The 60948-nt window shown below is 45.9% G+C and overlaps 1 protein-coding gene across 3 annotated transcripts; it reads right to left on the reverse strand.

The window, feature by feature from the left end:
* Nucleotides 1–18480: 18480 nt before the first annotated feature.
* Nucleotides 18481–56829, reverse strand: LOC137560868 (asialoglycoprotein receptor 2-like). 3 transcript variants are annotated; one of them, XM_068272023.1, is made up of 11 exons: nt 56687–56829; nt 47658–47741; nt 42778–42795; nt 41190–41300; nt 38855–38896; nt 36793–36834; nt 35777–35821; nt 32135–32209; nt 26239–26390; nt 26029–26135; nt 18481–18875 (listed from the first exon to the last, which is right to left on the reverse strand). In XM_068272023.1, exons 1-11 carry the CDS (start codon nt 56715–56717, stop codon nt 18722–18724), a joined length of 861 nt encoding a protein of 286 aa, XP_068128124.1. In that variant the 5' UTR covers nt 56718–56829; the 3' UTR covers nt 18481–18721. The 3 variants fall into 3 exon arrangements, with proteins under 3 accessions (XP_068128124.1, XP_068128125.1, XP_068128126.1); XM_068272024.1 differs by lacking the exon at nt 42778–42795; XM_068272025.1 differs by lacking the exon at nt 32135–32209.
* Nucleotides 56830–60948: the final 4119 nt, after the last annotated feature.

Consider the following 60948-nt stretch of genomic DNA (forward strand, 5'->3'; position numbering starts at 1 on the left):
CTCCTTATTTCCTCCTGTGCCTCCTTTTGTCTCCCTTTGTTCCTTAATCCGTCCCACATTGTGCCTCAATCTGTCCCCATTGTGCCTCAATCTGTCCCCCATTGTGCCTCAATCTGTCCCCCTTTGTGCCTCCTTCTGTCCCCGTGTGCCTCCTTCACTCCCCCTGTGCCTCCTTCTGTCCTTTTGTGTGCCTCCTTCTGGCCCACATGCCTTCTTCTGTCCCCCTGTACCACCCGCTGCCCCTCTGTGTACCTCCTTCTGTCCTCCTGTGCCTCCTTCTGTCCTCCTTTGTGTCTCATTCTGTCCCCCATTGTGCCTCCTTTTGTTGCCCATATGCCTCCTTATGTCCCCCTGTGTGCCTCCTTATGTCCTCCTTTGTGACTTCTTCTGACCGTCATGCCTCCTTCTGTCCCCCTGTGCCTCCCTATGTCGCCCTGTGTGCCATATTCAGTCCCCCTGTGCCTCCTTCTGTCCCCCTTTGTGCCTCATTAAAGTGGAGCCCTGCCTATGTGTATTTTCTGGTGAAACACTGCCCGCATTGTGTAATTTCTGGTGAAACACTGCTGCATTATGATTCTTTTCTGGTGAAAAATTGCCGCATTACAATTATTTTTGGGTGAACTGCTGCTGCAATACAATTATTTTTGGGTGAAACGCTGCTGCAATACGATTATTTTCTGGTGAAATGTTTCCGCAATACGTGTATGTTCTGGTGAAATGCTGCTGCATTACAATTATTTTCTAGTGAAACGCTGCCGCATTACAATTCTTTTTTTTTTTTGGGGGGGGGGGGGGGGGGCGCCACAGGTTTTCTCAAAATGGCTAGAGGCACCCCTGCTCTGACCAATCACAGAGCCTAGCAGTGTGTAAGGGCTGCCCTCTGGCCAATCACAGAGCCTAGCGGTGTGTAAGGGCTGCCCTCTGGCCAATCACAGAGCCTAGCGGTGTGTAAGGGCTGCCCTCTGGCCAATCACAGAGCCTAGCAGTGTGTAAGGGCTGCCCTCTGACCAATCACAGAGCCTAGCGATGTGTAAGGGCTGCCCTCTGGCCAATCACCGAGCCTAGCGGTGTGTAAGGGATGCCCTCTGGCCAATCACAGAGCCTAGCGGTGTGTAAGGGCTGCCCTCTGGCCAATCACAGAGCCTAGCAGTGTGTAAGGGCTGCCCTCTGACCAATCACAGAGCCTAGCGGTGTGTAAGGGCTGCCCTCTGACCAATCACAGAGCCTAGCGGTGTGTAAGGGCTGCCCTCTGACCAATCACAGAGCCTAGCAGTGTGTAAGGGCTGCCCTCTGACCAATCACAGAGCCTAGCGGTGTGTAAGGGCTGCCCTCTGGCCAATCACAGAGCCTAGCAGTGTGTAAGGGCTGTCCTCTGACCAATCACAGAGCCTAGCAGTGTGTAAGGGCTGCCCTCTGACCAATCACAGAGCCTAGCAGTGTGTAAGGGCTTCACCCCACCTCCAGCCACACCTTCATCACACTTCAGGACACCTATACACATTTTGGAAAGGTGCCATCAGAGCAGGATACTCCCGGCAACCTAGGCAGAAGCTTGGGGCCCAGTTGACATGAAGGGGCCCACCTGCCCTCTTGTTTGACCTCTCTCCACTTCAGCTTACCAAAAGAACCACCAGAGGGCCCTAAATGTACTTTGCTAAGGGCCCCATTACGTCTTACTCCATTGCTGGGTGCCATTGGGTGCTCATCCATGGATATAGTCCCCACACATGAGATCAGTTGTGTAACACATCTGCTGCTGCTGCTGTCGTGCTCCTGGCAGAATGAGGCATAACCGCACAAGATGTCATGGTAGCATTATAGAGGAAGAGCACCATTACTGCTGTATACATCACAGCAGTGGCATTCCTACCATAGGGCTGCAGGTGCTCACAGCGCCGGGTGTAGCCATGGTTAGGGGTGCCGCTGTGGTGCTTAGCCACTGGGACCCTTTATCATGGTTTGGGCAACATTCAGGGAAATAGCAGCAGGCAGTGCAGAGGACACTGTACTACTTCCTGCAGTAGATGTAGCACCCCTCCCCTTCCTGTCCCATGGGCAATGTGCCTCCTCGCTCTCTACACACAGCCTGCAGTGAGTGAATGTGCAGAGCAGCAGGGTGAGTAGAGAGAATGATTGCTGTGCTGCAGCTGGGACATTAGCAGGGAGAGGTGGCAGGATGTTTAGTGCTTCAGAAGTTGCCTGTCATTAGTAGTCATGTGCACCGGTTGCTGTAATACCAGAGTGCCCTGGACTATTGATTATTTATCCTGATCAGGGTAATTATTAATGCAGGGCAGTCTGCTGTTGCAGAAGCCAGTAATACAGGTGCTGACAGCCGACTTCTGTAGTGAGCAGAGAAAAATGCTCCAGGCAATTTAGATTAGCTTGATTGCAGGGAATCTTATCTCTTTTCCCAGCTCCCCCTCTCACCCTGTTGTCTTCCACCATCTCTTTCCACTTTTCAGATTTTAGTGGCTTCTTTTAACAGTTACAACATGTCCCTGCCAAACAACGCAGGTGATGTCTGCAGTCCTGATGAGAGGTCTTCCTACCATTTCTCCTCTCCCACCAGGCTCTCTGTCTTGTGCCTCTACCTCTTTATACCCCCCCCCCCCCCCCATCTCCTCCTTTGCATCCCCCTCTTTCGTATGTCCCCCTTTTTCTGACTGTCCTCAGAGGAGCTCACACTCTAATCCTACCATAGTCATAGTCTAATGTCCTACCATATTATTACTATGTATTTATATAGCACTGACATCTTCTGCAGCACATTACAGAGTACATAGTCCTGTCACTGACTGTCCTCAGAGGACCTCACAATCTAATCCAGGGTTCGAATCCTGGCTAGGGTCAGTACCTATCCAAACATAATTGCTAACTTCCAGCTAGAGCAAGATCCTGCCTCTGTCTGGCCAGCAGAAACCAGTCAGCCAATCAGGTGTACTGTCGTACACCCTTTGCCTGCTGTACCAAATCTAGCAGGAATTACATAAATTAGCATTCAGGTGGGGGAGGCTTCGGTTGGACGCAATTGTGAATTGCGTCGTTTACAGGGACGCCTCGTGTAGGCACATCTCCCACACGGTCCCCTCCCTAACCACTCACCTGTCAACCGCATCCTAGAAGCTGCAAAAAAGAAATTTAAAATCACAAACACTGGTCCACATGACAGCCCAGGGGCCCCAGGTCTCTCTCACTCACTGGGGCCCCCAAACCACCATGCGACACCTAGAGGGAAGTGCGGGCAAGCCCTGGACCTCTCACCTCCAGGGAACTCACCCCACCACCTCTAAACTGAATGCCAACTGCAACAAACACAATTGCTAACTTCCAGTCAGAGCAATATCCTGCCTCTACCTGGCCAGCAGACGCCAGTAAGCCAATCAGGTGTACTGTCATACACCCTTTGCCTGCTGTACCAAATCTAGCAGGAATTACATAAATGATTGGCTGACTGGCGTCTGCTGGCCAGATAGAGGCAGGATATTGCTCTAGCTGGAAGTTAGCAATTGTGTTTGTTGCAGTTGGCATTCAGTTTAGAGGTGGTGGGGTGAGTTCCCTGGAGGTGAGAGGTCCAGGGCTTGCCCGCACTTCCCTCTAGGTGTTGCATGGTGGTTTGCGGGCCCCAGCTAGTGTTGGGCGAACAGTGTTCGCCACTGTTCGGGTTCTGCAGAACATCACCCTGTTCGGGTGATGTTCGAGTTCGGCCGAACACCTGACGGTGCTCGGCCAAACCGTTCGGCCACATGGCCGAACTAAGAGCGCATGGCCGAACGTTCCCCGAACGTTCGGCTAGCGCTGTGATTGGCCGAACGGGTCACGTGGTTCGGGCCCGAACGCGCTCTGATTGGCCGAACGGTCACGTGGTTCGGGTAAATAAATACCCGAACCACGTCATATCTCCGCCATTTGTCTGTGGGTTTAGCTTTGGGTAGGCAGGCAGGGTAGTTCGCTCTCCAGCCACGCTAGCCAGGGTCCCCCCCAGTCATTGTGTGTCGCTGCTGGGAACAGTAGTACACCGCTCGCTCAGCCACACTATATATAGCATTGTTTACTGCCAGGGCCAGCCTTAGGTTTCACAGCGCCCTGAGCGTAACCAGATTTTGGTGCCCCCCCCCCCCCCCCAAATTCATCCTCTTTGCGTGTGAGCGCACCCCTTTTAGTGTATTTAGGCAGCAGATCCCCCCCATTAGTTTATCTAGCAGCAGAAGCATATTCCCCCTTTAGCGTAGGGAGGTTGGGGAGCCTTACTTCTTGCTGGTCAGTCTTCTCTTCTTACTGTCTGCAGAGCAGTCTGCAGACTTAGTGCCAGTGTAGGTGCCAGGATTCTGGGAGCAGGAGAGGAGGACTCGTCGTCACTCAGGACATTGTCACAGGGCTGAGTGGCACACGTGCTGCGCGCTTCTCTGCAGCAGCCTGAGGCTCAGCGTGCCTCCGTCCATCCTGATTCCTGACATATAGCTATAAGTCCCCCCCAGTATAGGTAGCCAGGCATAGGTGATCCAGTAAAGGTAGCCAACTATAGATCCCCCCCAGTATAGGTTAGCCATGTAGGTGCCCCCAGTATAGGTAGCCAGTATACTTGCCCCAGTATAGGTTAGATAGGCATTTGTCCCAGCTATAGATTAGATAGGTAGCTGCCCCCAGTGTATAGGTTAGATAGGTAGCTGCCCCAGTATAGATTAGATAGGTAACTGCCCCCAGTATAGATTAGATAAGGATAGGTTAGATAGGTAGGTGCCCCCAGTATTGGCTAGATAGGTAGCTGCCCCCAGTATAGATTAGATAGATAGGTGCCCCCAGGATAGGTTAGATAGGTAGGTGCCCCCCAGGATAGGTTAGATAGGTAGGTGCCCCCCAGTATAGATTAGATAGATAGGTGCCCCCCAGGATAGGTTAAATAGGTAGGTGCCCCCCAGGATAGGTTAGATAGGTAGGTGCCCCCCAGGATAGGTTAGATTAGGTAGGTGCCCCCAGGATAGGTTAGATAGGTAGCTGCCCCCCAGTATAGATTAGATAGATAGGTGCCCCCCAGGATAGGTTAGATAGGTAGGTGCCCCCCAGTATAGATTAGATAGATAGGTGCCCCCAGGATAGGTTAAATAGGTAGGTGCCCCCCAGGATAGGTTAGATAGGTAGGTGCCCCCCAGGATAGGTTAGATAGGTAGGTGCCCCCCAGGATAGATTAGATAGGTAGCTGCCCCAGGATAGGTTAGGTAGGTGCCCCCCATGATGGAGGGGGGAGCCGCAGCCGCGGGGGGGGGGGGCAGTCCGACCTCTCCCTCCCTTCCTCTCCGGGCCACCCTCCATGCTCCCCCCTCAGACTGCAGCAGAGAGAACAACTCACCTCCCTGGTTCCGGTCGCCGGCGCCTCTCACTTGCCGCTGGCTTGTACTGCCACTCTGTGTACACCGCTCAGCCAGACTATATAGCATTGCGTACTCTGCCAGTCAGTGTGTATATTGCTGGGATCAGTAATACTCCACTCACCGCCAACCACTATATGAGCTCACCATGAGTTCCTCAGAGACCTCCGCTGTGAGCAGCACTCCCAACAACAGCAACAGCCAACGCCCCACGCAAGCTATAACATCCACTACAGCAGCCAGTGGTCAGCAGCAGCCGTCTCCGGAGGAGAATGTTGTGTCCATCGGTCCGTCGCCAGAACGATTAATGAGGGCTGCCATTGAGGAGATGATGGGGCCTGATGTGGAGGAGGAGGTCGGGCTCAGGCCAGCATCCCAAGTTAATGTTGAGGACGATGAGGGGTCTGTGTCTGGGGATGTTGGGGTGGCAGAGGTGGTGGGTGGGTCAGACTCAGGAGAAGAGTTGTATGATGAGGATGATGATCGGGACCATCTGTATGTGCCTCAGAGTCCGACCCCAGAAAACATGTTGTATCGTGTGTTTAGGTACTAAAATCTGCGTTCCCACTTCCCAGTACTGCCTGCAGTGCCCGGGTCCACGGATCCATATAATTTTTTGGGCAGCACTATCAAACTGTGGTACTATGAGTGAGTTGCCATGGTCCTTCTGTGCTGCCTGTCACACTCACCGTCTGTCTGCAGATGGATTGTTCAACACAGCTACGCCATCTGACATGTAGTCCTGGACCTTGACCATCTTCTCTAGGCGATTGGTGTTGGAGGACGTGGAACTGCCCGATTGCTGTTCTGTGGGCTGCTGCATGGGTGTCAGAAAATGTTCCCACTCCAAGGACACTGCCAATACCATTCCCTTTTGGGCACTAGCAGCAGCTTGTGTTCTTTGCTGCCCTCCTGGTCCTCCTGGGTTTGCTGAAGTCAGTCTGTCGGCGTACAACTGGCTAGAGAAGGAGGAGGATGTCAATCTCCTCTCTAAAGTCTCCATCCTCAAGGGCCTGCTGGAATTGTTCCATTTTTGACCTGTCTGACACTTTCTTCAATCAGTTTTTTAACATTGTGTTTGTATAAACTGGGTATAAACCCAGTAATTGGTGTTGTCCAGATTCCAGAATAATGAATAATAATGAATAGTGAATAATGCGCGGGCCGCGTTCAATGCAGTCTAGCATGAATTGAGCCATGTGTGGCAGAGAGTCCTGCCAGACTCCTCTATCTTCATGTTCTTGTAAGCGTTGTGATTGTTGTGATGCACCATATTCGTCACCAGCATCACTTTCTTCCTCTTCTGCTGTCCTTTCCCGCTAAATTGTGGAAGTCCAACGTGCACCGCTCTGTCCCTCGGCAGTGGGGGCATCCAATTCCTGCTCCAACTCCAGCTGTTCCTCGTCCTGTTCTTTGTCATAGCTGGGACCAGCGTTTCCTGAGGCAGGTTGCCTGATGTTGGTATCATCACGCTGATCGTTTTCATCTTCAGAATCCCCCACTTGCATCATGCCAGCGGTTTCCATCTTCAACATTGATTTCTTCAGTAAACACAGCAGTGGTATTGTAATGCTGACTGTAGAGTTGTCACTGCTCAGTCACGCAACGTGGATTGCTCAAAATTTTGGAGGACTTGGCAGAGATCCAACATGGTGGCCCAATCAGATCCACAGAAGCTTGGTAGCTACTAGCTGCTGGAATGCGCCTCGGCACTGCGCAAAAGCGTGCTAGCATGTGCAGCGTAGAATTCCAGCGCGTAGGCAGGGACATCACCCAGCGAGCGATGGTGCGCTAGATTGAAGCGCTCCTGCATCTCTTGGTGAGTCCTTCAGAAGCGGTACTGGACTTTTAACAATGTTTTTTTTTTTTTCCTTCAACAGAAGATCTGCCACGTTGGAGTGAGGAGGACGCCGCCGACCCCGACACCAAGCTGAACCTCGGCGAACTCCAAGCAGAGGATCTTCAGGAACCCTCAAGGCTTTGAGCAAGCTGAGGAGGATCAGCAGTCCCGACGAGACCTCTCCTCATATGCGACTGAGTGCAGTGGAGCTCCCCAGAACAACCTCTCAGTTGTCACTTTGTCACTGGTCACTTTGTCATTTTGTCACTTTGTCACTTGTCACTTCTCACTTTGTCACTTGTCACTTTGTCATTTTGTCACTTGTCACTTTGTCACTTCTCACTTTGTCACTTGTCACTTCTCACTTTGTCACTTGTCACTTTGTCATTTTGTCACTTGTCACTTTGTCACTGGTCACTTTGTCACTTGTCCAGATGATCTCGGTACACCTCCTGAGATTCAAATTCCTGCACACATTGCTCTGGGATTTGGGTGTGATGAATGATGCATCTAACTGGCCACCGGAGGCAATTAAGGCCTTCAAAACATTGAAAGCAGCTTTCTGTTCCGCCCCCATTTTGCGTCATGTTGAGTTGTTGACGTCATGTTCATCCTCGGCCTCGCCTTGCATTTCAGTGCGAGGTGCATTTTCCACAGAAAAAGGTTGTGAATCCGGGCACAACATTTGTGGCTGTTCCATTGACCTTTCACAGGTAGAAGATTGTGGGGGTGGGAATAGCTCCTCCGAATAGCCCATTGTGTCCTGAAAACTACTCATTGCATTGCTTTGCGCACACATTTTTTTGTCCTCATGCAAGGCCTGAGTTGCACCTGAAAGCGTGGCCTTCTCCTCCTGCGCCTCCTCCTGTTCCATCACATCTGCTGCTGCTGGGTTAGCGTTGACGCCCGGTCCCTGTTTATTGAACCTCTTATCTTTATTACATTTATGACTGCATGGCGGTAAAAAGCATGCTATCCGCACGCTTCTTGTCCTCATGCAAGGCCTGGGTTGTTGTGTCTCAAAAAGCATGGCCTTCTCCTCCTGCGCCTGCTCCTGTTCCATCACGTGTGCTGCTGCTGCTGGGTTACCGTTACCGGTCCCTTTTCCTGGAACCTCTTCTCTGTATTACATTTATGACTGCATGGCGACAAAAAGCATGTTACCTGTCCAAAGAAACATGACATTTTCCACATTTAAAAGACAGTTTTTCCTTTGAAACTTTACAATCAATTTTCTCAAAAACTATAAGCTCTTTTTCAAATATTTTTTTCCTCTTGTACCCACTCCCAAGGTGCACATACCCTGCTAATTTGGGGTATGTAGCATGTAAGGAAGCTTTACAAAGCACGAAAGTTCGGGTCCCCATTGACTTCCATTATGTTCGAAGTTCGGGTCGAACACCCGAACATCGCGGCCATGTTCGGCCTGTTCGGCCCGAACCCGAACATCTAGATGTTCGCCCAACACTAGCCCCAGCGAGTGAGAGAGACCTGGGGCCCCTGGGCTGTCATGTGGACCAGTGTTTTTCAGTACCTAGCCAGTAAGGAGTTCAAGGCAAGACTCCCTAACACTGCAGGGTGTCCTCCTGAGCGCGTCCCAGTGGCTGCAGCTCTTGAGCGCTTTGAGTCCGACAGGAGAAAAGCGCTATATAAATGATCATATTATTATTATTATTAATCCTACCATAGTCATAGTCTAATGTCCGACCATTATATTATTGTGTATTCATATAGCACTGACATCTTCTGCAGCACTTTACAGAGTACATAGTCATGTCACTGACTGTCCTCAGAGGAGCTCACACTCTAATCCTACCATAGTCATAGTCTAATGTCCTACCATATTATTATTATGTATTTATATAGCACTGACATCTCCTGCAGCACATTACAGAGTACATAGTCATGTTACTGACTGTCCTCAGAGGAGCTCACACTCTAATCACTACCAGAGTCATAGTCTAATGTCCTACCATATTATTATTATCTATTTATATAGCCCTGACATCTTCTGCAGCACATTACAGAGTACATAGTCATGTCACTGACTGTCCCCAGAGGAGCTCACACTCTAATCCCTACCATCGTCATAGCCTAATGTATTACCATATTATTATTATGTATTTATATAGCACTGACATCTTCTGCAGCACTTTACAGAGTACATAGCCATGTCACTGACTGTCCTCAGAGGAGCTCACAATCTAATTCTACTATAGTCATAGTCTAATGTCCTACCATATTATTATTATTATGTATTTATATAGCACTGACATCTTCTGCAGCACATTACAGAGTACATAGTCATGCCACTGGCTGTCCTCAGAGGAGCTCACAATCTAATTCATACCATAGTCATAGTCTAATGTCCTACCATATTATTATTATGTATTTATATAGCACTGACATCTTCTGCAACACATTACAGAGTACATAGTCATGTCACTGACTGTCCTCAGAGGAGCTCACACTCTAATCCTACCATAGTCATAGTCTAATGTCCTATCATATTATTATTGTGTACTTATATAGCACTGACATATCCTGCAGCACATTACAGAGCACATAGTCATGTCACTGACTGTCCTCAGAGGAGCTCACAATCTAATCCTACCATAGTCATTGTCTAATGTCCTACCATATTATTATTATGTATTTATATAGCACTGACATCTCCTGCAGCACATTACAGAGTACATAGTCATGTCACTGACTGTCCTCAGAGGAGGACACACTCTAATCCTACCATAGTCATAGTCTAATGTCCTACCATATTATTATTATGTATTTATATAGCACTGACATCTTCTGCAGCATATTACAGAGCACATAGTCATGTCACTGACTGTCCTCAGAGGAGATCACACTCTAATCCTACCATAGTCATAGTGTAATGTCCTACCATATTATTATTATTATGTATTTATATAGCACTGACATCTTCTGCAGCATATTACAGAGCACATAGTCATGTCACTGACTGTCCTCAGAGGAGTTCACAATCTAATCCTACCATAGTCATTGTCTAATGTCCTACCATATTATTATTATGTATTTATATAGCACTGACATCTCCTGCAGCACATTACAGAGTACATAGTCATGTCACTGACTGTCCTCAGAGGAGCTCACAGTCTAATCCTACCATAGTCATAGTCTAATGTCCTACCATATTATTATGTATTTATATAGCACTGACATCTTCTGCAGCACATTACAGAGTACATAGTCATGTCACTGACTGTCCTCAGAGGAGCTCACAATCTAATCCTACCATAGTCATAGTCTAATGTCCTACCATATTATTATTATGTATTTATATAGCACTGACATCTCCTGCAGCACTGTACAGAGTACATAGTCATGTCACTGACTGTCCTCAGAGGAGCTCACAATCTAATCCTACCATAGTCATAGTCTAATGTCCTACCATATTATTATTATGTATTTATATAGCACTGACATCTCCTGCAGCACTGTACAGAGTACATAGTCATGTCACTGACTGTCCTCAGAGGAGCTCACACTCTAATCCTACCATAGTCTTAGTCTAATGTCCTACCATATTATTATTATGTATTTATATAGCACTGACATCTCCTGCAGCACATTACAGAGTACATAGTCATGTTACTGACTGTCCTCAGAGGAGCTCACACTCTAATCACTACCAGAGTCATAGTCTAATGTCCTACCATATTATTATTATCTATTTATATAGCCCTGACATCTTCTGCAGCACATTACAGAGTACATAGTCATGTCACTGACTGTCCCCAGAGGAGCTCACACTCTAATCCCTACCATGGTCATAGCCTAATGTATTACCATATTATTATTATGTATTTATATAGCACTGACATCTTCTGCAGCACTTTACAGAGTACATAGCCATGTCACTGACTGTCCTCAGAGGAGCTCACAATCTAATTCTACTATAGTCATAGTCTAATGTCCTACCATATTATTATTATTATGTATTTATATAGCACTGACATCTTCTGCAGCACATTACAGAGTACATAGTCATGCCACTGGCTGTCCTCAGAGGAGCTCACAATCTAATTCATACCATAGTCATAGTCTAATGTCCTACCATATTATTATTATGTATTTATATAGCACTGACATCTTCTGCAACACATTACAGAGTTCATAGTCATGTCACTGACTGTCCTCAGAGGAGCTCACACTCTAATCCTACCATAGTCATAGTCTAATGTCCTATCATATTATTATTGTGTACTTATATAGCACTGACATATCCTGCAGCACATTACAGAGCACATAGTCATGTCACTGACTGTCCTCAGAGGAGCTCGCAATCTAATCCTACCATAGTCATTGTCTAATGTCCTACCATATTATTATTATGTATTTATATAGCACTGACATCTCCTGCAGCACATTACAGAGTACATAGTCATGTCACTGACTGTCCTCAGAGGAGGACACACTCTAATCCTACCATAGTCATAGTCTAATGTCCTACCATATTATTATTATGTATTTATATAGCACTGACATCTTCTGCAGCATATTACAGAGCACATAGTCATGTCACTGACTGTCCTCAGAGGAGATCACACTCTAATCCTACCATAGTCATAGTGTAATGTCCTACCATATTATTATTATTATGTATTTATATAGCACTGACATCTTCTGCAGCATATTACAGAGCACATAGTCATGTCACTGACTGTCCTCAGAGGAGTTCACAATCTAATCCTACCATAGTCATTGTCTAATGTCCTACCATATTATTATTATGTATTTATATAGCACTGACATCTCCTGCAGCACATTACAGAGTACATAGTCATGTCACTGACTGTCCTCAGAGGAGCTCACAGTCTAATCCTACCATAGTCATAGTCTAATGTCCTACCATATTATTATGTATTTATATAGCACTGACATCTTCTGCAGCACATTACAGAGTACATAGTCATGTCACTGACTGTCCTCAGAGGAGCTCACAATCTAATCCTACCATAGTCATAGTCTAATGTCCTACCATATTATTATTATGTATTTATATAGCACTGATATCTCCTGCAGCACTGTACAGAGTACATAGTCATGTCACTGACTGTCCTCAGAGGAGCTCACAATCTAATCCTACCATAGTCATAGTCTAATGTCCTACCATATTATTATTATGTATTTATATAGCACTGACATCTCCTGCAGCACTGTACAGAGTACATAGTCATGTCACTGACTGTCCTCAGAGGAGCTCACACTCTAATCCTACCATAGTCATAGTCTAATGTCCTACCATATTATTATTATGTATTTATATAGCACTGACATCTCCTGCAGCACATTACAGAGTACATAGTCATGTTACTGACTGTCCTCAGAGGAGCTCACACTCTAATCACTACCAGAGTCATAGTCTAATGTCCTACCATATTATTATTATCTATTTATATAGCCCTGACATCTTCTGCAGCACATTACAGAGTACATAGTCATGTCACTGACTGTCCCCAGAGGAGCTCACACTCTAATCCCTACCATCGTCATAGCCTAATGTATTACCATATTATTATTATGTATTTATATAGCACTGACATCTTCTGCAGCACTTTACAGAGTACATAGCCATGTCACTGACTGTCCTCAGAGGAGCTCACAATCTAATTCTACTATAGTCATAGTCTAATGTCCTACCATATTATTATTATTATGTATTTATATAGCACTGACATCTTCTGCAGCACATTACAGAGTACATAGTCATGCCACTGGCTGTCCTCAGAGGAGCTCACAATCTATTTCATACCATAGTCATAGTCTAATGTCCTACCATATTATTATTATGTATTTATATAGCACTGACATCTTCTGCAACACATTACAGAGTACATAGTCATGTCACTGACTGTCCTCAGAGGAGCTCACACTCTAATCCTACCATAGTCATAGTCTAATGTCCTATCATATTATTATTGTGTACTTATATAGCACTGACATATCCTGCAGCACATTACAGAGCACATAGTCATGTCACTGACTGTCCTCAGAGGAGCTCGCAATCTAATCCTACCATAGTCATTGTCTAATGTCCTACCATATTATTATTATGTATTTATATAGCACTGACATCTCCTGCAGCACATTACAGAGTACATAGTCATGTCACTGACTGTCCTCAGAGGAGGACACACTCTAATCCTACCATAGTCATAGTCTAATGTCCTACCATATTATTATTATGTATTTATATAGCACTGACATCTTCTGCAGCATATTACAGAGCACATAGTCATGTCACTGACTGTCCTCAGAGGAGATCACACTCTAATCCTACCATAGTCATAGTGTAATGTCCTACCATATTATTATTATTATGTATTTATATAGCACTGACATCTTCTGCAGCATATTACAGAGCACATAGTCATGTCACTGACTGTCCTCAGAGGAGTTCACAATCTAATCCTACCATAGTCATTGTCTAATGTCCTACCATATTATTATTATGTATTTATATAGCACTGACATCTCCTGCAGCACATTACAGAGTACATAGTCATGTCACTGACTGTCCTCAGAGGAGCTCACAGTCTAATCCTACCATAGTCATAGTCTAATGTCCTACCATATTATTATGTATTTATATAGCACTGACATCTTCTGCAGCACATTACAGAGTACATAGTCATGTCACTGACTGTCCTCAGAGGAGCTCACAATCTAATCCTACCATAGTCATAGTCTAATGTCCTACCATATTATTATTATGTATTTATATAGCACTGACATCTCCTGCAGCACTGTACAGAGTACATAGTCATGTCACTGACTGTCCTCAGAGGAGCTCACAATCTAATCCTACCATAGTCATAGTCTAATGTCCTACCATATTATTATTATGTATTTATATAGCACTGACATCTCCTGCAGCACTGTACAGAGTACATAGTCATGTCACTGACTGTCCTCAGAGGAGCTCACACTCTAATCCTACCATAGTCATAGTCTAATGTCCTACCATATTATTATTATGTATTTATATAGCACTGACATCTCCTGCAGCACATTACAGAGTACATAGTCATGTTACTGACTGTCCTCAGAGGAGCTCACACTCTAATCACTACCAGAGTCATAGTCTAATGTCCTACCATATTATTATTATCTATTTATATAGCCCTGACATCTTCTGCAGCACATTACAGAGTACATAGTCATGTCACTGACTGTCCCCAGAGGAGCTCACACTCTAATCCCTACCATCGTCATAGCCTAATGTATTACCATATTATTATTATGTATTTATATAGCCCTGACATCTTCTGCAGCACATTACAGAGTACATAGCCATGTCACTGACTGTCCTCAGAGGAGCTCACAATCTAATTCTACTATAGTCATAGTCTAATGTCCTACCATATTATTATTATTATGTATTTATATAGCACTGACATCTTCTGCAGCACATTACAGAGTACATAGTCATGCCACTGGCTGTCCTCAGAGGAGCTCACAATCTAATTCATACCATAGTCATAGTCTAATGTCCTACCATATTATTATTATGTATTTATATAGCACTGACATCTTCTGCAACACATTACAGAGTACATAGTCATGTCACTGACTGTCCTCAGAGGAGCTCACACTCTAATCCTACCATAGTCATAGTCTAATGTCCTATCATATTATTATTGTGTACTTATATAGCACTGACATATCCTGCAGCACATTACAGAGCACATAGTCATGTCACTGACTGTCCTCAGAGGAGCTCGCAATCTAATCCTACCATAGTCATTGTCTAATGTCCTACCATATTATTATTATGTATTTATATAGCACTGACATCTCCTGCAGCACATTACAGAGTACATAGTCATGTCACTGACTGTCCTCAGAGGAGGACACACTCTAATCCTACCATAGTCATAGTCTAATGTCCTACCATATTATTATTATGTATTTATATAGCACTGACATCTTCTGCAGCATATTACAGAGCACATAGTCATGTCACTGACTGTCCTCAGAGGAGATCACACTCTAATCCTACCATAGTCATAGTGTAATGTCCTACCATATTATTATTATTATGTATTTATATAGCACTGACATCTTCTGCAGCATATTACAGAGCACATAGTCATGTCACTGACTGTCCTCAGAGGAGCTCACAATCTAATCCTACCATAGTCATTGTCTAATGTCCTACCATATTATTATTATGTATTTATATAGCACTGACATCTCCTGCAGCACATTACAGAGTACATAGTCATGTCACTGACTGTCCTCAGAGGAGCTCACAGTCTAATCCTACCATAGTCATAGTCTAATGTCCTACCATATTATTATGTATTTATATAGCACTGACATCTTCTGCAGCACATTACAGAGTACATAGTCATGTCACTGACTGTCCTCAGAGGAGCTCACAATCTAATCCTACCATAGTCATAGTCTAATGTCCTACCATATTATTATTATGTATTTATATAGCACTGACATCTCCTGCAGCACTGTACAGAGTACATAGTCATGTCACTGACTGTCCTCAGAGGAGCTCACAATCTAATCCTACCATAGTCATAGTCTAATGTCCTACCATATTATTATTATGTATTTATATAGCACTGACATCTCCTGCAGCACTGTACAGAGTACATAGTCATGTCACTGACTGTCCTCAGAGGAGCTCACAATCTAATCCTACCATAGTCATAGTCTAATGTCCTACCATATTATTATTATGTATTTATATAGCTCTGACATCTTCTGCAGCGCTGTATAGACTGCAGAGTTTCATAACTGTTAGCTCCGTCCACATCCTGATGGTTCCTTTACCCCAAAATGTGCAGCATCACGTCCGGCAACCCAACCCATCAGCCCTCCCATCAAAAAAAATAAATAAATGTGCTGAGGTTTTTTTTTTTGGGGGGGGGGGGGGGGGGGATCTCTTACCAGGCAGCAGTGAGCAGTTGCCAGGCAGCAGCAAACAGTTGTCAGGCAGCAGTGAGCAGTTGTGAGAGTTCGAGAGGCTTTTCACTGCCCGTCAACTACCCGTGGAAAATGGGCCTCAAGCACTGCAGCCATTTTCTGTATCAACTATGACACTAGCTTCTGTGTTAAAACATACAGTACATGGCATGCAGAAAACCCATACAGAAAGCCCATACCCATAGAGAAGAGTGTGCTTCCAGCCTCAGCTTATTACCCTCACTCTGTCCATCTCTGATGGAGCAGAACTGGCTCTGCAGACTCCTCCAGCATCACTACAGTACAGAACACTTGGGGAGGGGTAGAGAGGCTGGGGGCTGAGCGCTGTACACAAGAGCCTGCTGCACACTGACTAGGGACTGTCTGCAAATCTTTGTTTGCAAAACTTTGTATGATTCCTGATCAGTGGCTGAGCAGATGCAGTCATTAGAACAATTGAGCAGTTTTTTCCTCTCTGTGCCCTTAGTTGACAGTCTATCAGGACAGGGTAAAGAAACTTCTCCCCCCAATGGTCCCACTGCGGCTTCTGGGCCGATTTCTGATCAATGTCACGCTGAAATCTATGAGAAATTGTTCTGCGGTGTTTGGGCAGCCAACAGATCTCTCTCTGATCACATTCAATCAGAGAGAGATCTGACTCATCATGATTGATCTGCCCATTCATTGCCTGATATATGGGCACTCAGTCCCTCTGTCCCTCTTTCTTCCTCATTTCAGGGCCTATGTGCAGATCTGTGTAAAGCGTACAGTCAAAAATGGCGTGGGGAAAAAATGGCGCACAGTGATAAATCTTTTAAAACGGTATTTATAGTTTTAAGGATATGCAGTAACTTTATTTAAAACGCTATTTATCGTTGGTCTGACCCCCGCCCCTCATGTCCTGCGGTGTCCCCCGGTTCCTGTCTGCCTCCCCCGCCCCCCCCCTCGCACGTCCAATTTTGTCTCCCAGTGATTTCATCTCTGGCCCGGACTGGAGTGTAATGCTACAACAGTCCTACCTAAGCAGATCTTACGAACAGCTGGTGGATGTATCTGCTCGCTGCCGCTGAAGACTTTCTGATGCACCAATCACGCTGGGGGCGCTGCTCCAGAACTGCCAATCACCGCTGCTCATGTCTCTGCTCCGTCTGCTAATTGGACGCGATGGTCTCGGAGGCGGGAGCATTGGGTCCAATTAGCAGACGGAGCAGAGACATGAGCAGCGGTGATTGGCAATTCTGGAGCAGCGCCCCCAGCGTGATTGGTGCATCAGAAAGTCTTCAGCGGCAGCGAGCAGATACATCCACCAGCTGTTCGTAAGATCTGCTTAGGTAGGACTGTTGTAGCATTACACTCCAGTCCGGGGCAGAGATGAAATCACTGGGAGACAAAATTGGACGTGCGAGGGGGGGCGGGGGAGGCAGAAGACAGGAACCGGGGGACACCGCAGGACATGAGGGGCGGGGGTCAGACCAACGATAAATAGCATTTTAAATAAAGTTACTGCATATCCTTAAAACTATAAATACCGTTTTAAAAGATTTATCACTGTGCGCCATTTTTTCCCCACGCCATATTTTCCTGACCCGGTGTAAATAATTAATGTATGCAACAACAAAACAGTAGAAAGAGTCCGGGCACCAAGAAGCTGCAGAATCCACGTTTATTTCATCCCCACAAACTAACAGAAAAGGGTGCACAGGGCTGGTCTAACAGCCGTTTCACAAGCACAAAAACACTTGCTTCCCCAGAAGGTCTCTGAGGAAGCAAGTGTTTTTGTGCTTGTGAAACGGCTGTTAGACCAGCCCTGTGCACCCTTTTCTGTCAGTTTGTGGGGATGAAATAAACGTGGATTCTGCAGCTTCTTGGTGCCCGGACTCTTTCTACCTTTTTGTTGTTGCATACATGTGCTCTTGTCTGGGGGCACATCGAGCTTTGCCACCGACCCCCACTAAGTCTGCCAGCAGCAACTAGTGCCGCCTCCTTCTCTCCTATTGGCTGATAAATAATTAATGTATTTTAACTACTGAAAATGTGTTTAACTGACTCTAAAAAGGTTAATCCTATCAATTAAATATATATATTTCTTATGTTCAAGTGTTAAAATGTAGAAAAACTAACAATGATAAAAAAAAGGGAAAAAAAAAGAAAAAAAAAGGACCAGTGTTGTTTGAATGAAAAAAAAACCATCATTTGATTCTGAATTCTTGTGATCTGCATGGGGTGGAGTGTGGTGGGGGCGTGGTTAGAGGTGAGGCAGGGGCGTGTCTTACAGTGTGCTTCTTACTTATCTCAAAAAGTTGGGAGATATGCTTTAATGCAGGACAGAGGAATGCAGGTCAGGCAGGAGGAGGGGGGACACTCATACAGCACTCTGTGCTTCAACACTTCAGGACACAATGAAAAAATAACGTTTCATAATAGTAATGGCCATTTGAACTTCAGTTTGACCACACAGAAAGCAATAATGTCCTGTGAATGGCTGGAAATGCACTCAGCTGGTCCGGGTAATAGTCTCTTGACATGCTGGTAGAATTGGTACAATTAATCACGCCCCGGAGGCCGGCTTCTCACAGGCGTACGGATAAGTAACGGAACAATGTTCATCGTTCCACCTATCTTCATGTATGGTAACCACGCAATCTTCCACTCCCCCGTAACGGGGGTCAGTCCAGTTATCCGGCTGATTGGGATTCCAGAACCTACAGGAAACAAGTGGCATTAGTGACATTGAACAGGTGGCACAGCTACAGGGGATGCAGCGGTAGCAAAAGCACCAGGGCCCCCCAACCTCAGGAATCCACATGGGGCCCCTCCTCCACCCCCTATGGCTCCTCCTACACTCTACTGATGTCCATATCACTCACTAACGTGCCAGCCTTTAGGACTCCTTCAGAGCAGCCCCTACTCTATGGAACTCCCTTCCCCCATCAGATTCGCCCCACCTTCAACTCATTCAAGCAGGTTTTAAAGGACACCCGAGGTGAAAATAAACGATTGAAATAATCAATTGTATCTATCCTCCTTCTCCTAAAAATGACTTTTTAAAAGATATTCCATAGTTTTATTTTATATTTAAATCTATATTTAAGTTTTTACTGTTTTATTGTTTTTGCTCAATGACACATTCATTGAAGTATGCCAGAGGTAAAATCTATGAACTATTTACCCTTGTTATCTCTTTCCTGCTCTCAGAAACCATTTTCTGCTAGGAAAGTGTTTTATAGTTGGAATTTCAGATCAGTAAGGGTCACACTGTAGTCTGACCCACCACTGACTCAGAAACTGCCAATTACACAGTTCTTGTACCCTTCCTTGCTTTCACCTTTCACACACAGTGGCTGTCCCCTCCCCTGCTTACCACTCTCTTACAGTGGCTGTCCCCTCCCCTGCTTACACTTCTACACAGTGGCTGCTCCTTCCCTTGCTTACATCTCTCTCAAACAATGGTTGTCCCCTCGCCTGCTTACACAACTCACACAGAGGCAGTCCCCTCCCCTGCTTACACTACTCACACAGCGGCTGTCCCCTCCTTTGATTACACCTCTCTCACACAGTGACTGTCCCCTCCCCTGCTTACAACTCTCTCACACAGTGACTGTCCCCTCCCCTGCTTACATGTCTCACACAGTAGCTGTCCCCTCCCCTGCTTACTTCTCTTGCACACTGTAGCTGTCCCCTCCCCTGCTTACACCTCTCTCACACAATGACTGTCCACTCCCCTGCTTACAACTCTCTCACACAGTAGCTTTCTCCTCCCCTGCTTACACCTCTCTCACACAGTGACTGTCCCCACCTCTGCTTACAACACTCACACAGCGGCTGTCTCATCCCGTTTACAACACTTTCACACAGTGGCTGACCCATTCCCTGCTTGCACCATTCACTCGGCAGCTGTCCCCTCCTCTCCTTACTCCTCTCTCACACTGAAGCTGTCCACTACCCTGCTTACACCTCTCTCACACAGTGACTGTCCTCTCCCCTGCTTATAATACTGGCACAGTGGCTGTCCCCTTCCCTGCTTATACCTATCTTACACAGTAGCTGTCCCCTCCCCTGCTTACACCTCTCTCATACAGTGGCTGTCCCCTCCCCTGCTTACAACTCTCTCGCACAGTAGCTGTCCCCTCCCCTGCTTATACCTCTCTCACACAGTAGCTTTCTCCTGCCCTGCCTACACCACTCACACAGCAGCTGTCCCCTCCCCTCCTTACTCGTCTATCACACTGAAGCTGTCCCCTACCCTGCTTACACCTCTCTCACACAGTGACTGTCCTCTCCCCTAGATATAACACTGACACAGTGGCTGTCCCCTCCCCTGCTTATACCTCTCTCACACAGTGACAAGACAAGACTAATAACATTTATATTGCGCTTTTCTCCTTGCGGACTCAAAGCGCCAGAGCAGAGCAGCAGCCACTAGGGCGCGCTCTATTGGCAGTAGCAGTGTAAGGGAGACTTGCCAAAGGTCTCCTACTGAATTAGTGCTGGCTTACTGAACAGGCAGAGCCGAGATTCGAACCCTGGTCTCCTGTGTCAGAGGCAGAGCCCTTAACCATTACACCATCAGCCAACTGACAGTGGCTGTCCCCTCCCCTGCTTACAACTTTCTCACACAGTAGCGGTCCCCTCCCCTGCTTAGAACTTTCTCACACAGTAGCGGTCCCCTCCCCTGCATACACATTCACACAGCCGCTGCCCCTCCCCTGCTTAAACCTCTCTCACACAGTAGCTGTCTCCTCCCCTGCTTACACCACTCACACATCAGCTGTCTCCTCCCCTGCTTACACCTCTCTCATACAGTGGCTGTCCTCTCCCCTGCTTACACCACTCACACATAGTGTTGGGCGAACACCTGGATGTTCGGTTTCGCGAACGTTCGCCGAACATGGCCGCGATGTTCGGGTGTTCGCGCCGAACTCCGAACATAATGGAAGTCAATGGGGACCCGAACTTTCGTGCTTTGTAAAGCTTCCTTACATGCTACATACCCCAAATTTGCAGGGTATGTGCACCTTGGGAGTGGGTACAAGAGGAAAAAAAATATTTGAAAAAGAGCTTATAGTTTTTGAGAAAATTGATTGTAAAGTTTCAAAGGAAAAAATGTCTTTTAAATGCGGAAAATGTCATTGGTGGGTATGCGGTGTACTACTGTTCCCAGCAGCGACACAGAGCACAATGCTATACAGTGGTGGGTGAGCGGTGTACTACTATTCCCAGCAGCGACACAGAGCACAATGCTATACAGTGGTGGGTGAGCGGTGTACTACTATTTCCAGCAGCGACACAGAGCACAATGCTATACAGTGGCGGGTGAGCGGTGTACTACTGTTCCCAGCAGAGACACAGAGTGGCAGTAAACACAATGCTATACAGTGGTGGGTGAGCGGTGTACACAGAGTGGCAGTAAACACAATGCTATATAGTGTGGGTGAGCGGTGTACTACTGTTCCCAGCAGCGACACAATGACTTGGGGGACCCTGGCTAGCCTGGCTGGAGAGAGAACTACCCTGCCTGCCTACCCAAAGCTAAACCCACAGACAAATGGCGGAGAAATGACGTGGATCGGGTATTCATTTACCCGAACCACGTGACCCGTTCGGCCAATCAGAGCGCATTCGGGTCCGAACCACGTGACCCGTTCGGCCAATCACAGCGCTAGCCGAACGTTCGGGGAACGTTCGTCCATGCGCTCTTAGTTCGGCCATATGGCCGAACGGTTTGGCCGAACACCATCAGGTGTTCGGTCGAACTCGAACATCACCCGAACAGGGTGATGTTCTGCAGAACCCGAACAGTGGCGAACACTGTTCGCCCCAACACTACTCACACAGTGACTGTCCCCTCCCCTGTTTACACCTCTCTCACAAAGTAGCTGTCCCCTGCCCTGCTTACACCTCTCTCACACAGTAGCGGTCCCCTCCCCTGCATACACATTCACACAGCAGCTGCCCCTCCCCTGCTTAAACCTCTCTCACACAGTAGCTGTCCCCTCCCCTGCTTACACCACTCACACATCAGGCTGTCCCCTCCCCTGCTTACACCTTTCTCATACAGTGGCTGTCCTCTCCCCTGCTTACACCACTCACACAGCGACTGTCCCCTCCCCTGTTTACACCTCTCTCACAAAGTAGCTGTCCCAGTGGCACACATACGGCCGTGCTGGCCGTGCGACAGCACGAGGGCCCCTTAAAGTTGCTTTTCTTTAGGGGCCCACACATAGTGTATCTATCACAATTTTTTTTTTTTTTACTTTTTTTTGTAAACTTTTTTTTTGGGGGGGGGGCCCTGTACCCCAAACTAGCCAAACCAGAACACCCCCGTCACCCATACCCCCCGCCCCCCCGCTGATTTGTGCCCACGAAAATCGCCCTCCCCCGCTCAATGCTGCATGTGGTATTGCCCAGAGGAGAGCGGAGCGGAGATCCAGAATGTGCTTGCCACGGCCCCTTGTTTGAGCGCTAAAGAGGGGAGGAGGAGTCACTCGTCTCGGAGACAGCCAGCCCAGAGGACAGGAGGATACGCCAAGCCAAACTGCAGGTCACCGTCACGCGCCAGCCGCCAGACCAAGCCAGGGGGACTCGGTGGAGCCGTGGAGGAGAGAGGCGAGTGGGGTAGACTGTGGCAGCCGCAGCAGGACCGATTCGGCCAGCGCCCAGCGGCAGACCCACTTTGAGCCGCAGGAGAGGGAGAGAGAGGGCGACGACCCAACCCGGGAGAGGAGATCGTCAGAGCCAACCAGGCCAGGTGAGTCTGCTCTCTGATGAGATTGGTCACCGGGCGGGAGGAGCAGCAGCCAGCCAGAGGAGAGGCTTGCTAAGGCCCAGCCCCAGCCGGAGAGCAGCAGGCCCACCTACCTACCCACCCGGCTACCTACCCACCCAGCTACCTACCAACCCACCAGGCTACCTACCTAAAGACCCACCAGGCTACCTACCTACCCACCCACCCGGCTACCTACCTACCTACCCGGCTACCTAACCACCCACCTGGCTACCTACCCACCCGGCTACCTACCCGGCTACCTAACCACCCACCTGGCTACCTACCCGGCTACCTAACCACCCACCCGGCTACCTACCCACCCGACTACCTACCCACCCGGCTACCTACCCACCCGGCTACCTACCCGGCTACCTAACCACCCACCCGGCTACCTACCCAGCTACCTAACCACCCACCCGGCTTCCTACCCGGCTACCTAACCACCCACCCGGCTACCTAACCACCCACCCGGCTACCTACCCACCCACCCGGCTACCTACCCACCTGGCTACCTACCCGGCTACCTAACCACCCACCCGGCTACCTACCCAGCTACCTAACCACCCACCCGGCTACCTACCCGGCTACCTAACCACCCACCCGGCTACCTACCCGGCTACCTAACCACCCACCCGGCTACCTACCCGGCTACCTAACCACCCACCCGGCTACCTACCCACCCGGCTACCTAACCTCCCACCCGGCTACCTACCCACCCACCAGACTACCTACCTACCCACCCACCCGGCTACCTACCCACCCGACTACCTACCAACCCACCAGGCTACCTACCTACCCACCCACCCGGCTACCTACCCACCCACCCGGCTACCTACCCACCCACCAGGCTACCTATCCACCCACCCACCCGGCTACCTACCGGGCTAGTTACCAACCCACCCACCAGGCTACCTAACCACCCGGCTACCTACCCACCCACCAGGCTACCTACCCACCCGGCTACCCAGCCACCCACCAGGCTACCTACCCACCCGGCTAAGGGCTACCTACCTACCCACCAAACTGCCTATCTACCCACCAGGCTACCTACCTACCCACCAGGCTACCTACTTACCCAATCACCCACCAGGCTACCTATCCACCCAACCACCCATGGGAGCTGCGCGCCGGATTGAGGCTGGGACAGGAGGTCTGCTGCTGCAGGTGAGTAAATGTTTTTTTTTATTATTTATATTAGCAGGTGTATGTTCTGGGCAGGTCTGCCACATGATTGCGTGTATGTTCTGGGCAGGTCTGCCACGATTGCATGTATGTTCTGGGCAAATTTGCTACATGATTGCATGTGTTTTCTGGGCAAATCTGCCGACATTATTGCACGTATTTTCTGGGCATCATCTGCCGACATGATTGCACGTATTTTCTGGGCATATCTGCCGACATGATTGCACGTATTTTCTGGGCATATCTGCCGACATGATTGCACGTATTTTCTGGGCATATCTGCCGACATGATTGCACGTATTTTCTGGGCATATCTGCCAACATGATTGAATGTATTTTCTGGGCATATCTGCCGACATGATTGCATGTATTTTCTGGGTATATCTGCCGACATGATTGCACGTATTTTCTGGGCAAATCTGCCGACATGATTGAATGTATTTTCTGGGCAAATCTGCAGACATGATTGAATGTATTTTCTGGGCAAATATGCTCACATTATGTGTATTTTCTTGAGAAAACCTGCACAATTATGTGAATTTTCTGGGGAAAGGGTCACCAAAACTTGGGCCCACTGTCTTTGCGTTGCACTTTTCAAGGGAACCTGAGGTGAGAATAATATTGAGGCTGCCATATTTCTCTCCTTTTAAGCAATACCAGTTGCCTGGCTGCCGTGCTGGTCCTCCGCCTCTTATTCTTTCAACCATAGACCCTGAACAAGCATGCAGCAGGTCAGGGGTTTCTGACAATATTGTCAGAACTGAGAAGATTAAGCTGCATGCTTGTTGCTGGTGTAATTCAGTTTATTACTGCAGCCAAATAGATCAGCAGGGCCGCCAGGCAACTAGTATTGTTTAAAAGGAAATAAATATGGCAGCCTCCATATCACTCTCACCCCGGGATCACTTTAAATTAGTTAGCTCCGCCCTTATCCGGTCATTGCCACGCCCATTTTTTGCCGCAGGTTCTATCCACACCCATAGCCACGCCCATTTTTTGCCGCGGCGCAGGTCAGGGGGGCCCACAATTACTATTTTGCACAGGGGCCCACTGATGGCTGTGTCCGCCACTGAGCTGTCCCCTCCCCTGCTTACACCTCCCTCCCCTGCTTACGCCTCTCTCACACAGTGACTGTCCCCTCCCCTGCTTACACCTCTCTCACACAGTGATTGTACCCTCCCCTGCTTACACGTCTCTCACACAGTGACTGTCCCCTCCCCTGCTTACACCTCTCTCACACAGTGACTGTCCCCTCCCCTGCTTACACCTCTCTCACACAGTGATTGTACCCTCCCCTGCTTACCTCTCTCACACAGTGACTGTCCCCTCCCCTGCTTACACCTCTCTCACACAGTGACTGTCCCCTCCCCTGCTTACACCTCTTTCACACATTGATTGTACCCTCCCCTGCTTACACGTCTCTCACACAGTGACTGTCCCCTCCCCTGCTTACACCTCTCTCACACAGTGACTGTCCCCTCCCCTGCTTACACCTCTCTCACGCAGCAGCTCTCCTTATAGGTTTGGTTGTCTGTAACAATGAAACTATTATACACACAGTGCTCTGAGGTAAGAGGATAGTGTAACATTTGCACTAGGGCCCATGGCTGTGCAACCACACCACTGCAAGAACTAGACATAATAGCAGAACCAAACTAAACAGATGGAAGTATTACTTTTTTGTTACTATTGCAAACTATGAGGCTGGAATGAATGAAAAGTGTTTTATCCACAAAAGTGGGAAAGTGGAAATTTCCACAAAATTGTTTGTACAGCCCTAGTTTATGGTGTCCTACTTTTACATACACATTGATGGATGACTGTGAATTTGAACAGCAGGGGATAATTGGGATCGATGTTGACATGTGGATTTTGGGGGGCAATGGGAGTAATAATGGGACTCTTACTTTGGGGTGTTGGCATAAGGCGTCCCGTCCACCCATTTCCAGGACCCATCGGCGTCTGTGAGGCCGATCCACACCTTCTTCTTCTCTGAAAACTCAGCAAGAAATTTCTGGAGAATAAAAAAGTATAAAAATGATATCACTGCAGCTGCCAAGAACTGACACAGCTTCTCACATTCTCCCCTTTATGTCTCTACAACGAGGCCTCCTCACCATCTCCTCCAGATCATTAATGACCACGAGATGGGCCTTCTTACTCTCGCAGTCCTTCTTGGCGTCGACCCACGCTCGATTTTGCAGAGTCAATTGGTAACAACTTTCACCCTTCTGTTTCCACCCAGCTTCACACGTCAGGCAGGCGGATCCTGGAAGAGAATGAGGGATGGTGAAACATGTGCCAAATTGAAGGGATGTGAAGCAGAGGCGTGGCTAGGGTTTCAGTGCCTGGGCGTGGCCAAGCATTAGTAAGTGGGTGTGGTCAGGGTGGAGCCAAATGTGCAAATGCTGTTTAGATAGTCAGATGTCACATGATGCCTCTGTTACCAAAGAGAGGATGCTGGACGCACTAAACATAGAGACGACATCATTGATGAAACGTAGCCTGTGAGTCTTGTGCTGTAACTAATGTTGCCACACTCTGTAGAGGAAGGAAGAGAAGCAGGTGCTCTTAGGGTGGTCAGTGAACCGCCTATCATGCACGTTGGGGGTGTGGCGGTTACACTGAGCGCCCTCACAGTGCTGCACCCAGGGACATATTTCCCCCTTGCCCCCCCATAGCTACACCTCTGATGTAAAGTCACAAGAGAAGAAAGTCCACTCTCTAAAGGGGCCCATACACTGAGCCAATTAGCGGCCAAAATCAATTGATTGCAAATCGATTAACCGATCGATCGATTTGCGGCCGATTTCGATCGATTTCAATCGATCTGACATGCTGAAAAAATCTAGGTCGATCTGTTGAGATGGCTTATCAATTTGCATTGGACCTAATGGAAATCTCTTCAAAAACATTGTGTGTGTCAAACAGTCCTAATTACCCACCCCCTTTGTTGTTGAAAAGAGATTGTTTTCTTCTGGGTAATTAGCTCAATAAAACAATTCGCTTCCTGAGATTTCTGCGGACCGTCAGGCTGCTGAAACAGCCTATTAAAACTCCTTTGATTGTAAAATACAAGGTAAAATAAAAGTTTATTTTAATAATGAAACAGATTGTTGGCATGCATTTTTCAAGTGCTATAGAAATGTCCTGAGTGCTAAAAAGGTACTCGGTTCACTTTAATACTATATCTGGTTTTGGTTTATTTGATGTTTTGGTTCCAGTCGAGTCTCAAGTTGACCTCTAACTTCCTCCTACTTCACTGAGTAAAACAGAACTTGTTATCATTTGACCATCTTTATCTGTGAAGTTTACAGAAAGTGCAGATAAAATCTTAACCAGTTCAGCTTTCTAATATCTGATTCTGTATTATCACACAACTATCTTCAGACCTGAACTTCCTCTCTGTTCTAAAAGATAAGCAACAGCATAATAAACTTTAAAGTACCACTATCGCAAAAAATGTAGGCAGTTAAAATATAACAGAACTGACAGCTTTTGGGCCAGTCCATCTACTCATGGGGGATTCTCAGGGTTTTCTTTGTTTTCAGCATTTCCTGAACAGCAGTTCACCTGCCAAAATAGTAAGATACCAGCCAGCCTCCCTACTGACTTGCACACTATTTTGTCAGTTAGACTTTGCAACTGCTGTTCAGGAAATGTTGAAAACAAAGTAAACCCTGAGAATCCCCCATGAGGAGATGGACTGGGCCAAAACCTGTTGGTTCTGTCAGATTCTAACTGCCTACTTTTTTCGCGATAGTGGTCCTTTAAAGAGTAACTCCAGTGAAAATAATGTAATAGAAAAAGCGCTTCATTTTTTACATAATTATGTATAAATGATTTAGTCAGTGTTTGCTCATTGTAAAATCTTTCCTCTCCCTGATTAACATTCTGACATTTATTACATGGTGACATTTTTTCTGCTGGCAGGTTATGTAGCTGCTGCGTGCTTTTTTGGCAGTTGGAAACAGCTGTAAACAGCTATTTCCCACAATGCAACAAGGTTCCCAGACAGGAAACTGCCAGAAGTACCACAGTCCTCAGAGTTTCTTGTGGGAGTTTCACCACAATATTAGTCATACAGCGCCCCCTGATGGTCTGTTTGTGAAAAGGAAAGAATAGATTTCTCATGTAAAAGAGGGTATCAGCTACTGATTGGGATAAAGTTCAATTCTTGGTCTTAGTTTCTCTTTAAAGAGAACCTGAGGTGTGTTTAAAGAATGTTATCTGCATACAGAGGCTGGATCTGCCTATACAGCCCAGCCTCTGTTGCTATCCCAAACCCCACTAAGGTCCCCCTGCACTCTCCAATCCCTCATAAATCACAGCCATGCTGTGAGGCTGTGTTTACATCTGTAGTGTCAGTCTCAGCTGCTCCCCCGCCTCCTGCATAGCTCCGGTCCCTGCCTCCGTCCCTTCCCTCCAATCAGCAGGGAGGGAAGGGCTGCAGGCGGGGACTGGAGTTCTGCAGGAGGCGGGGAGAGCAGCAGACTGACACTATAGAGATAAACACAGCCAGCTCTGACAAGCTGTTTGTCAGCAGCGTGGCTGTGATTTATGAGGGATTGCAGAGTGCAGGGGGACCTTAGGGGGGTTTGGGATAGCAACAGAGGCTGGGCTGTATAGGCAGATCCATCCTCTGTATGCAGATAACATTCTTCAAACACACCTCGGGTTCTCTTTAAAGGAAGGAGTTACCGGTAATTTAAATGTAAGTGTGGGTCTTCTTATTAAAATAAATGTATGTAGGTCTAATTTTACTATTTGGCCACAAGATGTCCTTGCTCATTATTTCCGATTAGTGTACTATAAGTACGTGAACAGGAAGTAATGCATGGACGTGTTACTTCGTTCTGTTACAATGATCGTGGCATCTCATTGATAACTGATCAGTGATCCCTGACACGGGGACTTAGATTAGGGCCTGTTTCCACTAGACGTATTACTATGCGGAAACAGCTCCGCATGGCAATTCAAGGAAACTGCAACCAATCCACGTCAATGGAGTAGTTTCCATTGTCGCTAATTGACCTACACGATCCGGCGCGATGCGACGCGGGGGAAATGTTGGATAGCATGCTGCAGTTTTCCGCAGCACGCATCCGAGTCCCCATAGCTGCCGACGGGAAGCCGCATGACGCCGCATCCAGTTGTACGCATGGCAACCAGAAGTACTTGCGGAGGGATGCATGGCGATGCGGTGATTGCCTCGCATCCTAAACGCTGGTGAAAACGGGCCCTAATGAATGGGAATGTAAAGATTTATTACAGCAGACACATTTATGATTATATTAAAAATGCTTGCAATGCAGGGTCGGGATGTAGACTGCATAAAAAACACAGAGCAGTGAGTAAATGGTATTTGATTGTATGGCCGACAATGCCGCTTTAATTACCTTCCCAGCCAGGAAATGTATTCGCATGAATGGACGGCGTCTCCCAGCATGCATTGCGGCAGCCTATCCCACGCAAATCACCGGTGACACTTTGAAATGACACAGGGGGAATAACGTGCGGCAGATGGAAGCATGCGGGCGTTCCTTTCTGAGTGACCCTCATATTATTTATCTGTTTAGTACTGAATGTAAGTCTATAATAGAGATGGCCCAAACAGTTCGCGATTCAGCTATCCGCATCCGCAGGGGAACGCAAACACATAGCGCGTTTGACCCGCCCCTAAACCTCGTAATTCGGTTAAACTTTGACCCTCAACATCAGAGTCAGCAGACACATGGCAGCCAATCAGGCTGCACTCCCTCCTGGACCCCCCTTATAAAACGCAGCAGCGTCGGCCATTTTCTCAGTCTGCTGCTGCTGTTTTGGTGAGAGGAAGGGAGAGACATTGCTGGAAAAGATAGGGATTAGGGAAAGCGTTAGTTAGGTCTTGTTAACTTGCGCCTCGCTCAATGTTGTTGCTGAAAGTACCCCAACAAAGCTCTTTTGAGAGCTAATTTTGTTCGTGTGTGTGTGTGTGTGTGTGTGTCACTGCATAGATACAGCCCTGTTGCAGCTGAGACTTTCTATACTGTGATAGGCTCAGCACACTGTATTATACCAGTGCATATCTTTCCACTGTATTTGTGTGATTTAACTTACTATAACATACCTTTTTTGTGGGTGACACTGCATAGGTACAGTCCACAGACAGTTCCATGCTGCTATTTTTAGTCCCACCAGTGTCTGCCAGCACACTGTATTACCACAAGTGCATATCTTTCCACTGTATTTGTGTGATTTAACTTACTATAACATACCTTTTTTGTGGGTGACACTGCATAGGTACAGCCCACAGACAGTTCCATGCTGGCATTTGTAGTCCCACCAGTGTCTGCCAGCACATTGTATTACCACCAGTGCGTATCTTTCCACTGTATTTGTGTGATTTAACTTACTATACCATAGCTCTCTTTGTGGGTGACACTGCATAGATACAGCCCACAATTGCCATACAGCCAAACATTGCCGTGTGGGGACTGACATCAACTAATGACAACCCTTTGCAGCTGTTTGTGGTGCGTTACACAGTGAGTTTGGTCTGTCAGTGGGAAGCAGTACACTACTTACACTACCTGATCCATGTATACACATGCAAGATGTTTTCAAGCACTTTATGCCTCCAATTTAGGAATGCAATGTGATTTCTGCCCTTTAGGGATTATAACCCTACTCTGCATCAAATACGCAATTTTCCCCGGGACTTTTGGCTTGGATCCCCCTCTGGCATGCCACACTCCAGGTGTTAGACCCATTGAAACAACTTGTCCATCTCTTTTGTGGCCAGAAACAGTCTTTGTAGGTTTTAAAATTCGCCTGCCCATTGAAGTCTATAGCGGTTCGCACGGTTCATGCAAACTCAAACTATCTCTAAAGTTCACGTCCGCGAACCCAAAATCTGAGGTTCGAGCCATTGGGCAGCACGGTGGCGTAGTGGTTAGCTCTCTCGCCTTGCAGCGCTGGGTCCCTGGTTCGAATCCCAGCCAGGGCACTATCTGCAAAGAGTTTATATGTTCTCTCAGAGTCTGTGTGGGTTTCCTCCGGGCACTCCGGTTTCCTCCCACATTCCAAAAACATACAGATAAGTTAATTGGCTCTCCCTAAAATTGGCCCTAGACCACAGTACTTACACTACATAATATAGACATATGGCAATGGTAGGGATTAGATTGTGAGCTCCTTTGAGGGACAGTTAGTGACAATATATATATATATATATATATATATATACACACTGTACAGCGCTGCGTAATATGTCGACGCTATATAAATACTAAATAATAATAATAATAATCTCTAGTCTATAACATAATAATGATTGGGAGTTTATTATTATGCTAATACACCCCCTTCCCTTGTAGATGTATTCCATACTAGCTGATGGCCCGGCGTTGCCCGGGTATGTATTTGGCTGGTGTTGGCTCCAACCACCTTTTCTACCTTTAACACACAATTACTAAATGACCAAGTTTGTGAACTTTGCAGTCTTTGGCCTCAATAATTTGCATTGAAATGAAACAAATCTGATGGGCTGTTTGTGGCTCCACCCCTTTTTCTGAATTTGAACCCCAGTCACCCAATGACTAACTGTACCAGGTTTGAGGCTTGTGCCATTAACAGTGCAAGAATGGCAGCAATTACATATTCCCCTTGAAAATCAATAGGTTAATTTTGATTGGCTTTTATAGACTCCACCCACCTTTCTGAATATTAATCCCAGTCACCCAGCGACCAACTGTGCAAAGTATGAGAACCCTACCATTAACAGTGTAAGAATGGCTGCTGTTTACATTTTCCAGTGAAATGTGTATTTGTCTCCGCCCCCTTTTTGGTTATGGGAATAAAAAGTATCCTATACTTTATTCCAGGTAATGTACTATGTGTGTGCCAAATTTCATTCAAATCCGTTCAGCCATTGTTGCGTGATCGAGTAACAAACATCCAAACATCCAAACTTTCCCATTTATAACATTAGTGAGATTCATGTTCCGGTGAATAATGCCGGGATAAATATACTTTTCACTTTGCGCAAGTCCTCCGCCGCTTTCTCCAGAGCTCCCAGTTTCTTCTGAATGTCGCTGTAATGAGAACCTGTAACACACACAATGCCAACTTGTGGTCAGCAATATAGCTATATAAAACCCAAAGCAAACATTACAGAGAAAACCCCCAAAATGTGCCCAAATAGTGCCTCTCTCTCCATTGCTGAGCCCTCCCCTCCCCCCCCCCCACCCCACCCCGCATTAAATGATTCAGTTGGTAGCAATAATAATAGTTTGCAGAGGGGCAGGGGTGCAACTAGTCATCGCTGGGCCCCCCTGCGAAACTTTGGATGGCCCCCCTCCCCCCCTTTTTCTCCAGACTCCTCAAGCATCACTACAGTACACAGTACTTAGGGAGGGGTAGAAAGGCTGGGGGTAGAGCAAAGCTGTACACAAGACCCTGCTGAACACTGAATAGGGACTGTCTACAAATATTTGTCTGCAAAACTTTGTATGATTTCCTATCAGTGGCTGAGCAGATGCAGTCATTAGAACAATTGTGCAGAGAGCAGAATTTTTTATCTCTCTGTGCCCCTAGTTGTCAGTCTCACAGGACAGGGAAAATAAACTTCTCCAACCATGGGGTCTGTCAGGAACCGGCCCCACGGCAAGCCTGCAGAGACGGTTCCCAACTGGGGGTTTTCTCGTTTCGACCAGATCGAGAGGGGAAGCAGCCTTATTCAAGCTAAAACAAGGCTGTCTCCCTTAACTACACTTCACTCTCTCTGCCACCACTAGCTGCTGTTAGACATAACAATTCCCACTCTGCTGTCGAGTGGCCTGCACTCAGTCCAGCATTTTCGTATTTGGGTCAGCTGCGCGCTTAGGCCAAAATATGGGAACGCCACACACACAATGCTATCCCACGGTAGCAAGGCACAATCCCAGCAGTACAATTAGGCACTGAACTTGTAACACAAATTACACTGCAGTCTCTCTCTAGAACTAAGAGCTCTGCTAGTACATCAGAAGTCAAGCTTATTAAATAGATATTTAATATTGCAAAAAGTGGAAGAGTGCAGAAGAAATATATACAAAAGATTTACAAAAACAAGTAAAAATCACAAAGACACATAACAAGACAGTTTGCAAAAATAAAAACAGGAATCAAGCGTTACCAGCATGAAGGTTTGAACACTGTTTGCGTGAGAAGGTAGCGGCTGGTCAGAAACCAGGATAGTGCTTCTAGCGTCTTCGCTATCTCCTGGGAACTACAAGTTGTGAATGTCCTCTGCTGACTTTTATAGCAAGCAGCGTATCCCGAGGGTACACGTCCAGATATAATTTAATTTCCTCACAGGGTTTGCACAGATCTCTTGTAATATCCTTGCTGGCTGTGATATGCAAATGTCAAAGGTTTCCCTTTTGAACCTTCCTAGACTCAGATAGTCTGATTGTATATTGGGGACAACGGGTGGCTGTTTACATATATACAGAATTCAAAGCAATGCAGACACATCAGACCACAAATGGCTGCTACTTAGCAGCTTCCTTCATCTTGGTAGGCTGTAGTGTCTTTCCAGAGGAAACTGAATGCAAATGTACTTTACACTGCCATACAGAAAATCAAATTAGCAGCTTCCTTCAACCAGGTGACAATTATTTCCAAAGCCAGACGGCTTCTAAAAGACATACACATATGCGATCGTGCACAGCAGACATAAAAATGAAAAAAGATGGCTTCTGTATTATATACACTATCACAAACAGCTGCTATATTATCACAGGGTCCCCATGCAGATTCTGCCCCCCCCCCCTCCCCTGCGGCTGCATCCCTTGCAGGGTCTATTGTTACGTTGTTACGTTCCTGCAGAGGGACATTCCCTCTTTGGGAACCAAATCTCTATTTCATCCTCACTTGTCCCCCATTCGTCTCTATTTTGGACTAATGTACAGATATGTAATTTGCTATTGAACAAAGACGTGTTTACTGTTTAACTAATTCTAAACTTTATCATCATTAAAATTTATATATTTCTTATTTTTTAATGTTAAAATGAAGGAAAACTAATGATGATAAAAGGTACCAGTGTGGTTTGAATAATAAAACTACGTCTTTTACTGTTTAAATATTTGTGATATGCCTAGAGGGGTGTAGTGGGGGTGTGGTTAGAGGTGTGGTGGGGGCGTGGTTAGAGGTGTGGCAGGGGCATGGCTTAAAATTATCCTCTTTCTTATCTCAAAATGTTAGGAGGTATGAGAATAGTGGTACATAATACCACAGCAGTTGTCCACTGCCAGCACTGACCTCTGGGTAATCTCTAATAACTAATACAACCACTGGGGGGGGTCAGGCCCGGTCCGCCCATGATGCCAAGTGAGGCGACTTCCATGAGGCGGCAGACGTCTGGGGGCGGCACCAGGCAGAAACAGGAAGTGAAGAGAGTGCCTGGCCAACCTATACTGGGGGCAACTGTACCTGGCTAACCTATACTGGGGGCACCTGTACCTGGCTACCTACCTATACTGGGGGCACCTGTACCTGGCTACCTACCTATACTGGGGGCACCTATACCTGGCTACCTGCCTATACTGAGGGTGTTTTTTGAGGAGCTTATTGCAGCTATAACATGTGGGGCAAATTGTCAGGTGCTGTGTGACCATTCCAATTCAGAAGGGGGGGGGGGGGTAAGGGCGCATCCTCACAAGTTTTCCTCCGGCAGCAAAAAGTCTAGAACCAGCCCTGTGGGGGGCACTCTTATTACTCTCCAAAGACCACCGTGTAATCTTGTGCTGCACCATTTAAAGAGGAACTTCAGCCTAAACAAACATACTGTCATTAAGTTACATTAGCTATGTTACTTAAAATAGATAGGTAATATAATCTCTTACCCGCCCTGTTTTAAAAGAACAGGCAAATGTTTGATTTCATGAGGGCAGCCATCTTTTTGGTTGAAAGGAGGTGACAGGGAGCATGAGACACAGTTCCAACTGCCCTGTGTGCTGATCACCCCTCCCAGTTGCTAGGCAACGTGAAGAACAACATAGGAAATCCCATCATGCTTTGCACTGCATCAGGGAAAAAAAGCCTGGGCAGTTTTCTTTGATGGGTGGAGCTTAGCTAAACATGCAGCTAAAAATGAGACTTTGGTAAGAAAAACAAAGTTCTGATGCTGTGAAACTGTTAAAGAAACACCAAGCCTTTTCCGTTCTGCTGAGTAGATTTTTAGTCCGGAGGTTCCGTTTCCACTAGAGCGAATCTGTATGCGTTTCCTGTATGCAGATTCGCATAGACAATACAAGTGGATGGGACTGTTTCCACTTGTCAGGATTTCTGAGCATTTTTCTGTGCAGGAAAAATCTGCACGACGGAGCCATCAGAATTCGCATACCGAATACCGCTATGCGATTCGCATACAATGTTTTTTAATAGGAAATTCGCATGCGGTTTTGGTATGCGAATTTTCATGCAAATTCGCATGCAATCAATGGAAAAGCACACACTACTGCCTTGGTTAAATTCACATACATCGTCACCCATGCGAATTCGCATGAAAATTCGCATACACCCGCATGCGATTCCCACCGCACAAGTGGAAATGGGCCCTCACTTTAACTGATCCCTGACCACAAACTGTGCCCCCAGTACTGACAAACAAACATTTCTTAGAGTTACCGGCTTCCTCTTTATACTTCTCCAGCTGAGTCAGGAGGTCCTTGACTGCAAAGAAAAATATCAACTTTCAGATTAGATTTGGGAAAGGAAAATAAAACATAAATTAAAGGAACAGGAACTGTCAGCAATGGTGTGACCCCGCCCCCAGCCAATTCCAATGTCATAAGAGGACACGCCTTTTTTTCCCACCAACAGGCATGGTCATTCTAAGCGCCTCCCTGTGTTCAGGTGTTTTTCACAATAAATCTTCCTCCTTTCCTGCCCCGCCATGATATAATAATATACCAGGAGACGTCTTTAGACCAGAGCTCTAAGCAGTAGAGCAGAGTCATATGACCCGCACTGACTGTGTCCTCCGACCTCCCCTATTAGTATTGGCCTGGGGGGGGGGGGAGTGGCCAAGTTGTCACTCTTCCACCCTCTCAATAAGGATGCCAGAGGGGGAGTGGCCGAAGTGCTACTCACTATGCCTCCAATTGGGATGTTAAAGGGTTTGCGGGGGTGTATCCAAGCTGCCACTTAACACACCTACTAATCGGGATGTTGAAGGGGGTGTGGCTGGGTTCCCGCTCACCACACCTATCAATCGGGGTGTTGGAGGGGGTGTGGCTGGGCTGCCGCTCACCACACCTACCAATAGGGATGTTGAAGGGGGTGTGGCTGGGCTGCCGCTCACCACACCTACCAATAGGGCTGTTGAAGGGGGTGTGGCTGGGCTGACACTCACCACGCCTCACAATAGGGATGTTGAAGGGGGTGTGGCTGGGCTGCCGCTCACCACGCCTCACAATAGGGATGTTGGAAAGGGTGTGGCTAGGCAAAATGCTGAAACGCTGAAGAAAAGTGACCCTGTGGGGCCTTGCCCATCCACAGGGATGCTGGCTCTGCGTATACTGTAGAGTGTTCATCTCAGTGCCAGCTGACAGCCATGCTAGGTAGCTTTCACAATGAAACATGCAGAGATGCTAAGCAGTGACCTGAGCACACACCATAGTAACAAGGTAGAGGCAACTCACCCTCATTCTTCAGAAGTGACTGTTCCTTTGCAGCGACCTTATCTGAGAAAAGACACAAAACCGCATGAGAGAACTTATCTTCAACTTCACTTTACTTACTAATTAAAAAAAAAAAACAAGATACACATTCAAGAGCCAGAAAACAATAGGCAGCGCTCCTAGGCTGCAAATGAAATTAAACCAACAGAGGTGTGCAGAGCCCCCCCAGGGGCGAGAATACACACTTTGAAAACAAATCTTATGCAAATTATGCACTAATCCCTAATCTAACAATTTGAATGCAAACTGAAGCACATGGATGCAGCAAGCCATAAGTCCTGTGCGGTCCATCGCATCACGCGCAAAGTGTTGGCCACGTAATGTTCCACGACTCACTACTGTACTTCCTCCTTCCGGCTGGACCGCACAGGACCCCGTGGATTTCTGGGTAAGTTAACGTCTCCTGTAAGTGTAAGGTAAGACCCCCATCTCCCGTGGTCACACCTGCTTCAATTAGTATTAATTAACATTTCGAATCTACGTATCCTTAGCTACTCGGAAGCACATCCCTGGTCAGAGGAGATCATTGAGATTGAATGCAAATTGTATGCACCTCAATCTGGACACAATTTGCATTACATTTTCACAACAAAAGTTGTATAGGTGATACCTTTAAAGGATACATCCAGGCTAATAAAAAAAAAATCTAAATCCACTTACCTGGGGTTTCCTCCAGCCCCTGGCAGCTGTCCTATGTCCTCGCCGCAGTTCCGCTCACTGCGGGTGTCCTCCACTGCAGAAGCCGACGTCATCAGGTATGTACTGCGCAGGCGCAGTAGTGCTGCGCCTGTGCAGTACAGACCTGATGACGTCGGCCGGACCACGTGACCCGTGCCGTGGAGCGCAGAAGAAGCCGACCCGGAAGCTGACCTAGCGAGGTCGGCTCCTGCAGCAGAGGACACCGGCAGTGAGCAGGGCTGTGGCGAGGGCACAGAACGGCTGCCAGGGGCTGGAGGAAACCCCAGGTAAGTGGATTTTGATTTTTTTCTTAGCTTGGACCTCTCCTTTAATGACTAACTGTACAAGATTTCCCTGCAAGCTTTCAAAACTTTAAAGGACAGCTGTAGTGATAGGGATATGGAGGCTGACATTTTTATTTCCATTTAGACAATACCAGTTGCCTGGCTGCTCTCCTGATCTATTTGGCCGCAGTAGTGTCTGAATCACACCAGAAACAAGCATGCAGCTAATCTTGTCAAATTTGACAATAATGTCAGAAACACCTGATCTGCTGCATGCTTGTTCAGGGGCTATGGCTAAAAGTATTAGAGGCAAAGGATCAGAAGGATAGCCAGGTAAATAGTATTGCTTAAAAGGAAATAAATATGGCAGCGTCCACATCATTCTCACTACAGTTGTCCTTTAAGTTTCTTCATCAGGCATGATACAGACTTGGTGGAGAACCTAAAATTCCGAAAGCTTGCGAAGAACTCTCGTACGGTTATTGAGGTGGAGGAGACACAGTTATAAGCAGAGGCAGCCCACTTACTGCACCTGGCCCCAAACACTTTACACTACTTCCGGTAATTATAGACCAGGCATGGGCGAACTTGGCCCTCCAGCTGTTAAGGGACTACAAGTCCCACAATGCATTGCAGGAGTCTTACAGCCACAATTATGACTCATAAAGGCAAATGCATTGTGGGACTTGTAGTTCCTTAACAGCTGGAGGGCCAAGTTTGCCCATGCCTGTTATAGACTGTATCGGGCTCCTGGGGATTGAAAAAAGCCTTTTAAATTTGTTTCTGTCAAAACTTTATTCATGAGGACTTTTCACGGCGGTTTGCCACCCCTGGTTGATTATTTGCTTTCAGTTGCTCTACCAAGTGCTGACATTCTCTCCAGGAATAGCTGTTTTTATGTTTGTGTCTTCAAGTAAGGCTGCAAAGCAACAGATGGCGAATATTTTGAAGTGGTGCCTCTTATCTGAAACTTCTGTATTTAACATCCAGTTCCCTCAATGTCCCCCACATGTGATAAGAAAGTGTCTGCAGAAGTAGCTACAGATTACTTCACTCCTCACCATGAGCCTTCGCATCCGCTACTTCCTCTTTGACATTTCTACCTAGGGGAGAAAACACAGAAAAAAAATGTAAGAAAAACGCCAGGTTTAGTAGGGTTGCAATGACATGATTTAGAAACACAACCTGAACTGAAATAAAACACCTGAACTAAGCAAAAATGTGTGAGGTGGTCATACCTGGAGCTCCTCTGGTGCCCCCCATAAACTCTGCCATCTCTCAGCTTCGCTGGCCTCACCTCCATCTTGGACTCTCACCTCCATCCCTCCTTCCTTCCCTGTAAGGTGCATGCACCAGGGTCGGACTGTGACACTGGGGGCCCACCAAAGAAATTTCAACCTGGGGCCCACACATCCCATGATTGCGGGGAAAAAAGGGCGTAACCATGCACCGGAAGGTGGGCGTGGTTATGATGTATTATGGACAGGGCCAAATGTACATGATCTTAGCAGCATTGTAATTCAGAGACACTGCTGCCCAGCAAAACTTTGCATAGAGTCCCCTCCTTCAATATAAAGTAATGTCCTACTTTGCAGAGGCTGCCTGCGACCGCAGAGGCTGCGACCGCATCGGGGCCCTTGGGCCAAAGGGGCCCCGAAGGGCCCTACCTCAACTACAGTATCACCTCTCTATTGGTCCTGTGCTCATAATAATCACTTCTATAGATACTTTGAACAGTGGTAATCATTAACAAGCTATTTCCCATCCCCTTCTTGCACCTCTGACACTGTAGTTGCCATTAGCAGGTTTTGATGCGTTGTACCAATTGTTATGTATAGAGTGCTTGGGGGGCCCCATGTAAAACTTGCATCGAGGCCCACAGCTCCTTAGCTACGCCACTGCTCTCAGCATGAGTGATTGCAGCACTGAGAAGATAATTTTTGTGCTGCAGGCTGCAATTGGAGCTCTGTCAGACAAGGAGGGGGGGCCCACCAGAGATCTGGAGGGGGGCCCACCGAGGGAAAAAACTGTACTACTGTGGCCCAGTCCGACCCTGGCATGCACTGTCCACTTGTGAAGCCCATTCAGTGGCGGTGCTATGCTGGGGCACTGCCCTCCCCCCAGGAACCCCTGTGCCCCCCCCAGCAGGACACAGGACCTCAGAGTGCTGGAGGATGACACTATTCTTACCAGCTGCGGAGGGGAGGAAAACAAATTCCAAAGCTGCTATTTCCACTGCTCTCCCCCCACACATGAATGGGCTGCTCCATAGCTGTGTCAGTAAAGTGAATTCCTAACGACCTGCATAACCATTCATGTGTAATGTGTCTCTCCTGTTTACTGCAAATGGCCCGTTTACATTTTTTCAAATATCGGATCTCTGGCAGAAATTATTTATTTAAGCTATTAATTCGCTGTAACGCCCCTTTAAAGGACCACTATTGTGAAAAACTGTAAAATTTAAAACACATATTAACACATACACATAAGAAGTACGTTTCCTCCAGAGTAAAATGAGCCATAAATTACCTTTCTCCTATGTTGCTGTCACTTACAGTAATTAGTAGAAATCTAACAGAAGCGACAGGTTTTTGACCTGTCTCAGTATTCCTCAGTATTCCATTCATTCTTAACAAAAGTACACCCTGAAAAGGATCTATACAAAGATGCACTCTCCCCCCCCCCCCCCAAACACACACACCCACACACACACACACACACCTGCTTGCACACCATTTAGGAAGCTGGACTGCTTTTAAAAATAAAGAATCTTCCATGAGGATATGGGCTAGTCCAAAAGTTGTCAGACTACCTACTGTAAGTTGCAGCAATATATGAAAATAGTAATTTATAGCACATTTTACTCTGGGAGAAATGTATACCTTATTTATGGATTATCATGTATCTTAAATTTGACACTTTTTTGTGATAGTGGAATTCCCCCCCCCCCCCCCCCCGACCCACAGACCACCCTCGCCACCCCCCCCCCCCCCCCCCTCAGTCTGGCAAACCAGTTGATAATTTTCTGAATCTGATTGGATTATGATCAATTCCTGCTACACACAATCAATATTTTTTGGCAGCTGGCAAAAGGAAATCTATTCTAAATTTAAAAAACTGGAGCATTGTGCTGTTTGATGCACGGGCGGCACCACTATTGCCTCCGTTTGACCACCGCACCTTTCCAGGCCGAGATCTAGAGACATTTTCCCTCCTGTCCGATCTATGGTTCTGAATTATTTTAGGACAAAATCATTTGAAATTAGAGCGGTTGGGCATGGTAGGGCGATCAAGCAGCAAAATTGATGTGTGTATGGCCGGCTTTACTGAATCTCATAGTCTTCATAATATTACAAAGCAGGGAAGTCATATTATAACTCTCAGCATTATACTCACTGTAGATGTACAGAAGACTCGTGAAAACAACCAAAATGATGAACATCAAGCAGAGGAGAGCCAGCAGAATCAGAACCAGGCGATTTCCCACTTTACCGCCAGCTGAAGTCACTGGAAGAAGAAATAGGACTTCAACGGGTCACACGGATACAATTCTCAAGATGGTCACTGAGATGCTAATAATGAATTGAGAATTTATAAATTATGAATTAGAATAAAAAGACTTAAAGAGAAACCGTGACCAAGAATTAAACTTCATCCCAATCAGTAGCTGATACCCCCTTTCCCATGAGAAATCTATTCCTTTTCTCAAATAGATCATCAGGGGGCGCTGTATGGCTGATATTGTGGTGAAACCCCTCCCACAGGAAACTGTGAGGACCATGGTCCTGGCAGTTTCCTGTCCTTGAACCTCTTTGCATTGTGGGAAATAGCTGTTTACAGCTGTTTCCAACTGCCTAAAAAAAGCAAGCAGCATCTCCTTCCACATGCCAGCAGTAAAAATGTCACCATGTGATAAATGTCAGAATGTAAATCAAGGAGAGGAAAGATTTTACAATGGGCAAACACTGACTAAATCATTTATACATAATTATTGTAAACATGAAGCACCTTTTTTATTACATTATTTTCACTGGAGTTCCTCTTTAAAGTGACATAACTCGTTTTTTGGACAAAGACATTCCAGGCCTTCACCTGGAGCGCCATTGCCTCTCAGGGGCGCCACCAGAATGCTCACTATGTGGGTCCCAGTCCCAGTCTGTCTCCTCCTCCCCCTCGCATCGCCCTCTCAGTCTTCCCAACTCCTTCTTCACATCATTGCTGCGGCCAAACCCAGCAGGGCCCATAGTAGGTCGGTTCACACGGCCTGCTGCTGGCAGCTTGTTTCCCCGTGGCCCAGCGCTTTTATGCTACTGCGCAGAAATGCGTTTGACATTGACGTCACATGGTGTTTAGAGACCCCAGGGGGACACCGTAGCTGCAAACTTTGCTGGCTCAAGAAGCTGCATGCCAGAAAACTCAATGAACCGGGGTGCTTGAGAATTTTACGGTAAACGACATGAGATGAATGCCTCCAATCAGTCGGCGATACGGTGGATCCCACGCTAAACGATGGGGATGGGTGCCGGCAGCTATCCGTCTGAACCGGCCCTAAATCACCCCTCATGCATCATAAGGGTTGAGAGGGGATTACAAAACTGGATGTGTGTAGGCACCCTGAGGGTCATTTCACACTGGCGCATTGCAGTTTGGCATTTTACCGCAGTCTACCGATAGGGCAATGTAAATCTATGGCATAGTTCACATTGCCTGCGCTGCACCGGAAGTACCCTATCTAACGCAAATGCATACCTACGTTACTGTGCGGTTCCTGTGGCGATCTTGTAAGTCTATGGCAGCGCAAGGGTTTTTAAACTGACCTCTGCAGTTTCACGCATCGTACATGTGCAGAAGTGTATTTTAGCAATATGCTTCTGCGCATGTCATCAATTCTATGTGCCGTATTGCCAGGAAACTGTTATAGTATATAGTGTGTACTGGATATATATATATATAGAAAACAATCAATCAACCCCAAAATACTCACTATTTGTTGTTTCGCAGCCTGAAATTACAAAACAAACACAAAAGAAAAAAAAGTTCATCCCTATTGCAGCCATTTGAAAGATACAAGAGTAACAGTTCATTAAAAAAATCCTCAGTCAAAATGTCACTTTCTCCTGGAGCAATGCTGGATACTAGATGCTAGAGAGAGCAGCCTCCAATGCATGTCACATAAACACATTACACTATGTCTGTGGTAGGATTAGATTGTGAGCTCCTCTGAGGACAGTCAGTGACATGACTATGTACTCTGTAATGTGCTGCACAAGATGTCAGTGCTATATAAATACACAATAATAATATGGTAGGACATTAGACTATGACTCTGGTAGGATTAGATTGTGAGCTCCTCTGAGGACAGTCAGTGACATGACTATGTACTCTGTAATGTGCTGCAGAAGAGGTCAGTGCTATATAAATACATAATAATAGTATGGTAGGACATTAGACTATGACTATGGTAGGATTAGAGTGTGAGCTTCTCTGAGGACAGTCAGTGACATGACTATGTACTCTGTAATGTGCTGCATGAGATGTCAATGCTATATAAATACATAATAATAATATGGTAGGACATTAGACGATGATTATGGTAGGATTAGATTGTGAGCTCCTCTGAGGGCAGTCAGTGACATGACTATGTACTCTGTAATGTGCTGCAGGAGATGTCAGTGCTATATAAATACATAATAATAATATGGTAGGACATTAGACTATGACTGTGGTAGGATTAGAGTGTGAGCTCCTCTGAGGACAGTCAGTGACAGGACTATGTACTCTGTAATGTGCTGCAGAAGATGTCAGTGCTATATAAATACATAATAATAATATGGTAGGACATTAGACTATGACTGTGGTAGGATTAGAGTGTGAGCTCCTCTGAGGACAGTCAGTGACAGGACTATGTACTCTGTAATGTGCTGCAGAAGATGTCAGTGCTATATAAATACACAATAATAATATGGTAGGACATTAGACTATGACTATGGTAGGAATAGAGTGTGAGCTCCTCTGAGGACAGTCAGTGACATGACTATGTACTCTGTAATGTGCTGCAGAAGATGGCAGTGCTATATAAATACATAATAATAATATGGTAGGACATTACACTATGACTATGGTAGGATTAGAGTGTGAGCTCCTCTGAGGACAGTCAGTGACATGACTATGTACTCTGTAAAGTGCTGCAGAAGATGTCAGTGCTATATAAATACATAATAATAATATGGTAGGACATTAGACTATGACTCTGGTAGGATTAGATTGTGAGATCACCCGAGGACAGTCAGTGACATGACTCTGTACTCTGTAATGTGTTGCAGAAGATGTCAGTGCTATATAAATACATAATAATAATATGGTAGGCCATTAGACTATGACTCTGGTAGGATTAGATTGTGAGCTCCTCTGAGGATAGTCAGTGACATGACTCTGTAAAGTGCTGCAGAAGATGTCAGTGCTATATAAATACATAATAATAATATGGTAGGACATTAGACTATGACTCTGGTAGGATTAGATTGTGAGATCCCCCGAGGACAGTCAGTGACATGACTCTGTACTCTGTAATGTGTTGCAGAAGATGTCAGTGCTATATAAATACATAATAATAATATGGTAGGACATTACACTATGACTATGGTAGGATTGGATTGTGAGCTCCTCTGAGGACAGTCAGTGACATGACTATGTACTCTGTAATGTGATGCAGAAGATGTCAGTTCTATATAAATACATAATAATAATAATAATATGGTAGGACATTACACTATGACTATGGTAGGATTAGATTGTGAGCTCCTCTGAGGACAGTCAGTGACACAACTATGTACTCTGTAAAGTGCTGCCGAATATGTCAGTGCTATATAAATACATAATAATATGGTAAGACATTAGACTATGACTATGGTAGGATTAGAGTGTGAGCTCCTCTGAGGACAGTCAGTGACAAGATTATGTACTCTGTAATGTGCTGCAGAAGATGTCAGTGCTCTATAAATACATAATAATAATATGGTAGGACATTAGACTATGACTATGGTAGGATTACAGTGTGAGCTCCTCTGAGGGCAGTCAGTGACATGACTATGTACTCTGTAATGTGCTGCAGAAGATGTCACTGCTATATAAATATAACAATATGTGTGACAGCCGTTTCCTGAGATCTCTCTTCCTCAGAGAATGCGAGTGTGTCTCTAGAATACATAGAATAGTGTATGCAGCTTCCTTTTGGCAAAAGAGAAGTGACTGATATAGTTATGCTGACTGAGTGAACCACCCATGCTCTTATGAAATTGTGACTGGTAAACAGGGCACTGCCTGCTGGTAAATGCCAGGTGTTCAGCTGGAAAATGGAAGCTGATATATGTCTCTACAGGAGTCTGACAGACCTCATATGAATGCTCTATAGGCAGTGAGTTCAGGGAGAAATCAGCATGATATCTTCAGACAACACCCGGCCTATAGACACACCAGGGATGTCATCAGAAATTAACAGTCCTAATTGGCTACAGCTACTGGGCGCTTTGGAAGAAAGATCAGTTTTTTTATACAGGAGGTAAGGTCACCTGATAAGGTCACTTCAGAGGCGGGGCTATGCTAATTCTCTATAGATTGTCCTGCAAATAATGCATGTAAATTAGGTCTCTCAAGGTGGCCATACACAGTATGATTTTTTGCCTGAGCATGAGTGCGCATTTTATTGAGTTTTCTTTAACCTTCTTGCGACCGCCTAACGCTAATTGGAGGTCGCAAGGTGGCTCCCCCAGGACCGCCTAACGCCGATTGGCTTCAAGTCCTGGGGGTGTGTGTTGCAGGGGATCGCGCGCGCTTCTCTGTTTGCAAGACGGAGTTCTGCTCCATAAACAGCCTGCCAGCGGCGATCATTACCGGCGGGCTGTTACAATTAAAAACGGCATGTTTTTTTTTTTTACTTTGTACAGCGCTGCGATCTACCACAGCTCTGCACGGGGACAGCTCTGTCCCCAGGAAAGGCTCGCAAAATGAGCACCTCTCATAGGCTGATGAGGTAAGGAAGAATAATTTTAAAAAATATATGTTTTTATTATACTTTTATTTACAGTAAAATGAATAACAAAACAAAAATGCAGCAGCCATCAGAGCCCACCAACAGAAAACTCTGTTGGTGGGCAGAAAAGGAGGACAGATTGATTTTGGCGGTAAGTTGTATGGCTCTGCAGCGAGCTTTTAAAGCTGCAGGCACTGAATTGTAACAAATAGCCTGGTCACTAGGGGGGGGGGGGGGGGGGGGGGGGGGGGGGGGTGTAAGCCTGTGGTCCTTCAGTGGTTAAAAACAAATAGATTGAGTTGAAGGAAAAGTTTCATTCTGTTGTCCTATACAATCAATCATTTCCACAAATAATAGTAAACATTGAACAAATTGGTTGTATTATGTACAGCTACCTTCAGAATCCTGTTCAGATACATAAAACCAATGTTTTGACCTTAAAGGATACCCGAAGTGACATGTGACATGATGAGATAGACATGTGTATGTACAGTGCCTAGCACACAAATAACTATGCTGTGTTCCTTTTTTGAGTTAAATATCAGGTATGCAAGTGGCTGACTCAGTCCTGACTCAGACAGGAAGTGACTACAGTGGGACCCTCACTGATGAGAAATTCCAACTATAAAACACTTTTTCCTTGCAGAAAATGGCTTCTGAGAGCAGGAAAGAGATAAAAAGGGGAATTTCTTATCAGTGAGGGTCACACTGTAGTCACTTCCTGTCTGACTCAGGACTGAGTCAGCCACTTACATACCTGATATTTAACTCTTTCAGGCAGAGAAATAAAAAAAGGAACACCGCCTAGTTATTTGTGTGCTAGGCAGATCATATGGCAGCCACACTTGTCTGTTTCAGAGATTCTCTCTCAGCAGCAGCAGACCCTCCTATGTCATCACAGCTCTCAGTATGCAAAGCAGGAAATCTGAGCCAGAATGTGGCAGGCTTGGGCTTGAAAAGACTCCACAGAAGAGTGACTCAGCTATAATGATTCCAGGTCAAACCTAGACTGAGCCAGTGAGGGATTCTTATCACAGCTGCTAATAGACTAATTAAGCAGATAAGAATGAAACTAAAAGCAGGGTAGGTGTTTACTGTCATGTTCCCACTGATAAATGTAATAAAATACATGAGGATGCTTCGTCTCTGGTTCTCTTTAAAGCCTTATTGTTATTTAGCATTAACACACAGATCCCTCTTTGTACCTATCCCTAACCCTAAGCACCCCCCTGGTGGTGCCTAACCCTAACCACCCCCCTGGTGATGCCTAACCCTAACCACCGTCCCTGGAGGTGCCTAACCCTAACTACCCCCCTGGTGGTGTCTAACCCTAACCACCCCCCTGGTGGTGCCTAACCCTAAGCACCCCCTGGTGGTTCTTAACCCTAACCACCCCCCCTGGAGGTGCCTAACCCTAAGACCTCCCTGGTGATGCCTAAACCTAAATCTCCCCTGGTGGTGCCTAACCCTAACCTTGACAGTGTTACATTAAATCCATTCACCGTTTTTAAATAACTTCCGCAGTTTGGCTTATGTAGGGCGCTATTGATAAATAACGTTACTGTGCGCAATAACGTCTACTGTTTGGCATATGAACGGCGCTATTGATAAATAACGTTACTGTGTGCCGTTATTTTCTTATTTCTTTCCCTGTGCGCCATTATTATGCAGTACTAACGATAAATAGCGATAAGCGTATCTTTTTAATGTGGCACCATTTTTATGCATAGGCGCTGTGCGCCATTATTCACTGATCCGGTTAGCCTATGTATGGCCATTTTCTCATCTTATGTTTCCTCTAAGCCCTATTTTTCAACTCCCTGATAATAATTTACCTTCGGCCTTTGGCTCTTTCTTCTTCTTAATGACAGAGAGTTCCTCTAAGTTGACATACGTATTGTCCTCCTCATCGTCTTGTGCTGAAGAAAACAAAGAAACGTGAGCATGCATTTAACATTTCTTGAAAATATAGCATATTGTTGTGTATTTGTATAGGGCCAACACCTCAAAATAAAGAGTTTGTAGCCATTTCACCGACTGTCTCTCAAAGAAGCTCACTGTCTAATCCCCATGGTCCCTGTGTAAGGCCAATTTTGTCGCAGAGTCCATTAAGTTCACGGTAATGAGAAGATGAAGAAGAAAAACAAGTGAGGAGGTGATGAAAAGATGGAGGAGGGTTTGAAGAAGAGGAAGAGAAGGAGAATAAGACAGAGAAGTAGTCAGTGAACAAGAAGGACAAGATGAAGATAGAGGAGGCAAAGAAGGAGAAAAAAGAATACGATGGAGAAGAAGAAGAAGGAACAGAAGATGAAGTCAGAAGGGAAAGAGAAACAGACCAATATGGAGGAAAGGAAGGAGAAGGAGAACAAACACACAAAATGAGGCATAAAGGTGGAATACGGAGAAGAAGGAGATATAGTCGGAGGAGAAGTATACGGTGATGGTGAAGGAAAGGGAGAAGAAAATGGAGAAGGAGAAGAACACATAGAAGGAGGCAGCAAAGGGGAAAAAGGAATATATGTAGTCGTAGGAGACAGTGAAGTATACGGTGATGGTGAAGGAGAGGGAGAAGAAGGAAGAGATGTAGTCAGAGGAGACAGTGACGTATACGGTGATGGTGAAGGAGAGGGAGAAGAAGGAAGAGATGTAGTCAGAGGAGACAGTGAAGTATGCGGTGATGGTGAAGGAGAGGGAGAAGAAGGAAGAGATGTAGTCGGAGGAGACAGTGAAGTATGCGGTGATGGTGAAGGAAAGGGAGAAGAAGGAAGAGATGTAGTTGGAGGAGACAGAGAAGTATGCGGTGATGGTGAAGGAAAGGGAGAAGAAGGAAGAGATGTAGTCAAAGGAGACAGAGAAGTATACGGTGATGGTGAAGGAAAGGGAGAAGAAGGAAGAGATGTAGTCAGAGGAGACAGAGCAGTATACGGTGATGGTGAAGGAGAGGGAGAAGAAGGAAGAGATGTAGTCAAAGGAGACAGAGAAGTATACGGTGATGGTGAAGGAGAGGGAGAAGAAGGAAGAGATGTAGTCAGAGGAGACAGTGAAGTATACGGTGATGGTGAAGGAAAGGGAGAAGAAGGAAGATATGTAGTCGGAGGAGACAGTGAAGTATGCGGTGATGGTGAAGGAGAGGGAGAAGAAGGAAGAGATGTAGTCGGAGGAGACAGTGAAGTATACGGTGATGGTGAAGGAAAGGGAGAAGAAGGAAGATATGTAGTCGGAGGAGACAGTGAAGTATACGGTGATGGTGAAGGAAAGGGAGAAGAAGGAAGATATGTAGTCGGAGGAGACAGTGAAGTATGCGGTGATGGTGAAGGAAAGGGAGAAGAAGGAAGAGATGTAGTCGGAGGAGACAGTGAAGTATACGGTGATGGTGAAGGAAAGGGAGAAGAAGGAAGAGATGTAGTCGGAGGAGACAGTGAAGTATACGGTGATGGTGAAGGAAAGGGAGAAGAAGGAAGATATGTAGTCGGAGGAGACAGTGAAGTATACGGTGATGGTGAAGGAAAGGGAGAAGAAGGAAGAGATGTAGTCGGAGGAGACAGTGAAGTATGCAGTGATGGTGAAGGAAAGGGAGAAGAAGGAAGATATGTAGTCGGAGGAGACAGTGAAGTATACGGTGATGGTGAAGGAAAGGGAGAAGAAGGAAGAGATGTAGTCGGAGGAGACAGTGAAGTATGCAGTGATGGTGAAGGAAAGGGAGAAGAAGGAAGAGATGTAGTCAAAGGAGACAGAGAAGTATACGGTGATGGTGAAGGAAAGGGAGAAGAAGGAAGATATGTAGTCGGAGGAGACAGTGAAGTATACGGTGATGGTGAAGGAAAGGGAGAAGAAGGAAGAGATGTAGTCGGAGGAGACAGTGAAGTATACGGTGATGGTGAAGGAAAGGGAGAAGAAGGAAGATATGTAGTCGGAGGAGACAGTGAAGTATACGGTGATGGTGAAGGAAAGGGAGAAGAAGGAAGATATGTAGTCGGAGGAGACAGTGAAGTATGCAGTGATGGTGAAGGAAAGGGAGAAGAAGGAAGATATGTAGTCGGAGGAGACAGTGAAGTATACGGTGATGGTGAAGGAAAGGGAGAAGAAGGAAGATATGTAGTCGGAGGAGACAGTGAAGTATACGGTGATGGTGAAGGAGAGGGAGAAGAAGGAAGAGATGTAGTCGGAGGAGACAGTGAAGTATGCAGTGATGGTGAAGGAAAGGGAGAAGAAGGAAGATATGTAGTCGGAGGAGACAGTGAAGTATACGGTGATGGTGAAGGAGAGGGAGAAGAAGGAAGAGATGTAGTCGGAGGAGACAGTGAAGTATACGGTGATGGTGAAGGAAAGGGAGAAGAAGGAAGATATGTAGTCGGAGGAGACAGAGAAGGTGATGGTGAAGGAGAGGGAGAAGAAGGAAGAGATGTAGACAGAAGTGACAGAGAAGGTGATGGTGAAGGAGAGGGAGAAGAAGATGGAGACATAGAAGAACACATAGAAGGAGGCAGCAAATGGAGAAGAAGGAAGAGATGTAGACGGAAGAGACAGAGAAGGTGGTGGTGAAGGAGAGGGAGAGGGAGAAGAACACACAGAATAGGAAAGAGAGGGGAAAGAAGGAGGAGAAGGAGATGTAAATGGAGGAGTCAGAGAAGGAGTGATGGTGAAGGAGGTGGGGATAGAAGATGGCAAAGGAGAAAAAGAAGACAGAGAGGAGGAAGTGAAGGAGAAGGAGGAGATGTAGTCGGAGGCAGTGGCGTACCTACCATAAGGCTGCAGGTGCTCACAGCACCGGGTGCAGCCATGGCTAGGGGTGCCGCTGTGGTGCTCAGCCACTGTGTTCTTCTTTGTGAGGCAAGAATTAGCTCAGCTATTTGTCTTGGAAAAAGTGAATATACTACAAGATAGGAATAGTGATGAAAAATCCATGCCTTTTCAGGAAAGATAGAGAAGTTTTATAATTGATTTTTTTAACAGCTACAGAAGTCAAAAGGTTAATCACAGAATGTGCAGCGTTGTGATCTTTGACCTGAGGGATATAAGGGTAGTATAAGGCCTCATGGACACTGCATGCAGTTCTGATTCTGTTTTGCGCCCTTGACGCGATCATACATGCGATTCTGAGTCGGTTCCACATACTACGAGTTTTGGGGGTTTTTTGCGTCCGGGAAGAGTTGGTGTCTCGGGTCGAGCTGTGGGCCGGGGTTGTTGGTCGGATTTGCAGTGTGCAAGGGGCCTAAGCAGAAGCAGGGAAAGAAAACAAATCAGAAAGGGAAGAAACAGAAGTACATGAGGATAAGGGAGGGGGGAGGGCTAGGGAGGGGGAGAAATAATATTTTTGGAATTCAATTTAGCGGTTTCACTCACTATTGTTTAAATAAAAAAATGGTCCTACATAGATATTAAATAAAATGCATTTGTAACAATGAAAAGCATGGTCTGCTATTGTGAAATTAAAACCAGGTAAAATTTATATGCTAAAAATGTGAATAAAAATATAAAAAAAACAAAAAAAAACAATGGAGATCGAGATAGTGCTGGGGAAGGAGAAAGAGCTTGAGAAGGAAAAAAAGAAGACATACAAAAAGGAGAAGAAGAAGAGTCAAAGGCAAAGGAAAAATAAAAATAAAAAGAGAAAGAGAAGGCGATAGTGAAAGGAAAGGAAGCTTGCTAAACGTGCGCATTACCAGGTACAGTGAAGGATCCCTCTCCAGTCCATACCACTTTTTTGTTCATTCCAAACACAATACCTAGTTCTGGTAGTGGTAGCTATGTGAGGTAAATGTGTAGATAAAATACCTCATGAGGTATTTTCCTCTTTTTTTTTAGCAATTCTGAAAGATTTTTCTCCATTTCCGAACATTAGGTAAAACATGAGGTAAATGCATAAAGTGAGGTAAAACATGAGGTATTTCAGTGGTAAGCCTGCAGTAAATAAATAATAGTAGTCTTTAACCACTTTACAGGACGCTTACAGGTCGCATGAACACAAACTCACTGTGGCCAAATAGTAAAGCTACACCCTAAAGCATTTTACATATACAAATACATTAGTTTTACACAATAAATTAACTCATTACCTCCCACACTCCCCAATGTTATTTGTTTTTTGTAATTAAAAAAAAAACAACAATAAAAAAAAGAAAACAACATAAATAGTTACCTTAGGGACTGAACTTTTTAAATATTTATGTCAAGAGGGTATAACACTGTTACTTTATAAACTATGGGCTTGTAATTAGGGATGGATGCAAAACTGAAAAAAATGCACCTTTATTTCCAAATAAAATATTGGCGCCAAACATTGTGATAGGGACATAATTTAAACGGTTTTATAACCGGGACAAATGGGCAAATACATTTCATGGGTTTTAATTACAGTAGCATGCATTATTTAAAAACTATAATGGCCGAAAACTGAAAAATAATGATTTTTTCCCACATTTTTTCCTATTTTCCCATTAAAACACATTTAGAATAAAATAATTCTTGCATAAAAGTATATTTATAGGCATCCCTTGTAAAAAAAAAAAAACCCCAGTAAAAATTTGGAGATTTAGTTCTACTATTCTTTTCTATTACACAGCCTGAATAGGAATAACACAAACAGCAATAGGAACTCCACTAAAAACAGCAAAATGCACGCAAATTGACTTAACCTCCAGGTACAGGCAGGTTATAAACTTATCCGCAGATTATGTCCTAACATGCCCCCTAATTTCCATGAGAATAGCTATTTTTGGTAATGCAAATCACCTCACAAATTACCTCATAATTTACCACATGAGGTAAAACATAACTAAAACCCTAAAACCTACCAGAATTGCTAAATGTCACTACTGTACATGAGGTGATTTGTTTGAAAACCCTACCAGATTTGAGGCCTATACAATAACCCAATGTGAATGTGGCCTAAGAGAAAGCAGAGTTTTTGGAGATACTGTATATATATATATATATACTGCTAATATTATAAATGGGAAAGTTCGGATGTTTGTTACTCGATCATGCAAAAATAGCTAAACGGATTTGAATGAAATTTGGCGCACACATAGTACATTGATTACGTGGAATAACGTATAGGATACATTTTATTACCATAACCAAAAAGTGGGCGGAGACAAATACAAATTTAACTGGGAAAATGTAAACAGCAGCCATTCTTACACTGTTAATGGTCGGGTTCTCAAACTTTGCACAGTTGGTTACTGGGTGACTAGGATTAATATTCAGAAAAGTGGGTGGAGCCTATAAAAGCCGTTCAAAATACACCTATTGATTTTCAAGGGGAATGTTTACATTGCTGCCTTCTTACACTGTTAATGGCACAAGCCTCAAACCTGGTACAGTTGATCATTGGGTTACTGGGGTTGAGAAAGGGGGTGGAGCAACAAACAGCCAATCAGATTTGTTTCATTCCACTGCAAATTATTGATGCCAAAGACCGCAAAGCTCACAAACTTGGTAATTGAGTAATTGATTAATTGTGTGTTGGGGTTCGGAAAAGTGGGCGCAGCCAACACCAGCCAAATACATAAGCGGGCAACACGGGGTCATCAGTGGGCAGAGACAAAATACAATATTCACTGGGAAAATGTAAACAGCAGCGATTATTACACTATTAATGGCAGGGTTCTCAAACTTTGCACAGTTTAATACTGGGTGACTGGTGTTTGAAAAATGGGGGAGAAACCGAGAGCCCAATATGGTGTTGTATGTTAATATGGAGAGATCTGTTGTGAATAAATGAGATGATTATACTAACAAGGGTGGGTCGCCACAAAGGCAACCACTGGAAAGGCCGGCGGGGAGAATTGTAACCTGACCCCGCTCAGGTTTAAAAAGTTGCTCTCTGTAGATAGGAGAAAATGGGGATACACCCCTCCACCCAGGGTGGACTAGATAATGTTGAAATACAATAACAGAGGCGCCAAGCAGAATAAAATTAGTTAAAATTGTTAAAGAGGAGCCTCAGAGGCGCTCTACCTGGTTCATGACCTGATTTTGCACCCTCCAAAAATCGTTTGCCTGAAGAAGCGGGACTGTTACCCGTGAAACCCGTTGCACTTTTGGAGTTACTAATAAATGTTACTTTAGACTGTAAGTAACCTGTCCATTGTCCGGCCTTTTTTCAGAAGGGAGGTGAGTCCACCCACTTCCCCCTTTTTAACAATTTTAACTAATTTTATTCTACTTGGCGCCTCTGTTATCGTATTTCAATACTGGGTGACTGGGATTAATATTCTGAAAAGTGGGCAGAGCCTACAAAAGCTAATCAAAATTCACCTATTGATTTTTAAGGGGAATATTTAATTGCTGCCATTCTCGCACTGTTAATGGCACAAGCCTCAAACCTGGTACAGTAGGTCATTGGGTGACTGGGGTTCAAATTCAGAAAAAGGGGTGGAGCCACAAACAGCCAACCAGATTTGTTTAATTTTAATGCAAGTTATTGATGCCAAAGACCGCAAAGATCACAAACTTTCTCATTGAGTAATTGTGTGTTAGGGTTAGGAAAAGTGGGCGCAGCCAATACCAGCCAAATACATACATGGGCAACGCCCGGTCATCAGTGGGCGGAGACAAATACAAATTTCACTGATAAACTGTAAACTGCGGCCATTCTTACACTGTTAATGGTAGGGCTGTCAAACTTTGCATAAGTGGTCACTGGGTGACTGGGAATAATATTCAGAAAAGTGGGTGGAGCCTACAAAAGCCAATCAAAATTCACCTATTGATTTTCAAGGGGAATATGTAATTGCTGCCATTCTTGCACTGTTAATGGCATAAGCCTTAAACCTGGTACAGTTGGTCATTGGGTGACTGAGGTTCAAATTCAGAAAAAGGGGTGGAGCCACAAACAGCCAATCAGATTTGTTTCATTTCAATGCAAATTACTAATGCCAAAGACCGCAAAGCTCACAAACTTGGTCATTGAATAATGGTGTGTTAGGGTTAGAAAAAGTGGGTGGGGCCAACACCAGCCAAATACATACCCGAACAATGTCAGGACATCAGTGGGTGGAGAAAAATACACATTTCACTGGGAAAATGTAAACTGCAGCCATTCTTACACTGTTAATGGTAGGGTCCTCAAACTTTGCACAGTTGGTCACTGGGTGACTGGGATTAATATTCAGAAAAGTCATTGGAGCCTGAAAAAGTCAATCAAAATCGATTGATTGATTTTCAAGGGGAATATTTAATTGCTGCCATTCTTGCACTGTTAATGGCACAAGCCTCTTGCAATATTAATCACCTGTACCTGGTACACTTGGCCATTGGGTGATTGGGGTTCAAATTCAGAAAAGGGGTGGAGCCACAGCCATTCAGATTTATTTTATGCAATGCAAATTATTGATGCCAAAGACTGCAAAGCTCACAAACTTGGTCATTGAGTAATTGTGTGTTAGGGTTAGGAAAAGTGGACAGAGCCAACACCGGCCAAATACATACCCAGGCAACGCCGGGCCACCAGCTAGTATATATATATATATATATATATATATATATATATATACACACACACCGTATATATGTGTGTGTGTGTGTATATATAAAGAGAGTGAGAGGAGAGAAAGAATTCCTGGGAGGGACTGCCTCTCTCACCCATTTTGAGAACCAGTTTTTTTCTCTCTGCCTCTCTGCCCAAAATTTGCCACATAACCCCTCCCCCCTCCATCTCTCCTTCTCGACAAGGGTTAAGGTAGCCAAACACTAAATAAAAATATTTTTTACTTTAGATCTTTTAAATGTTTTCTTCATTGATTGTATTCTTTGAAAAACATATTTACCGTATTTGATTTTTCTAGTCATTTAATTGTTTCTATAAAAAAAAAAAAAAATGGGAAAATGAAGATTTTGGTTGAGTAGTGCATGTCCACCTTTAACACTATGGCCCACTAAAGATATTTCAGCAGCAATTTGGACTCACAGACGAATCCAAATATCGGTATGCCAATGGGAGTGGAATGGAGGTAAGCTCACTGAAGCAATTGTGATTTGTGAAATTGCAATCACTCTGCCAGCATCTAGCGCAACGCTGTACGAGGGGGGGGGGGGGGGCAGCTCTGTCACTTAGCTGTCCCTAGGGGAGGCTCACAATCTCATCGCTCTCATAGGCTGATGCCTATGAGAGGTAATCACATTGTATTTCGGGGGGAGGGAGGAAAATAAAATAAAAAAATAGCAATTTTTATAAAAAATAACAATAAAATTAATTAATAACAAATTGCAGCAGCAATACGATCCCACCAACAGAAAGCTCTGTTGGTGGGCAGAAAAGGAGGCAAGATTCATTTGGCTGCTAAGTTGTACGGCCGAGCAATAAACTGTTAAAGCTGCAGAGTGTTGAACTGTAAAAAAAAATTATCACCTGGTCACTAGGGGGGTGTAAGCCAGTGGTCCTCAAAAGGCTAAGTACAGGATCGTTGCCAAATCGGTTTACAATAAAAAAAAAAAAGCGGTTCTGCAGTGGTTTTACTACCTGAAATACCCCCCCCCCCCCCCCCCCCCCACACACACACACAATAAAATTTCAAATCAGAATCATGCATTGCATTCGCTTTTTCAATTGTTAGCATTGAAACAAAACAAACTGTGAAAAAAAAAAAGGTGAAGAAGCGCTACTGAAATCGCTTTACAAAACGCTGCCAAAAACGCTGAGCTATTATGGTTAGTGATTTCTGGTGGGCGCCCAACCTAAAGTAGGTCACAGAATTCTGACCAGAAAATGCGTTGAGGGAGGCTACCATATTGTGTCTTTGGCTTTACGATTACTCTGATAACCGGGAGCATCCATAGACATACAATTTGCATTGTACAGAGCTCTGGCAAAAGATGGTGCTATATAGAACTAATATCAATAATAATGATAAGGAATTACTTGGCATCCTGTTCTGATCTTTTGCTTTCATCCTGGCAGGCTGGTGACCGTGCGCTGAGCGTCCCGCGTCCTTCTAGATCGCCGTTTACTTTCACCTTCGTACATCAGTTGCAGTTCCCGGATCCTGCTGAAGCTGCGTGTTACTCTTTAAGCACAGAGTGACCACAAAGAGGAAGTTATGCCTTATATACGATTACTTTTCAGTTCTGCGCACATGGCAGGGAGTGTCGTTATCAAGACACCGATTCACCAGAGGAAAGTCCCCGGCTATGGCATAATGGGGCTTATTTCTTATCAGACCACTATTGTAAAATACATGTGTACACAGACTTTCAAGAAGTACATTTCTCCCAGATTAAAATGCACTATACATTACTTTTTCCCAATGTTCCCGACGCTTACAGTAGGTAATAAAAATCTGACAGGTTTTAGACTAATCCATCTCCTCATTGGGGATTCTCTGTGGTTTTTTATTATAATTCTTTACAAAAGCACCCCCTGAAAAGGATCTATACAAAGATACTAGTCAGCCACCCTACTCACCATATACTGTTGTGGCAGCTGGACGGAGCAATGCAATTCAGGAAGTGGTGGAAAAAATGAGGAAAATGTCTTTACAATGCTTCGATATTGGTCATTTTATCACCAGGTCCTTTCCATCCTTCTCCACTGCAGCCACCCGCTCTACTCTGCCTCCACCTTGGTCTTCTGCATGTCCAGCATCAGGTCCTCTCTATCCTCCTCTACTGCAGCCACCCGCTCTACTCTGCCTGCACCTTGGTCTTCTGCATGTCCAGCATCAGGTCCTCTCTATCCTCCTCTACTGCAGCCACCCGCTCTACTCTGCCTGCACCTTGGTCTTCTGCATGTCCAGCATCAGGTCCTCTCTATCCTCCTCTACTGCAGCCACCCGCTCTACTCTGCCTGCACCTTGGTCTTCTGCATGTCCAGCATCAGGTCCTCTCTATCCTCCTCTACTGCAGCCACCCGCTCTACTCTGCCTGCACCTTGGTCTTCTGCATGTCCAGCATCAGGTCCTCTCTATCCTCCTCTACTGCAGCCACCCGCTCTACTCTGCCTGCACCTTGGTCTTCTGCATGTCCAGCATCAGGTCCTCTCTATCCTCCTCTACTGCAGCCACCCGCTCTACTCTGCCTGCACCTTGGTCTTCTGCATGTCTAGCATCAGGTCCTCTCCATCCTCCTCCACTGCAGCCACCCGCTCTACTCTGCCTCCACCTTGGTCTTCTGCATGTCCAGCATCAGGTCCTCTCCATCCTCCTCCACTGCAGCCACCCGCTCTACTCTGCCTCCACCTTGGTCTTCTGCATGTCTAGCATCAGGTCCCCTCCATCCTCCTCCACTGCAGCCACCTGCTCTACTCTGCCTCCACCTTGGTCTTCTGCATGTCCAGCATCAGGTCCTTTCCATCCTTCTCCACTGCAGCCACCCGCTCTACTCTGCCTCCACCTTGGTCTTCTGCATGTCCAGTATCAGTCCTCTCCATCCTCATCCACTGCAGCCACCTGCTCTACTCTGCCTCCACCTTGGTCTTCTGCATGTCCAGCATCAGGTCCTTTCCATCCTTCTCCACTGCAGACACCCGCTCTACTCTGCCTCAGCGATTATCCTAATCAGCTAATTATGATTACGCAAAATTTCATGTAAATTTTCGTAATTAACGCCTACACATAATTACAAATTGTTATTTCAATTGATTTTGTGTAATCATTTGTAATTACACATGAATTTCCATGTCATTTTATACCAAAGGTGAATAACAAAGCCCCCATATATGCTATTGCTACCAAAATTGCTACATATGTTCAGGAGAATAGTGGATACAAGTCAAATAGACCTTGTAGTTTTTGAGAAAATTTTAAAAACGCAAAGAAAAAATGATTTAAAAACATTTTTCTTTGGATTTTTAAAATCGATTTTCTCAAAAACTACAAGGTCTATTTGAATAATTCTTTTTTTGACTTGTACCCACTATTCTTCTTAACATTTTGGAAGCAATAGCATACATGGGGGCTTTGCTTTTAACCACAAAACTTGGCATAAAATTATGCGTAAATTCATGCGTAATTACGAATGCTTACAATTACATACAAAATTAATTACGCTTTTCCCAAAAATGTTTCATCACGATTAGAATGCATAAATGCGAATTACGATGTGTAATTATGCATAGGGATAATTTCTGCTCATCACTACGTCTGCCTCGCCCTTGGTCTTCTGCATGTCCAGCATCAGGTCCTCTTCTCCTCCACTGCAGCCACCCGCTCTACTCTGCCTCCACCTTGGTCTTCTGCATGTCCAGCATCAGGTCCTCTCCATCCTCCTCCACTGCAGCCACCTGCTCTACTCTGCCTCCACCTTGGTCTTCTGCATGTCCAGCATCAGGTCCTCTCCATCCTCCTCCACTGCAGCCACCCAGTATACTCTGCCTCCACCTTGGTCTTCTGCAATCTGCATGTCCAGCATCAGGTCCTCTCTATCCTCCTCCACTGCAGACACCCGCTCTACTCTGCCTCGCCCTTGGTCTTCTGCATGTCCAGCATCAGGTCCTCTCCATTCACCTCCACTGCAGCCACCTGCTCTACTCTGCCTCCACCTTGGTCTTCTGCATGTCCAGCATCAGGTCCTCTCCATTCACCTCCACTGCAGCCACCTGCTCTACTCTGCCTCCACCTTGGTCTTCTGCATGTCCAGCATCAGGTCCTCTCCATCCTCCTCCACTGCAGCCACCTGCTCTACTCTGCCTCCACCTTGGTCTTCTGCATGTCCAGCATCAGGTCCTCTCCATCCTCCTCCACTGCAGCCACCCGCTCTACTCTGCCTCCACCTTGGTCTTCTGCATGTCTAGCATCAGGTCCTCTCTATCCTCCTCCACTGCAGCCACCTGCTCTACTCTGCCTCCACCTTGGTCTTCTGCAATCTGCATGTCCAGCATCAGGTCCTCTCTATCCTCCTCCACTGCAGACACCCGCTCTACTCTGCCTCGCCCTTGGTCTTCTGCATGTCCAGCATCAGGTCCTCTCCATTCACCTCCACTGCAGCCACCTGCTCTACTCTGCCTCCACCTTGGTCTTCTGCATGTCCAGCATCAGGTCCTCTCCATTCACCTCCACTGCAGCCACCTGCTCTACTCTGCCTCCACCTTGGTCTTCTGCATGTCCAGCCAGTGGCGTAGCTAAGGAGCTGTGGGCCCTGATGCAAGTTTTACATGGGGCCCCCCAAGCACTCTATATATATAACAATTGATACGGTGCTCCAAAACCTGCCAATGGCAACTACAGTGTCAGAGGTGCAAGAAGGGGATGAGGAACAGTTTGTTAATGATTACCACTATTCAAAGTATCTATAGAAGTGATTATTATGTGCACAGGACCAACAGAGAGCTGATATTGAAGTTGAGGGAGGGCTCTTAGGGGCCCCTCTGGACCAAGGGCCCCGATGCGGTCGCAACCTCTGCAACCCCTATTGCTACGCCCCTGTGTCCAGCATCAGGTCCTCTCCATTCACCTCCACTGAAGCCACCTGGTGTACTCTGCCTCCACCTTGGTCTTCTGCATGTCCAGCATCAGGTCCTCTCTATCCTCCTCCACTGCAGCCACCCGCTCTACTCTGCCTCCACCTTGGTCTTCTGCATGTCCAGCATCAGGTCCTCTCCATTCACCTCCACTGAAGCTACCTGCTGTACTCTGCCTCCACCTTGGTCTTCTGCATGTCCAGCATCAGGTCCTCTCTATCCTCCTCCACTGCAGCCACCCGCTCTACTCTGCCTCCACCTTGGTCTTCTGCATGTCCAGCATCAGGTCCTCTCTATCCTCCTCCACTGCAGCCACCCGCTCTACTCTGCCTCCACCTTGGTCTTCTGCATGTCCAGCATCAGGTCCTCTCCATTCACCTCCACTGCAGCCACCTGCTCTACTCTGCCTCCACCTTGGTCTTCTGCATGTCCAGCATCAGATCCTCTCCATTCACCTCCACTGAAGCCACCTGCTGTACTCTGCCTCCACCTTGGTCTTCTGCATGTCCAGCATCAGGTCCTCTCCATCCTCCTCCACTGCAGCCACCCGCTCTACTCTGCCTCCACCTTGGTCTTCTGCATGTCCAGCATCAGGTCCTCTCCATTCACCTCCACTGCAGCCACCTGCTCTACTCTGCCTCCACCTTGGTCTTCTGCATGTCCAGCATCAGGTCCTCTCCATTCACCTCCACTGAAGCCACCTGCTGTACTCTGCCTCCACCTTGGTC

This window comes from Hyperolius riggenbachi, chromosome 3, assembly GCF_040937935.1.
Source record: "Hyperolius riggenbachi isolate aHypRig1 chromosome 3, aHypRig1.pri, whole genome shotgun sequence".
NCBI lineage: Eukaryota > Metazoa > Chordata > Amphibia > Anura > Hyperoliidae > Hyperolius > Hyperolius riggenbachi.

Coding starts and splice junctions, on each gene's coding strand:
- LOC137560868 (XM_068272023.1), bottom strand. CDS start 56,717: ATGAAAGCAAAAGATCAGAACAGGATGCCAA. Junction 38,897..41,189: donor GAGTCTTCTGTACATCTACA/GTGAGTATAATG, acceptor TTTCTCCCCTAG/GTAGAAATGTCAAAGAGGAA. Junction 26,391..32,134: donor GGACTTGCGCAAAGTGAAAA/GTATATTTATCC, acceptor ATTCTCTTCCAG/GATCCGCCTGCCTGACGTGT.